Source organism: Nerophis lumbriciformis, linkage group LG25 (genome assembly GCF_033978685.3).
Source record: "Nerophis lumbriciformis linkage group LG25, RoL_Nlum_v2.1, whole genome shotgun sequence".
Taxonomy (NCBI): Eukaryota; Metazoa; Chordata; class Actinopteri; order Syngnathiformes; family Syngnathidae; genus Nerophis; species Nerophis lumbriciformis.
The window spans coordinates 36502604-36564302 of record NC_084572.2 but is presented as its reverse complement, the minus strand read 5'-3'; the positions used below and the strand labels follow the sequence as shown (position 1 = coordinate 36564302).

The following is a 61699-nucleotide window of genomic DNA, read 5'->3' as shown; positions in this document are numbered from 1 at the left end:
GTTATCCGAAAAATAGTGCTCGATACCGTAGTATCATCTTGTGATGTTGGGAGAGAAAGAACAGAAAACGAAACGACATCATCTGGTACAACCCCCCATACAGCAAAAACGTCTCAACGAACATTGGACACAAATTCCTCAATCTGATTGACAAACACTTTCCCAAAGACAACACCCTAAGAAAAGTATTCAACAAGAACAACATTAAATTGAGCTACAGCTGCATGAACAATATACGACAAATCATCTCAAACCACAACAAAACAATTGCAAATGAGCCGTCGACCCCCAGACAGAGCGACTCCAAAACCAACAAAGGATGTAACTGTCGAAAGAAACCTGATTGCCCCCTCAACGGGGGGTGCTTACAAACATCAGTTGTCTACCAATCTAAGGTAATACGCAAGGACATTAACACATCCGACACATATGTAGGATTAACCGAGGGAGAATTCAAAACCAGATGGAACAATCACAAGGCTTCTTTCAGGAACAAAAACCTGCGAAATACCACAGAACTCAGCAAACACATTTGGGACCTCAAAGACAATAATGTTGAATATTCAATAACATGGCAAATTCTTGCATCCAGCACACCTTACAATAGTGGTAATAAAAGATGCAACCTATGCTTGAAAGAGAAACTGTTTATTATTTACCGTCCAGACCTGTCATCCCTCAACAAGCGCAGCGAAATTGTAACAACATGCCGCCATAGACGGAAACACCTCCTAGGTAACATATGAGCCAATCACCACGCCCCTAGGCCAGCCTGTACCCACCCACTCTGTGCCCTATATAAACCATGGTATGCGAATGCTCCCATTAAAATCTCCTGATGATTGAGGGTACCCCCCCTCATGAAACAGGCCTGTAGAGATGAAATAGTCTTGTGATTTTTTTCCCACACATACATATATATATATATATATATATATATATATATATATATATATATATATATATATATATATATATATATATATATATATATATATATATATATATATATACACACAATATTCTCTTTTCGGACAAGCACCATGTTTTTTCTTTTAAAAAAAATAAATAAATAAAAAAAAAAAAAAATAAAATATATATATATATATATATATATATATATATATATATATATATATATATAAACCCCGTTTCCATATGAGTTGGGAAATTTTTGTTAGATGTAAATATAAACGGAATACAATGATTTGCAAATCCTTTTCAACCCATATTCAGTTGAATATGCTACAAAGACAACATATTTGATGTTCAAACTCATAAACTTTATTTATTTTTTTGGCAAATAATCATTAACTTAGAATTTCATGGCTGCAACACGTGCCAAAGTAGTTGGGAAAGGGCATGTTCACCACTGTGTTACATCACCTTTTCTTTTAACAACACTCAATAAACGATTGGGAACTGAGGAAAACAAAGCTTTGAAAGTGGAATTCTTTCCCATTCTTGTTTTATGTAGAGCTTCAGTCGGTCTCCGCTGTCGTATTTTACGCTTCATAATGCGCCACACATTTTCGATGGGAGACAGGTCTGGACTGCAGGCGGGCCAGGAAAGTACCCGCACTCTTTTTTTTTTTTTTTTTTACAAAGCCACGCTGTTGTAACAGGTGCTGAATGTGGCTTGGCATTGTCTTGCTCATCCGATTCGAACCGTTCCACTATCCACACACTCCACTCACCTTGCACAATCAAACTACCATTTTCCAAGTTCCAAAAAATTCCAGGATTTTTTCAATTTTTTACCATTTTCACCTCTTCCTGGACAGTTTTCCCTAACCCCATTTTCCCACCATTTTTTACCAGTCCACCTCAAAACATTCCTCTTGGGGAACAACAAATGCCCCTTTTTTTTTGGTTTTTCGTACAAATTCCCGTTTTTCCCGAAATTCCAGGAATTCTGAAATACCCCTTCTCAGTTCAAACTGTTACTAGGACAACATTTTTCAACCGATTCCAAAAATTCCAACACCAACCAAATCAAATATTTTAGGAAAATTGTGCTAGTATCAATATTTTCTAAAATTTCAGGAAAATTGCAGGAAATTCCCAATTAAATGAAAGGACATATTAATAGTTCTACAATGCCCTACATTCTCAACATTGTTTGCATTTTTAAACTAAATTCCGACCTTTAAACCATCCACACACACTACTCTTCCACCATATATCGAGCGCAAAACATGTTTTCCCTTTTCCAAAATTTTAGTTTTTCCTGGAATTTTCTCCCCATTGACAATGAATGGGAAATATACAATCTACTGCATATCCCACATTTCTCATCCGATTCGAACCGTTCCACTATCCACACTCTCCACTCACCTTGCACAATCAAACTACCATTGTCAAAGTTCCTAAAAAATTCCAGGAGTTCCCAGAATTCCCTGTTTTCCCAAGCCCTATTTTCACCTCTTCCTGGACAGTTTTCCCTATCCCCATTTTTCCCACCATTTTTGACCATTCCACCTCAAAACATTCCTCTTAGTGGGGACAACAAATGCCCCCTTTTTTTGTTTTATGTACAAATTCCCATTTTTTCCCGAAATTCCAGGAATTCTGAAATACCCCTTCTCAGTTCAAACTGTTACTAGGTCAACATTTTTCAACCGATTCTAAAAATTCCAACACCAACCAATTCATATATTTTAGGAAAATTGTGCTAGTATCAATGTTTTCAAAAATTCCAGGAAAATTGCAGGAAATTCCCATTTAAATGAAAGGACATATTAATAGTTCTACAATGCCCTAAATTCTCAACATTGTTTGCATTTTTAAACTAAATTCCGACCTTTCACTCATCCACACACACAACTCTTCCACCATATATCGAATGCAAAACATGTTTTCCCTTTCCCAAAATTTTCGTTTTTCCTGGAATTTTCTCCCCATTGACAATGAATGGGAAATATACAATCTACTGCATATCCCACATTTCTCATCCGATTCAAAGCGTTCTACTATCCACACACTCCACTCACCTTGCACAATCAAACTACCATTGTCAAAGTTCTTAAAAAATTCCAGGAGTTCCCAGAATTCCCTGTTTTCCCAAGCCCTATTTTCACCTCTTCCTGGACAGTTTTCCCTATCCCCATTTTTCCCACCATTTTTGACCATTCCACCTCAAAACATTCCTCTTAGTTGGGACATCAAATGCCCTTTTTTTTGGTTTTTCGTACAAATTCCCGTTTTTCCAGGAATTTTGAAATACACCTTCTCAGTTCAAACTGTTACTAGGTCAACATTTTTCAACCGATTCCAAAAATTCCAACACCAATCCATTAATATATTTTAGGACAATTGTGCTAGTATCAATATTTTCAAAAATTCCAGGTTTTCCCGAAATTTCCAGGAAATTCCTATTTAAATGAATTGATATACGCCCCAAATTCTATTTTTTTTTTTGTATTTTTAAACCCAACTCCGACCTTTCAACCATCCACACACACTACTCTTCCCCATATATCGAACGCAAAACATGTTTTTCCCTTTCCAAAATTCCCGGTTTTCCCAGAATTTTCTCCCCATTGCCAATAAATGGGAAATATACAATCTAGTGCATATCCCACATTTCTCATCCGATTCGAACCGTTCCACCATCCACACACTCCACTCTCCTTGCACAATCAAACTACCATTTTCCAAGTTCCAAGAAATTCCCAGAATTCCCTGTTTTCCCAAGGCCTATTTTCACCTCTTCCTGGACAATTTTCCCTATCCCCATTTTTCCCACCATTTTTGACAATTCAACCTCAAAACATTCCTCTAAGTGGGGACAACAAATGCCCATTTTTTGTGTTTTTCGTACAAATCCCTGTTTTTCCCGAAATTCCAGGAATTCTGAAATACCCCTTCTCAGTTCAAACTGTTACTAGGTCAACATTTTTCAACCGATTCCAAAAATTCCAACACCAACTCATTCATATCTTTTAGGACAATTGTGCTAGTATCAATATTTTCAAAAATTCCAGGTTTTCCCGAAATTTCCAGGAAATTCTTATTTAAATGAATGGACATATTAATAGTTGTACAATGCCCTAAATTCTCAAAAATGTTTGCATTTTTAAACCCAACTCCGACCTTTCAACCATCCACACACACACGACTCTTCCCCATATATCGAACGCAAAACATGTTTTTCCCTTTCCAAAATACCTGGTTTTCCCGGAATTTCCTCCCCATTGCCAATGAATGGGCGATATACAAACCTCTCCATTTCCCACATTTCTCAACCGATTTGAAGCGTTCCAACCCCCACACACTCCACTCATTCAAGCATTTCAGTTCCACTCACACATAGCGGCGTTTGGGCGGTGTGCGCACATAAGGAATTGTAAACTCTAGTTAATTATTGACATGTTTCTTGCCATTTTATGATGTATATTTTATATGAGGTTTCCAGTTCTTTTTATCGTCTCCTGTTATTCCCCAAATGTGGTTTCTTTGACACTTCCAATGTCCGTCTGTTTGCATTTGTGTTTGACTTTCTCTTCTGCTGTCGCTGAACATCGTTATTTTTGTCATGTCTGTGTAATCATGTTTTGTTTTAGTCATGTCATGTTTTGTTTTGTTTAGTTATTGGACTCTTTAGTTTCTGGCTTTTCACTCCCTTGTCTTGTTTCCATAGTTACCCATTAGTTTCACCTGTTCCCCGTTTGGACTCATTGTGCACTCTTGTTTGTCACCATAGCAACCCATTAGTTTTCACCTGCCCTCACGACTCACGCACCTGTCTTTAATCATGTCACTATTATTTAAGCTTCCAGTTGCCAGGCTGTCTGTCTGGCGACATCATACCCCTGTCACACTCTGTTTACCTCTGCGTACTTCATGCCCTGTCCAAGTAAGTTTTTTCGAATCATGCCACAGTTAGCGACTTTTGTTCATGTCCTTAGTTTTTTGCCCACGTGCAAGTGTTGGTTTCATTTGTCAAGTTTGTACTTCCGCCTTGTGCGCACCTTTAGTTTGTTCTTTTTGTTATAGTAAAATTAAATATGTCTTCACCTTCACGCCATGTCTGGTCCAAATGTTCATTTGCACCACGGGAGAACAAACCACGCCATAGTCCAAGTCCTGACAATTTTAGTTTGGCTGAGATTAGAGCAAGTCTTTTTTTTTTTGTCAATTCGTCTGTCGCAAGAAGGAAAAGTACCTCCGCATTCTCCAGCAAGGTGTGTTGTGCACTTTAACAACTTCTTCCTTTTTTTAAATTTATTTGCCTTTATTTTTGTGCCCATTTGACAAGCTCAAAGTGAGTTTATTGGCGACACTTCCTGCCTGCATGGGCCGCTTCATTAGGCACCCAAACTAGTCGCATTGTGGAAAGAAGCCGGTGGCCTGCAAGCAGTCGTAGGAGGACGTCCTCAGCACGTACCTGGTGGGACAAAAAGGAGCACTTCATGTCAAGTTTCCAAATGTTGAACGTTAACATTCCAGATATTTTGGAGTGAAGCCATGACGACTGCTTGGAATGAAGTCGGTTTTGTTTGTTCCTGCAAAAAAGTGTCAAATGACACACGGAGCATGTGTTGATTTGTTGCACAACGCATACCAGAGCAGTGTTTATCGTGCAATAATGTCTTCATGTTTTCAACAGAACATGTCAATAGTCCTCGGGTTTGATGCTCGTCGCCTTCTGGAACACTCCCGCTAGTAACCACGCACTCCAGCCCGGAAGTGGAGGCCCCTTTAAAGGAAGTGGAAACCACAAAGGTTCTACATTTAGAAGGTAATTAGGTGACTTACAGGAAACGACACTCCCAAGAGGAGAAAGCGAACAAACTCATTCCTCTCTCTTTTTTTTTATCTTCCTCTTCTCACCTTTTGAGGAACTTGTGGGTTTATGTCCACAACCTTCTACTATCCAGGTGAGAGGCACAATTTATCATCCAGAATGAACTTTCACCAACTCCGAGGCGATGCAGCAGCTCAATACAGCAGCATAAGCCAGTTAGCACCCTGTGATCACGGCGCCACTAAAAGTAGTTCCTCTGCGTTAGCGCTTATAATAACAATATCGCTAATGGTTGATATTCCGGAAAATGTTTCACAAACACAAAAAAAATGTTACACAAACTCAAAATTGTTTCAGAAACTCTAAAATATTTTACAAAATCAAATAATGTTTCAATAACTCAAAATGTTTCACAAACACAAATGTTACACAAACTCAAAATGTTTCACAAAATAAAAAAATGTTTCACAAACTCAAAAATGTTTCACTTACTCAAAATGTTTCACAAACACAAAAAAATGTTACACAAACTCAAAATTGTTTCAGAAACTCTAAAATATTTTACAAAATCAAATAATATTTCACTAACTCAAAATGTTTCACAAAATAAAAAATGTTTCACAAACTCAAAAATGTTTCACAAACTCAAAAATATTATACAAAATAAAAATTGTTTCACAAAATAAAAATGGTTTCACAAACTCAAAAATGTTTTACAAAATCAAAAAAATTTTCAATAACTCAAAATATTTCACAAACACAAAAAAAGTTTCATTAACTCAAAATGTTTCACAAACACAAAAAAATGTTACACAAACTCAAAATTGTTTCAGAAACTCTAAAATGTTTTACAAAATCAAAAAATGTTTCACTAACTCAAAATGTTTCACAAACACAAATGTTACACACACTCAAAATGTTTCACAAAATAAAAAATGTTTCACAAACTCAAAAATGTTTCACAAACTCAAAAATGTTTCACAAACTCTAAAATATTTTACAAAATCCAAAAATGTTTCAAGAACTCAAAATGTTTCACAAACACAAAAAAAGTCAGACAAACTCAAAATGTTTCACAAAATAAAAAATGTTTCACAAACTAAAATTTTTTTCACAAACTCTAAAATATTTTACAAAATAATTTTTTTTTCACAAAATAATTTTTTTTTCACAAACTCAATGTTTCACAAACCCAAAAATGTTTCACAAACTCAAAAATGTTTCACAAACTCAGAAATGTTTTACAAACGCTAAAAAATGTTTCACTAACACAAAAAATAATTCACAAACTCAAAAATGTTTCACAAACTCAAAAAAATAATTGACAAACTTACAAATATATTTCACAAACTAAAAAATGTTACACAAACTCAAAATGTTTCACAAAATCAAATTTTTTTCACAAACTCAAAAATATTTTACAAAATCTAAAAATGTTTCACTAACTAAAAATGTTTTACAAACACACTTTTTTTTTTACACAAACTCAAAATGTTTCACAAAATAAAAAATGTTTCACAAACTCTAAAATAATTTACTAAATCAAAAAATGTTTCATCAACCCAAAATGTTTCACAAACACAAAACAATGTTACACAAACTCAAAATTGTTTCAGAAACTCTAAAATATTTTACAAAATCAAATAATGTTTCAATAACTCAAAATGTTTCACAAACACAAATGTTACACAAACTCAAAATGTTTCACAAAATAAAAAAATGTTTCACAAACTCAAAAATGTTTCACTTACTCAAAATGTTTCACAAACACAAAAAAATGTTACACAAACTCAAAATTGTTTCAGAAACTCTAAAATATTTTACAAAATCAAATAATATTTCACTAACTCAAAATGTTTCACAAAATAAAAAATGTTTCACAAACTCAAAAATGTTTCACAAACTCAAAAATATTATACAAAATAAAAATTGTTTCACAAAATAAAAATGGTTTCACAAACTCAAAAATGTTTTACAAAATCAAAAAATTTTTCAATAACTCAAAATATTTCACAAACACAAAAAAAGTTTCATTAACTCAAAATGTTTCACAAACACAAAAAAATGTTACACAAACTCAAAATTGTTTCAGAAACTCTAAAATGTTTTACAAAATCAAAAAATGTTTCACTAACTCAAAATGTTTCACAAACACAAATGTTACACACACTCAAAATGTTTCACAAAATAAAAAATGTTTCACAAACTCAAAAATGTTTCACAAACTCAAAAATGTTTCACAAACTCTAAAATATTTTACAAAATCCAAAAATGTTTCAAGAACTCAAAATGTTTCACAAACACAAAAAAAGTCAGACAAACTCAAAATGTTTCACAAAATAAAAAATGTTTCACAAACTAAAATTTTTTTCACAAACTCTAAAATATTTTACAAAATAATTTTTTTTTCACAAAATAATTTTTTTTTCACAAACTCAATGTTTCACAAACCCAAAAATGTTTCACAAACTCAAAAATGTTTCACAAACTCAGAAATGTTTTACAAACGCTAAAAAATGTTTCACTAACACAAAAAATAATTCACAAACTCAAAAATGTTTCACAAACTCAAAAAAATAATTGACAAACTTACAAATATATTTCACAAACTAAAAAATGTTACACAAACTCAAAATGTTTCACAAAATCAAATTTTTTTCACAAACTCAAAAATATTTTACAAAATCTAAAAATGTTTCACTAACTAAAAATGTTTTACAAACACACTTTTTTTTTTACACAAACTCAAAATGTTTCACAAAATAAAAAATGTTTCACAAACTCTAAAATAATTTACTAAATCAAAAAATGTTTCATCAACCCAAAATGTTTCACAAACACAAAACAATGTTACACAAACTCAAAATTGTTTCAGAAACTCTAAAATATTTTACAAAATCAAATAATGTTTCAATAACTCAAAATGTTTCACAAACACAAATGTTACACAAACTCAAAATGTTTCACAAAATAAAAAAATGTTTCACAAACTCAAAAATGTTTCACTTACTCAAAATGTTTCACAAACACAAAAAAATGTTACACAAACTCAAAATTGTTTCAGAAACTCTAAAATATTTTACAAAATCAAATAATATTTCACTAACTCAAAATGTTTCACAAAATAAAAAATGTTTCACAAACTCAAAAATGTTTCACAAACTCAAAAATATTATACAAAATAAAAATTGTTTCACAAAATAAAAATGGTTTCACAAACTCAAAAATGTTTTACAAAATCAAAAAATTTTTCAATAACTCAAAATATTTCACAAACACAAAAAAAGTTTCATTAACTCAAAATGTTTCACAAACACAAAAAAATGTTACACAAACTCAAAATTGTTTCAGAAACTCTAAAATGTTTTACAAAATCAAAAAATGTTTCACTAACTCAAAATGTTTCACAAACACAAATGTTACACACACTCAAAATGTTTCACAAAATAAAAAATGTTTCACAAACTCAAAAATGTTTCACAAACTCAAAAATGTTTCACAAACTCTAAAATATTTTACAAAATCCAAAAATGTTTCAAGAACTCAAAATGTTTCACAAACACAAAAAAAGTCAGACAAACTCAAAATGTTTCACAAAATAAAAAATGTTTCACAAACTAAAATTTTTTTCACAAACTCTAAAATATTTTACAAAATAATTTTTTTTTCACAAAATAATTTTTTTTTCACAAACTCAATGTTTCACAAACCCAAAAATGTTTCACAAACTCAAAAATGTTTCACAAACTCAGAAATGTTTTACAAACGCTAAAAAATGTTTCACTAACACAAAAAATAATTCACAAACTCAAAAATGTTTCACAAACTCAAAAAAATAATTGACAAACTTACAAATATATTTCACAAACTAAAAAATGTTACACAAACTCAATGTTTCACAAAATCAATTTTTTTTCACAAACTCAAAAATATTTTACAAAATCTAAAAATGTTTCACTAACTAAAAATGTTTTACAAACACACTTTTTTTTTTACACAAACTCAAAATGTTTCACAAAATAAAAAATGTTTCACAAACTCTAAAATAATTTACTAAATCAAAAAATGTTTCATCAACCCAAAATGTTTCACAAACACAAAACAATGTTACACAAACTCAAAATTGTTTCAGAAACTCTAAAATATTTTACAAAATCAAATAATGTTTCAATAACTCAAAATGTTTCACAAACACAAATGTTACACAAACTCAAAATGTTTCACAAAATAAAAAAATGTTTCACAAACTCAAAAATGTTTCACTTACTCAAAATGTTTCACAAACACAAAAAAATGTTACACAAACTCAAAATTGTTTCAGAAACTCTAAAATATTTTACAAAATCAAATAATATTTCACTAACTCAAAATGTTTCACAAAATAAAAAATGTTTCACAAACTCAAAAATGTTTCACAAACTCAAAAATATTATACAAAATAAAAATTGTTTCACAAAATAAAAATGGTTTCACAAACTCAAAAATGTTTTACAAAATCAAAAAATTTTTCAATAACTCAAAATATTTCACAAACACAAAAAAAGTTTCATTAACTCAAAATGTTTCACAAACACAAAAAAATGTTACACAAACTCAAAATTGTTTCAGAAACTCTAAAATGTTTTACAAAATCAAAAAATGTTTCACTAACTCAAAATGTTTCACAAACACAAATGTTACACACACTCAAAATGTTTCACAAAATAAAAAATGTTTCACAAACTCAAAAATGTTTCACAAACTCAAAAATGTTTCACAAACTCTAAAATATTTTACAAAATCCAAAAATGTTTCAAGAACTCAAAATGTTTCACAAACACAAAAAAAGTCAGACAAACTCAAAATGTTTCACAAAATAAAAAATGTTTCACAAACTAAAATTTTTTTCACAAACTCTAAAATATTTTACAAAATAATTTTTTTTTCACAAAATAATTTTTTTTTCACAAACTCAATGTTTCACAAACCCAAAAATGTTTCACAAACTCAAAAATGTTTCACAAACTCAGAAATGTTTTACAAACGCTAAAAAATGTTTCACTAACACAAAAAATAATTCACAAACTCAAAAATGTTTCACAAACTCAAAAAAATAATTGACAAACTTACAAATATATTTCACAAACTAAAAAATGTTACACAAACTCAAAATGTTTCACAAAATCAATTTTTTTTCACAAACTCAAAAATATTTTACAAAATCTAAAAATGTTTCACTAACTAAAAATGTTTTACAAACACACTTTTTTTTTTACACAAACTCAAAATGTTTCACAAAATAAAAAATGTTTCACAAACTCTAAAATAATTTACTAAATCAAAAAATGTTTCATCAACCCAAAATGTTTCACAAACACAAAACAATGTTACACAAACTCAAAATTGTTTCAGAAACTCTAAAATATTTTACAAAATCAAATAATGTTTCAATAACTCAAAATGTTTCACAAACACAAATGTTACACAAACTCAAAATGTTTCACAAAATAAAAAAATGTTTCACAAACTCAAAAATGTTTCACTTACTCAAAATGTTTCACAAACACAAAAAAATGTTACACAAACTCAAAATTGTTTCAGAAACTCTAAAATATTTTACAAAATCAAATAATATTTCACTAACTCAAAATGTTTCACAAAATAAAAAATGTTTCACAAACTCAAAAATGTTTCACAAACTCAAAAATATTATACAAAATAAAAATTGTTTCACAAAATAAAAATGGTTTCACAAACTCAAAAATGTTTTACAAAATCAAAAAATTTTTCAATAACTCAAAATATTTCACAAACACAAAAAAAGTTTCATTAACTCAAAATGTTTCACAAACACAAAAAAATGTTACACAAACTCAAAATTGTTTCAGAAACTCTAAAATGTTTTACAAAATCAAAAAATGTTTCACTAACTCAAAATGTTTCACAAACACAAATGTTACACACACTCAAAATGTTTCACAAAATAAAAAATGTTTCACAAACTCAAAAATGTTTCACAAACTCAAAAATGTTTCACAAACTCTAAAATATTTTACAAAATCCAAAAATGTTTCAAGAACTCAAAATGTTTCACAAACACAAAAAAAGTCAGACAAACTCAAAATGTTTCACAAAATAAAAAATGTTTCACAAACTAAAATTTTTTTCACAAACTCTAAAATATTTTACAAAATAATTTTTTTTTCACAAAATAATTTTTTTTTCACAAACTCAATGTTTCACAAACCCAAAAATGTTTCACAAACTCAAAAATGTTTCACAAACTCAGAAATGTTTTACAAACGCTAAAAAATGTTTCACTAACACAAAAAATAATTCACAAACTCAAAAATGTTTCACAAACTCAAAAAAATAATTGACAAACTTACAAATATATTTCACAAACTAAAAAATGTTACACAAACTCAAAATGTTTCACAAAATCAATTTTTTTTCACAAACTCAAAAATATTTTACAAAATCTAAAAATGTTTCACTAACTAAAAATGTTTTACAAACACACTTTTTTTTTTACACAAACTCAAAATGTTTCACAAAATAAAAAATGTTTCACAAACTCTAAAATAATTTACTAAATCAAAAAATGTTTCATCAACCCAAAATGTTTCACAAACACAAAACAATGTTACACAAACTCACTGGTGTCGCTGTTGATTTGTTGCACAACGCATACCAGAGCAGTGTTTATCATACAATAATGTCTTCATGTTTTCAACAGAACATGTCGATTGTCCTCGGGTTTGATGCTCGTCGCCTTCTGGAACACTCCCGCTAGTAACCACGCACTCCAGCCCGGAAGTGGAGGCCCCTTTAAAGGAAGTGGAAACCACAAAGGTTCTACATTTAGAAGGTAATTAGGTGACTTACAGGAAACGACACTCCCAAAAGGAGAAAGCGAACAAACTCATTCCTCTCTCTTTTTTTTATCGTCCTCTTCTCACCTTTTGAGGAACTTGTGGGTTTATGTCCACAACCTTCTACTATCCAGGTGAGAGGCACAATTTATCATCCAGAATGAACTTTCACCAACTCGGAGGCGATGCAGCAGCTCAATACAGCAGCATAAGCTCGTTAGCGCTCTGTGATCACGGCGCCACTAAAAGTAGTTCCTCTGCGTTAGCGCTTATAATAACAATATCGCTAATGGTTGATATTCCAGAAAATGTTTCACAAACACAAAAAAATGTTACACAAACTCAAAATTGTTTCAGAAACTCTAAAATGCTTTACAAAATCAAATAATGTTTCACTAACTCAAAATGTTTCACAAACACAAATGTTACACAAACTCAAAATGTTTCACAAAATAAAAAAATGTTTCACAAACTCAAAAATGTTTCACTTACTCAAAATGTTTCACAAACACAAAAAAATGTTACACAAACTCAAAATTGTTTCAGAAACTCTAAAATATTTTACAAAATCAAATAATGTTTCACTAACTCAAAATGTTTCACAAAATAAAAAATGTTTCACAAACTCAAAAATGTTTCACAAACTCAAAAATGTTTCACAAACTCAAAAATATTATACAAAATAAAAATTGTTTCACAAAATAAAAATGGTTTCACAAACTCAAAAATGTTTTACAAAATCAAAAAACATTTCATTAACTCAAAATGTTTCACAAACAGAAAAAAAGTTTAATTAACTCAAAATGTTTCACAAACACAAAAAAAATGTTACACAAACTCAAAATTGTTTCAGAAACTCTAATAATATTTTACAAAATCAAATAGTTTCATTAACTCAAAATGTTTCATAAACACAAAAAATGTTACACAAACTCAAAATGTTACACAAACTCAAAATGTTTGACAAAATAAAAAATGTTTCACAAACTCAAAAATATTTTACGAAATCAAAAAATGTTTCACAAACTCAAAATGTTTCACTAACTCAAAATGTTACACAAACTCAAAATTGTTTCAGAAACTCTAAAATATTTTACAAAATCAAATAATGTTTCATTAACTCAAATAATGTTTCATTAACTCAAAATGTTTCACAAACACAAATAAATGTTACACACACTCAAAATGTTCCACAAACTCAAAAATGTTTCACAAACTCAAAAATGTTTCACAAACTCAAAATTGTTTCAGGAACTCTAAAATGTTTTACAAAATCAAACAATGTTTCACTAACGCAAAATGTTTCACAAACACAAAAAAATGTCACACAACTCAAAATGTTTCACAAAATAATTTTTGTTTCGCAAACTCAAAAATGTTTCACAAACTCTAAAATATTTTACAAAATAAAAATTGTTTCACAAAATAAAAATTATTTCACAAACTCAAAAATGTTTCACAAACTCTAAAATATTTTACAAAATCAAAAAACATTTCATTAACTCAAAATGTTTCACAAACAGAAAAAAAGTTTCATTAACTCAAAATGTTTCCCAAACACAAAAAATGTTACACAAACTCAAAATGTTTGACAAACTCAAAAATGTTTCACAAACTCAAAAATGTTTCACAAACTCTAAAATATTTTACAAAATAAAAATTGTTTCACAAAATAAAAATGGTTTCACAAACTCAAAAATGTTTTACAAAATCAAAAAATGTTTCAATAAGTCAAAATATTTCACAAACACAAAAAAAGTTTCATTAACTCAAAATGTTTCACAAACACAAAAAAATGTTACACAAACTCAAAATTGTTTCAGAAACTCTAAAATGTTTTACAAAATCAAAAAATGTTTCACTAACTCAAAATGTTTCACAAACACAAATGTTACACACACTCAAAATGTTACACACACTCAAAATGTTTCACAAAATAAAAAATGTTTCACAAACTCAAAAATGTTTCACAAACTCAAAAATGTTTCACAAACTCTAAAATATTTTACAAAATCCAAAAATGTTTCAAGAACTCAAAATGTTTCACAAACACAAAAAAAGTCAGACAAACTCAAAATGTTTCACAAAATAAAAAATGTTTCACAAACTAAATTTTTTTTCACAAACTCTAAAATATTTTACAAAATAAAAATTGTTTCACAAAATAAAACATGTTTCACAAACTCAATGTTTCACAAACCCAAAAATGTTTCACAAACTCAAAAATGTTTCACAAACTCTAAAAATGTTTCACTAACTCAAAATATTTCACAAACACAAAAAAATGTTACACAAACTCAAAATTGTTTCAGAAACTCTAAAATATTTTACAAAATCAAATAATGTTTCACTAACTCAAAATGTTTCACAAACACAAAAAATGTTACACAAACTCAAAATGTTTCACAAAATAAAAATTGTTTCACAAACTCAAAAATGTTTTACGAAATCAAAAAATGTTTCACTTACTCAAAATGTTTCACAAACACAAAAAATGTTTCACAAACTCTAAAAATGTTTCACTAACTCAAAATGTTACACAAACTCAAAATTGTTTCAGAAACTATAAAATATTTTACAAAATCAAATGTTTCACTAACTCAAAATGTTTCACAAACACAAATAAATGTTACACAAACTCAAAATGTTTCACGAAAAAAAAAATGTTTCACAAACTCTAAAAATGTTTCACTAACTCAAAATATTTCACAAACACAAAAAAATGTTACACAAACTCAAAATTGTTTCAGAAACTCTAAAATATTTTACAAAATCCAAAAATGTTTCAATAACTCAAAATGTTTCACAAACACAAAAAAATGTTACACAAACTCAATGTTTCACAAGCTCAAAAATTGTTTCACAAATTTAAAAATGTTTCACAAACTCTAAAATATTTTGCAAAATCAAAAATGTTTTCACAAACTCAAAATGTTTCACAAACACAAAAAAATGTTACACAAACTCAAAATGGTTTCACACACTCAGAAATGTTTCACAAACTTTAAAAAATGTTTGACAAACTCAAAAAAAAGTTTTACCAACTCAGAAATGTTTTACAAACGCAAAAAAATGTTTCACTAACACAAAAAATAATTCACAAACTCAAAAATGTTTCACAAACTCAAAAAAATAATTAACAAACTTAAAAATATATTTCACAAACTAAAATTTTTTTTTCACAAACTCAAAAATATTTTACAAAATCTAAAAATGTTTCACTAACTCAAAAAGTTTTACAAACACACATTTTTTTTTACACAAACTCAAAATGTTTCACAAAATAAAAAATGTTTCACAAACTCTAAAATAGTTTACTAAATCAAAAAATGTTTCATCAACCCAAAATGTTTCACACACTCAGAAATGTTTCAGAAACTCTAAAAAATGTTTTGCTAACACAAAAAATAATTCAAAAACTTAAAAAAATGTTCCACAAACTCAAACATGTTTCACAAACTCAAAAAAAATGTTTCACAAACTCTAAAATGTTTCACAAATAGAATTAACTTTCACCAACTCTGAGGCGATGCAGCAGCTCAATATAGCAGCATAAGCAAGTTAGCTCTCTGTGATCACGGCGCCGCTAAAAGTAGTTCCTCTGCCTTAGCGCTTATAATACCAATATCGCTAATGGTTAATATTCCGGTCACAACATGTAAATTGAATATTGTTGCCGCTTTTTGGATGTTAATTATTCATTAATATTTACTCTTCAGATCTATCCGTCGATTCATTTTTATTAAAAGTTTTTTTTACATCCCACATTGCAGCTTTGTGTTATTAGATAGATAGATACCGTAGTACTTTATTGATTCCTTCATTAGATAGTACTTTATTGATTCCTTCATTAGATAGTACTTTATTGATTCCTTCAGGAGAGTACCCTCAGGGAAATTTAAAAATAGTGTCAACATTGCATCATTTTCTCGTTACAGTACACCTTTTTTTGTGGAATAGCCAAGGGGCCACAAATGTCCCCTAGGCCGTAATTTGGACAGGTGTGGTATTCAGTATAGTTCTTAGAAAACATGCAGTTACACAACGTCGCGTCTTGGCAACTTCCAGCCGCTACATTGTGAGACGGCGCCCTCTGCTGGATTCAAAGTTGCAGTATTCTTTCCCCTCTAAACATCTGTGATTTGCTTACATGACGTCATGTCTCACCCGATTCTCAGTGGGCCCTTGGCGGCATTTTGCCTTTCTCCAAGACAAATGACTGCCAAAACTCAAAACAAACACAAAAAAAATGTTTCACAAACACAAAAAAAATGTTTCACAAACACAAAAAAAAATGTTTCACAAACTGATAAATGTTTCACAAAATAAAAAATGTCTCACAAAGTCAAAAATGTTTCACAAACACAAAACATGTTTCACAAACTTTAAATGTTTCACAAACACAAAAACATGTTTTACAAACTCAAACATTTTTTACAAACTCAAATAAATATTTCACAAAATAAAAAATGTTTCACAAGCTCAAAAAAATGTTTCACAAACAAAATAAATGTTTCACAAACTCAAAAAATGCTTCACAAACTCAAAAATGATTTACAAACTCCAATAAATGTTTTACAAACACAAAAAATGTTGCACAAATTTTTTTTTTCACAAAACAATCTTTTTTTTTCACAAACTCAAAATGTTTTCACAAACTCAAATTCTTTTCACAAACTCAAAAATGTTCAACAAACTCAAAATAATGTTTCACAAACACAAAAAATGTTTCACAAATACAAAAAAACGTTTCACTAACTCAAAAAAATGTTTTACGAATAAGAAATGTTTCACGAACACAAATAAGTGATTCACAAACTCAAAAAAATGTTTCACGAACTCAAAAAAATGTTTCACAAACACAAACAAATGTTACACAAACTCTAAATGTTTCACAAACACAAAAACATGTTTTACAAACTCAAACATTTTTTACAAACTCAAATAAATATTTCACAAAATAAAAAAATGTTTAACAAGCTCAAAAAAATGCTTCACAAACTCAAAAATGATTTACAAACTCCAATAAATGTTTTACAAACACAAAAAATGTTACACAAATTTATTTTTTTTCACAACATAATTTTTTTTTTCACAAACTCAAAAATGTTCAACAAACTCAAAATAATGTTTCACAAATACAAAAAAACGTTTCACTAACTCAAAATGTTTTACAAACAATTTTTTTTACACAAACTCAAAATGTTTCACAAAATAAAAAAAGTTTCACAAAATAAAAAAAGTTTCACAAACTAAAAAATGTTTCACAAACTAAAAAATGTTTCACAAACTAAAAAATGTTCAACAAAATAAATGTTTCACAAACTCAAAAAATGCTTCACAAACTCAAAAATGATTTACAAACTCCAATAAATGTTTTACAAACACAAAAAATGTTACACAATTTTTTTTTTCACAACACAATTTTTTTTCACAAACTCAAAAATGTTCAACAAACTCAAAATAATGTTTCAGAAATACAAAAAAACGTTTCACTAACTCAAAATGTTTTACAATTTTTTTTTTTACACAAACTCAAAATGTTTCACAAAATAAAAAATGTTTCACAAACTAAAAAATGTTCAACAAACTCAATACAATGTTTCACAAACACAAAAAATGTTTCACAAATTAAAAAAAAAGTTTCACTAACTCAAAAAATTGTTTTACAAACAACAAATGTTTCACAAACTCAAAAGAATGTTTCACAAACAACAAATGTTTCACAAACTCAAAAGAATGTTTAACAGACACAAAAAATGTTTCACAAACAAATTTTTTTTTCACAAACAAAAAAATGTTTCACCATCTCAAAAATTTTCACAAGCAAAAAAAATATCTCACAAACTCAAAAAATGCTTCACAAACTCAAAAATGATTTACAAACACAAAAAAATGTTACACAAAATATTATTTTTCACAAACACAATTTTTTTTCTTCACAAACTAAAACATGTTTCACAAAATAAAAAATGTCTCACAAAGTCAAAAATGTTTCACAAACACAAAACATGTTTCACAAACTCTAAATGTTTCACAAACACAAAAACATGTTTTACAAACTCAAACATTTTTCACAAACTCAAATAAATATTTCACAAAAATAAAAAATGTTTCACAAACTCAAAAATGCTTCACAAACTCAAAAATGATTAACAAACTCCAATAAATATTTTACAAACACAAAAAATGTTACACAAATGTATTTTTCACAAATACAAAAAACGTTTCACTAACTCAAAAAAATGTTTTACAAATAAGAAATGTTGCACGAACACAAGTGATTCACAAACTCAAAAAAATGTTTCACGAACTCAAAAAAATGTTTCACAAACATAAAATTTTTTTCACAAACACAAAAAAATGTTACACAAACTCTAAATTGTTTCACAAACTCAAATATTTTACAAAATCAAAAAATGTTTCACTAACTCAAAATGTTTTACAAATATTTTTTTTACACAAACTCAAAATGTTTCACAAAATAAAAAATGTTTCACAAACTAAAAAATGTTCAACAAACTCAATACAATGTTTCACAAACACAAAAAATGTTTCACAAATTAAAAAAAAAAGTTTCACTAACTCAAAAAATTGTTTCACAAACTCAAAAGAATGTTTAACAGACACAAAAAATGTTTCACAAAGTCAAAAAAATGTTTCACAAACTCAAAAAATGCTTCACAAACTCAAAAATGATTTACAAACACAAAAAAATGTTACACAAATTATTTTTCACAAACACAATTTTTTTTCTTCACAAACTAAAACATGTTTCATAAACTAAAAAATGTTCAACAAACTCAAAAGAATGTTTCACAAACACAAACATTTTTTCACAAACTCAAAAAAATGTTTCACAAACTCAAAAAAATGTTTCACAAATTCAAAAGTTTCACTATCTCAACATTTTTTTTCACAAACACAAAAATGTTCAACAAACTCAAAAGAATGTTTCACAGACACAAAAAATGTTTCACAAACTCATAATGTTTCACAAACTCAAAAAAAATTTCACAAACAAAAAAATATCTCAAACTCAAAAAATGCTTCACAAACTCAAAAATGATTTACAAACACAAAAAATGTTACACAAATTATTTTTTTTCACAAACACCATTTTTTTCTTCACAAACTAAAAAATGTTTCACAAACTAAAAAATGTTCAACAAACTCAAAATGTTTCACAAACACAAAATTTTTTTCACAAACTCAAAAAAATGTTTCACAAATTAAAAAAAAAGTTTCACTAACTCAAAAAAATGTTTTACAAACACAAAAATGTTCAACAAACTCAAAATAATGTTTCACAGACAAAAAATGTTTCACAAAGTCAAAAAAATGTTTCACAAAGTCAAAAAAATGTTTCACAAACAAAATTTTTTTTTCACAAACTCAAAAAAATGTTTCACAAATTCAAAACTTTCACTAACTCAAAAAAATGTTTCACAAACACAAAAATGTTCAACAAACTCAAAATAATGTTTCACAGACACAAAAAATGTTTCATGAAGTCAAAAAAATGTTTCACAAACAAAAAAAATGTTTCACAACTCAAAAAAATGTTTCACAAACTCAAAAAATGTTTTCACAAACAAAAAAATATCTCACAAACTCAAAAAATGCTTCACAAACTCAAAAATGATTTACAAACACAAAAAATGTTACACAAATTATTTGTTTTCACAAACACCATTTTTTTCTTCACAAACTAAAAAATGTTTCACAAACTAAAAAATGTTCAACAAACTCAAAAGAATGTTTCACATACACAAACATTTTTTCACAAACTCAAAAAAAATGTTTCACAAACTCAAAAAAATGTTTCACAAATTCAAAAAAAAGTTTCACTAACTCAAAAAAATGTTTCACAAACATGTTCAACAAACTCAAAATAATGTTTCACAGACACAAAAAATGTTTCACAGACACAAAAAATGTTTCACGAAGTAAAAAAAATGTTTCACAAACAAAAAAATGTTTCACAAACTCAAAATAATGTTTCACAAACTCAAAAAAAAAATTCACAAACAAAAAAAATATCTCAAACTCAAAAAATGCCTCACAAACTCAAAAATGATTTACAAACACAAAAAATGTTACACAATTTTTTTTTTCACAAACACCTTTTTTTTTCTTCACAAACTAAAAAATGTTTCACAAACTAAAAAATGTTCAACAAACTCAAAATGTTTCACAAACAAACATTTTTTCACAAACTCAAAAAAATGTTTCACAAATTAAAAAAAAAGTTTCACTAACTCAAAAAAATGTTTCACAAACACAAAAATGTTCAACAAACTCAAAATAATGTTTCACAGACACAAAAAATGTTTCACGAAGTCAAAAAAATGTTTCACAAACAAAAAAAATGTTTCACAACTCAAAAAAATGTTTCACAAACTCAAAAAATGTTTTCACAAACAAAAAAATATCTCACAAACTCAAAAAATGCTTCACAAACTCAAAAATGATTTACAAACACAAAAAATGTTACACAAATTATTTGTTTTCACAAACACCATTTTTTTCTTCACAAACTAAAAAATGTTTCACAAACTAAAAAATGTTCAACAAACTCAAAAGAATGTTTCACATACACAAACATTTTTTCACAAACTCAAAAAAAATGTTTCACAAACTCAAAAAAATGTTTCACAAATTCAAAAAAAAGTTTCACTAACTCAAAAAAATGTTTCACAAACATGTTCAACAAACTCAAAATAATGTTTCACAGACACAAAAAATGTTTCACAGACACAAAAAATGTTTCACGAAGTAAAAAAAATGTTTCACAAACAAAAAAATGTTTCACAAACTCAAAATAATGTTTCACAAACTCAAAAAAAAATTTCACAAACAAAAAAAATATCTCAAACTCAAAAAATGCCTCACAAACTCAAAAATGATTTACAAACACAAAAAATGTTACACAATTTTTTTTTTCACAAACACCTTTTTTTTTCTTCACAAACTAAAAAATGTTTCACAAACTAAAAAATGTTCAACAAACTCAAAATGTTTCACAAACAAACATTTTTTCACAAACTCAAAAAAATGTTTCACAAATTAAAAAAAAAGTTTCACTAACTCAAAAAAATGTTTCACAAACACAAAAATGTTCAACAAACTCAAAATAATGTTTCACAGACACAAAAAATGTTTCACGAAGTCAAAAAAATGTTTCACAAACAAAAAAATGTTTGACAAACAAAAAAAATGTTTCACAAACTCAAAAAAAAATTTCACAAGCAAAAAAAATCTCACAAACTCAAAAACTGCTTCACAAACTCAAAAATTATTTACAAACACAAAAAATGTTACACAAATTATTTTTTTTCACAAACAATTTTTTTTCTTCACAAACTAAAAAATATTTCACAAACTAAAAAATGTTCAACAAACTCAAAAGAATGTCTCACAAACACAAACATTTTTTCACAAACTCAAAAAAATGTTTCACAAACTCAAAAAAATGTTTCACAAATTCAAAAGTTTCACTAACTCAAAAAAATGTTTCACAAACACAAAAATGTTCAACAAACTCAAAAGAATGTTTCACAGACACAAAAAATGTTTCACGAAGTAAAAAAAATGTTTCACAAACAAAAAAATATTTCACAAACAAAATTTTTTTTCACAAACTCAAAATAATGTTTCACAAACTCAAAAAAAAAATTCACAAACAAAAAAAATATTTCAAACTCAAAAAATGCTTCACAAACTCAAAAATGATTTACAAACACAAAAAATGTTACACAAATTATTTTTTTTCACAAACCATTTTTTTTCTTCACAAACTAAAAAATGTTTCACAAACTAAAGAATGTTCAACAAACTCAAAATGTTTCACAAACACAAACATGTTTTCACAAACTCAAAAAAATGTTTCACAAACTCAAAAAAGTTTCACAAATTAAAAAAAAAGTTTCACTGACTCAAAAAAATGTTTCACAAACACAAAAATGTTCAACAAACTCAAAATAATGTTTCACAGACACAAAAAATGTTTCACAAAGTCAAAAAAATGTTTCACAAACAAAAAAATGTTTCACAAACAAAAAAATGTTTCACAAACTCAAAATAATGTTTCACAAACTCAAAAAAAAATTTCACAAACAAAAAAAATATCTCACAAACTCAAAAAATGCTACACAAACTCAAAAATTATGTACAAACACAAAAAATGTTACACAAATTTTTTTTTTTCACAAACACCATTTTTTTTCTTCACAAACTAAAAAATGTTTCACAAACTAAAGAATGTTCAACAAACTCAAAATGTTTCACAAACACAAACATTTTTTCACAAACTCAAAAAAATGTTTCACAAACTCAAAAAAAGTTTCACAAATTAAAAAAAAAGTTTCACTAACTCAAAAAAATGTTTCACAAACACAAAAATGTTCAACAAACTCAAAATAATGTTTCACAGACACAAAAAATGTTTCACAAAGTCAAAAAAATGTTTCACAAACAAAAAAATGTTTCACAAACTCAAAATAATGTTTCACAAACTCAAAAAAAAATTTCACAAACAAAAAAATATCTCACAAACTCAAAAAATGCTACACAAACTCAAAAATTATGTACAAACACAAAAAATGTCACACAAATTTTTTTTTTCACAAACACCATTTTTTTTCTTCACAAACTAAAAAATGTTTCACAAACTAAAAAATGTTCAACAAACTCAAAAGAATGTTTCACAAACAAACATTTTTTCACAAACTCAAAAAAAAGTTTCACAAACTCAAAAAAAAGTTTCACAAACTCAAAAAAAAGTTTCACAAATTTAAAAAAAAAGTTTCACAAACTCAAAAAAATGTTTTACAAACACAATAAATGTTTCAAAAACTCAAAAAAAAGTTTCACAAATTAAAAAAAATGTTTTACAAACACAATAAATGTTTAAAAAACTCAAAAAAAAGTTTCACAAACCCAACATTTTTTTTCGAGTTAGTGGAGTTTTGTCAGTAATTTCCCTCCATAGAAAAAATGCGCTATGCTTATGTCGTTTTCGGCGGTACGAATCGTTGAAATCACGAAAATAATAAAAGCTTCTTCAAAATTCCTGGAGAGGTCATGAAAAAAGCGGGAAGACTGCAAGATTTGACGAAACGACGAAGAGAAAAGCAGCTCACACGCTACTCCATCTTGGCTTGGCTGACCACCACTGCGTGTCACTTCCGACAATAAGTCACGTGACTGAACACAAGCGCTATGTGACGACTTACTGAATCTCTAACTGTTGATGTTGTAATGCTTGTCTGCCACCAGCAGGCGGGGCTGTTGCGTCATAAGTGGAAAACGTGTATCTGGCCCCAGGTGAAGCCCCGCCCATAATTGAATGTTGTCAGGTGACCTTTTCTTGCATGTGATTTCTGCTAAATATTAACGCATCCACGAGGACAAAAGTACACAGCTAAAGTACTACGTACACTAAATACTTATACTACTGAACATTGCATACTGCACTATGTATACTAAATACTTAAACTACTGAACATTTTATACTGCACTATGCATACTAAATACTTATACTACTGAACATTGTATACTGCACTATGTATACTAAATACTTATACTACTGAACATTTTATACTGCACTATGTATACTAAATACTTATACTACTGAACATTGTATACTGCACTATGTATACTAAATACTTATACTACTGAACATTTTATACTGCACTATGCATACTAAATACTTATACTACTGAACATTGCATACTGCACTATGCATACTAAATACTTATACGACTGAACATTTTATACTGCACTATGCATACTAAATAATTATACTACTGAACATTTTATACTGCACTATGCATACTAAATACTTATACTACTGAACATTTTATACTGCACTATGCATACTAAATACTTATACTACTGAACATTTTATACTGCACTATGCATACTAACTACTTATACTACTGAACATTTTATACTGCACTATGTATACTAAATACTTATACTACTGAACATTGTATACTGCACTATGTATACTAAATACTTATACTACTGAACATTGTATACTGCACTATGTATACTAAATACTTATACTACTGAACATTGCATACTACACTATGCATACTAAATACTTATACTACTGAACATTGCATACTGCACTATGTATACTAAATACTTATACTACTGAACATTTTATACTACACTATGCATACTAAATACTTATACTACTGAACATTTTATACTGCACTATGTATACTAAATACTTATACTACTGAACATTGTATACTGCACTATGTATACTAAATAATTATACTACTGAACATTTTATACTGCACTATGCATACTAAATACTTATACTACTGAACATTTTATACTGCACTATGTATACTAAATACTTATACTACTAAACATTTTATACTGCACTATGTATACTAAATACTTATACTACTGAACATTTTATACTGCACTATGTATACTAAACAATTATATTTAACATTTTATACTGTATACTAAATACTTATACTACTGAACATTTTATACTGCACTATGTTTACTAAATGTTTATACTACTTAACATATTATAGTACACTATGTATACTAAACACTTATACTACTCAACATTTTATAGTACACTATGCATACTAAATACTTATTTAACATTGTATACAGCACTATGTATACCAAACACTTATACTTAACATGTTATACTGTACTATGTATACTAAACACTAAAACTACTTAACATTTTATAGTACACTATGTACACTAAACACTTGTACTACTTAACACTTTATACTATGTATACTTCCTCATATATTTCCTGGTCGGCCTGTAGAATAATTGAAGCAATGCTGCCACCTAGATGGATGTTTGAGTGTGGTTGAAGCATGAATAAAAAGTACTGCTGAATTTCAAAATAAAAGTATTGATGTTGAAATAGTTTTTGATGTGTGTATGGTTGAAGTATGAATAAAAAGTACTGCTGAATTTCAGAATAAAAGTATTAATGTTGAAATAGTTTTGGATGTTTGTGTTTGGTTGAAGCAAGAATGAAAAGTACTGCTGAATTTCAAAATAAAAGTATCAATGTTGAAATAGTTTTGGATGTTTGCGAATGATTGAAGCATGAATAAAAAGTAATGCTGAATTTCAAAATAAAAGTAATAATGTTGAAATAGGTTTGGATGTTTGTGTTTGGTTGAAGCATGAATAAAAAGTACTGCTAAATTTCAAAATAAAACTATTAATTTTGAAATAGGTTTGGATGTTTGTGTTTGGTTGAAGCATGAATAAAAGGTACTGCTGAATTTAAAATTAAAAGTATTAATGTTGAAATAGGTTTGGATGCGTGTGTTTGGTTGAAGCAGGAATAAAAAGTACTGCTGAATTTCAAATTAAAAGTATTGATGTTGAAATAGTTTTTCATGTGTGTATGGTTGAAGTATGAATAAAAAGTACTGCTGAATTTCAGAATAAAAGTATTAATGTTGAAATAGTTTTGGATGTTTGTGTTTGGTTGAAGCAAGAATGAAAAATACTGCTGAATTTCAAAATAAAAGTATCAATGTTGAAATAGTTTTGGATGTTTGCAACTGATTGAAGCATGAATAAAAAGTACTGCTGAATTTCAAAATAAAAGTAATAATGTTGAAATAGGTTTGGATGTTTGTGTTTGGTTGAAGTATGAATAAAAAAGTACTGCTGAATTTAAAAATAAAAGTATTAATGTTGAAATAGGTTTGGATGTTTGTAGCATGAATAAAAAGTACTGCTCAATTTCAAAATAAAAGTATTAATTGAAATAGGTTTGGATGTTTGTGTTTGGTTGAAGCATGAATGAAAAGTACTGCTGAATTTCAAAATAAAAGTAATAATGTTAAAATAGGTTTGGATGTTTGTGTTTGGTTGAAGCATGAATAAAAAGTACTGCTAAATTTCAAAATAAAAAGTATAAAAGTTGAAATAGTTTTGGATGTTTGTGTTTGGTTGAAGCATGAATAAAAAGTACTGCTGAATTTAAAAATAAAAGTATTAATGTTGAAATAGGTTTGGATGTTTGTGTTTGGTTGAAGTATGAATAAAAAGTACTGCTGAATTTAAAAATAAAAGTATTAATGTTGAAATAGTTTTGGATGTTTGTGTTGGGTTGAAGCATGAATAAAAGGTACTGCTGAATTTAAAATTAAAACTATTAATGTTGAAATAGGTTTGGATGTTTGTGTGTGGTTGAAGCATGAATAAAAAGTACTGCTAAATTTCAAAATAAAAGTATAAATGTTGAAATAGTTTTGGATGTTTGTGTTTGGTTGAAGCATGAATAAAAGGTACTGCTGAATTTAAAATTAAAACTATTAATGTTGAAATAGGTTTGGATGTTTGTGTGTGGTTGAAGCATGAATAAAAAGTACTGCTGAATTTCAAAATAAAAGTATTGATGTTGAAATAGTTTTTCATGTGTGTATGGTTGAAGTATGAATAAAAAGTACTGCTGAATTTCAGAATAAAAGTATTAATGTTGAAATAGTTTTGGATGTTTGTGTTTGGTTGAAGCAAGAATGAAAAATACTGCTGAATTTCAAAATAAAAGTATCAATGTTGAAATAGTTTTGGATGTTTGCAACTGATTGAAGCATGAATAAAAAGTACTGCTGAATTTCAAAATAAAAGTAATAATGTTGAAATAGGTTTGGATGTTTGTGTTTGGTTGAAGCATGAATAAAAAGTACTGCTGAATTTCAAAATAAAAGTATAAATGTTGAAATAGTTTTGGATGTTTGTGTTTGGTTGAAGCATGAATAAAAGGTACTGCTGAATTTAAAAATAAAACTATTAATGTTGAAATAGGTTTGGATGTTTGTGTTTGGTTGAAGTATGAATAAAAAGTACTGCTGAATTTAAAGATACAAGTATTAATGTTGAAATAGGTTTGGATGTTTGTGTTTGGTTGAAGTATGAATAAAAAGTACTGCTGAATTTAAAGATACAAGTATTAATGTTGAAATAGGTTTGGATGTTTGTGTGTGGTTGAAGCATGAATAAAAAGTACTGCTGAATTTAAAAATAAAAGTATTAATGTTGAAATAGGTTTGGATGCTTGTGTTTGGTTGAAGCATGAATAAAAAGTACTGCTGAATTTCAGAATAAAAGTATTAATGTTGAAATAGTTTTGGATGTTTGTATTTGGTTGAAGCAAGAATGAAAAGTACTGCTGAATTTCAAAATAAAAGTATTAATGTTGAAATAGGTTTGGATGTTTGCGAATGATTGAAGCATGAATAAAAAGTACTGCTAAATTTCAAAATAAAAGTATAAATGTTGAAATAGTTTTGGATGTTTGTGTTTGGTTGAAGCATGAATAAAAAGTACTGCTAAATTTCAAAATAAAAGTATAAATGTTGAAATAGTTTTGGATGTTTGTGTTTGGTTGAAGCATGAATAAAAGGTACTGCTGAATTTAAAATTAAAACTATTAATGTTGAAATAGGTTTGGATGTTTGTGTTTGGTTGAAGTATGAATAAAAAGTCCTGCTAAATTTCAAAATAAAAGTATAAATGTTGAAATCGTTTTGGATGTTTGTGTTTGGTTGAAGCATGTATAAAAGGTACTGCTGAATTTAAAAATAAAACTATTAATGTTGAAATAGTTTTGGATGTTTGTGTTTGGTTGAAGCAAGAATGAAAAGTACTGCTGAATTTAAAAATAGAAGTATTAATGTTGAAATAGTTTTGGACATTTGTGTTTGGTTGAAGCATGAATAAAAAGTACTGCTGGATTTCAAAATAAAAGTATTATTGTTGAAATAGGTTTGGATGTTTGTGAATGATTGAAGCATGAATAAAAAGTACTGCTCAATTCCAAAATAAAAGTATTAATGTTGAAATAGGTTTGGATGTTTGTGTTTGGTTGAAGCATGACTGAAAAGTACTGCTGAATTTCAAAATAAAAGTATTGATGTTGAAAGTAGAAGGTGTTGTTCACTCACAGCCAGTAAAGACTCTTGACGAAGCACTCCAGGTCGTCGGTGATGTCATCATCAGTGAAGGCTGAGGGGGCGGGGTTAGATTCAGTTAGGGGCGTGGCACTGAAGGTGCAACAGGAAGTGGCGCACTCACCGCCGCAGGTGGTGTTGCAGACGTTCTGACTCCAGCGGGCGTCGGACTGGCAGAAGAAGCTGTCTGACAGCTGGAAGAGGCCGTGATAGCCCAGCGACCACGGGACGCCGTTGTCGCCGCCGTCTTCGCTCAGCTTGTCGTCGGCGCTCTCCAGCTCTTCTTCGTCGAACTTGCTCTCTTCCTCGTTCAGAGTCTCCATCAGCAGCCACAAGTTGACTTCCGCGTGGCTCTCGGACGCCAGCGTGTCCTCGTCCTCCTCGCCAGAAATTCCCTCAGCGACGTTTGTGTCGTCGCCCCACTGAACGTTTGTGTCGTCGCCCCATTCAACGTTTGTGTCGTCGCCCCACTCAACGTTTGTGTCGTCGCCCCATTCAACGTTTGTGTCGTCACTCCACTCGATGTTTGTGTCGCTGGTGTCGGACGCACTTGAAGTCACTTTGGTGAAGGCGGGAACCGTGGGGTCGGAGGTCACCGGGAGAGCTTGCTCGTCCCGTGGCGTGCTGATGCGCTCGCCAAATATGGTCACGGCGCTGGTGTTCATCTGGGACGTCTTCTCCAAGTGACACACAACTAACACAACAAAAACATCAAAGCACACTATGCTACACAATACTACACACTCCATGCACAACACTACATGATGCTACACAACACTACATGATACTACACAACACTACATGATACTACACAACACTACATGGTACTACACTGAAATACACTATGCTACACAACACTATGTGGTACAACACTGAAATACACTATGCTACACAACACTACGTGGCATTACACTACAATACACTGTGCCACACAACACTACGTGGTACTACACTGAAATACACTATGCTACACAACACTACGTGGTACTACACTATGCTACACAACACTACGTGGTACTACACTGAAATAAACTATGCTACACAACACTGCGTGGTACTACACTATGCTACACAACACTACGTGGTACTACACGGAAATACACTACGCTACACAACACTACATGGTACTACACTATGCTACACAACACTACGTGGTACTACATGGAAATACACTATGCTACACAATACTACGTGGTACTACACTAAAATACACTATGCTACACAACACTACGTGGTACTACACTATGCTACACAACACTACATGGTACTACACTGAAATACACTATGCTACACAACACTACATGGTACTACACTATGCTACACAACACTACGTAGTACTACACGGAAATACACTATGCTACACAATACTACGTGGTACTACACTAAAATAAACTATGCTACACAACGCTACGTGATACTACACTATGCTACACAACACTACATGGTACTACACGGAAATACACTACGCTACACAACACTACGTGGTACTACACTGAAATACACTATGCTACACAACACTACATGGTACTACACTATGCTACACAACACTACGTAGTACTACACGGAAATACACTATGCTACACAATACTACGTGGTGCTACACTAAAATAAACTATGCTACACAACACTATGTGGTACTACACTATGCTACACAACACTACATGGTACTACACTGAAATACACTATGCTACACAACACTACGTGGTACTACACTATGCTACACAACACTACGTGGTACTACACTACAATACACTATGCTACACAATACTACGTGGTACTACACTAAAATACAAATCAAACTACACCACACTTAACACACACTACACAATCGTACATTACACTACACTATACCACACAATACTACGTGGTACTACACTACAATACGCTATGTTACACAACACTATGTGGTACAACACTAAAATACACTATGCTACACAACACTACATGGTACTACACTGAAATACACTATGCTACACAACACTATGTAGTACTACTCTGAAATACACTATGCTACACAACACTACGTGGTACTAAACTAAAATACACTATGCTACACAACACTACGTGGTACTACACTACAATACACTATGCTACACAACACTATGTGGTACTACACTAAAATACACTGTGCTACACAACACTATGTGGTACTAAACTAAAATACACTATGCTACACAACGCTATGTGGTACGAAACTAAAATACACTATGCTACACAACACTACATGGTACTACACTACAATACAAATCAAACTACACCACGCTTAACACACACACTACACAACACGACGTGACACAAAGTGTGTTGTTGGTCATGTGACTCACGTAAGGTCAAGACTTTTTGGGTGAGGTTTGTGGTCTGGTCTGAGAGGACGATCTTCTCCCTCAGTTTGTCCCTCAGCTCACATCTGGAGACCAGTCGGCCGCTGCTCTGCTGGACGGCCACAGACAGCAGAAGTGGTAGTACTAGTGGTAGTACTAGTGGTAGTACTCCAAGTAGCGGAGTTGTCAGTTTCATGTCAGCTGCTTCTGTGAGGAGATGTAACAAGTCACTAAGTATTGATCCATTTCAAGCACCATTGACTCTCCATATATACAGGTAAAAGCCAGTAAATTAGAATATTTAGAAAAACTTGATTTATTTCAGTAATTGCATTCAAAAGGTGTAACTTGTACATTATATTTATTCATTGCACACAGACTGATGCATTCAAATGTTTATTTCATTTAATTTTGATGATTTGAAGTGGCAACAAATGAAAATCCAAAATTCCGTGTGTCACAAAATTAGAATATTACTTAAGGCTAATACAAAAAAGGGATTTTTAGAAATGTTGGCCAACTGAAAAGTATGAAAATGAAAAATATGAGCATGTACAATACTCAATACTTGGTTGGAGCTCCTTTTGCCTCAATTACTGCGTTAATGCGGCGTGGCATGGAGTCGATGAGTTTCTGGCACTGCTCAGGTGTTATGAGAGCCCAGGTTGCTCTGATAGTGGCCTTCAACTCTTCTGCGTTTTTGGGTCTGGCATTCTGCATCTTCCTTTTCACAATACCCCACAGATTTTCTATGGGGCTAAGGTCAGGGGAGTTGGCGGGCCAATTTAGAACAGAAATACCATGGTCCGTAAACCAGGCACGGGTAGATTTTGCGCTGTGTGCAGGCGCCAAGTCCTGTTGGAACTTGAAATCTCCATCTCCATAGAGCAGGTCAGCAGCAGGAAGCATGAAGTGCTCTAAAACTTGCTGGTAGACGGCTGCGTTGACCCTGGATCTCAGGAAACAGAGTGGACCGACACCAGCAGATGACATGGCACCCCAAACCATCACCCAACCATACAAATTTTGCATTTCCTTTGGAAATCGAGGTCCCAGAGTCTGGAGGAAGACAGGAGAGGCACAGGATCCACGTTGCCTGAAGTCTAGTGTAAAGTTTCCACCATCAGTGATGGTTTGTGGTGCCATGTCATCTGCTGGTGTCGGTCCACTCTGTTTCCTGAGATCCAGGGTCAACGCAGCCGTCTACCAGCAAGTTTTAGAGCACTTCATGCTTCCTGCTGCTGACCTGCTCTATGGAGATGGAGATTTCAAGTTCCAACAGGACTTGGCGCCTGCACACAGCGCAAAATCTACCCGTGCCTGGTTTACGGACCATGGTATTTCTGTTCTAAATTGGCCCGCCAACTCCCCTGACCTTAGCCCCATAGAAAATCTGTGGGGTATTGTGAAAAGGAAGATGCAGAATGCCAGACCCAAAAACGCAGAAGAGTTGAAGGCCACTATCAGAGCAACCTGGGCTCTCATAACACCTGAGCAGTGCCAGAAACTCATCGACTCCATGCCACGCCGCATTAACGCAGTAATTGAGGCAAAAGGAGCTCCAACCAAGTATTGAGTATTGGACATGCTCATATTTTTCATTTTCATACTTTTCAGTTGGCCAACATTTCTAAAAATCCCTTTTTTGTATTAGCCTTAAGTAATATTCTAATTTTGTGACACACGGAATTTTGGATTTTCATTTGTTGCCACTTCAAATCATCAAAATTAAATGAAATAAACATTTGAATGCATCAGTCTGTGTGCAATGAATAAATATAATGTACAAGTTACACCTTTTGAATGCAATTACTGAATTAAATCAAGTTTTTCAAAATATTCTAATTTACTGGCTTTTACCTGTATATATATATATATGTATGTATGTATGTATGTATGTATGTGTGTGTGTGTGTATGTATGTATGTATATATGTATGTATAAGCATATAATAAGAATGAGAGGGCAAGGAGAAGCTCACCAGTCAGACGATGTAGTCAGTAAGCCAGTAAGTGATTTAATGTGAGAGATGATTTTATTCCCAGTCTTGTTTCCATCTAACCAGTTCCTGCTTCTTATCAGGCAACATTCTTTGCTTCTTACTCTTTCGCTTCAGGAACAAGTTGACTAAAAAAACATTCTCACGTCTCACAATGGCCGTCCATCACGTTCATCACGTCTGTCATGTCTGTGATGCAGTGACGTGCGGTGAGGTTCATGACTAGTGAGGCACTGACTTCATCACAGTCAGATTTACAAACATATGAACCCTAAAGAGTATCTTATTCACCATTTGATTGGCAGCAGTTAAAGGGTTATGTTTAAAAGCTCATACCAGCATTCTTCCCTGCTTGGCACTCAGCATCAAGGCTTGGAATTGGGGGTTAAATCACCAAAAATTATTCCCGGGCGCGGCGCCGCTGCTGCCCACTGCTCCCCTCACCTCCCAGGGGGTGATCAAGGGGATGGGTCAAATGCAGAGAACAAATTTCACCACACCTAGTGTGTGTGTGACAATCATTGGTACTTTAACTTAACTTTAACTTTACACATACAAACTGTAGCACACAAAAAAGCACATTTAATAAAAAAAAACGTTATTATGGTCTTACCTTTACTTATAAGTGCGGGAACAGTGGTGTTCGTGTTGGAGGAGTTGTGAATGAATGAAATATGAAATCCGTGCTGCAGTCTGCAGGTGTACCTAATGTTGTGTCCCTGCAGTCGTTCACGGCTCCTCCGGCGCGAGCATTGTTGTTTTTGCACTTTTTGGCTTCTTGCTAAGTGACTTTTTTTTGGGTGGATTCGGTCTTGCACGTGGAGGGTTTGGGTGTGGGCTTTGGTTGGTGTGGCGCTCCCGTCGGGGGCTGCATTCTGCGCGGGGGTGCATTAACCGGCACCAGGAGGCGGGATTACTGCGAGCCTCACACAGTGCGTCTTCGCAGCAGTTTTATGATCGCTCAGCACAAGAAATACGTTACACACATACAGTTGTTGACAAAATACACTGTACATTATATACCTCAGCTAACTAAACTATGGAAATGTATAATATAGTTCATATAGCAATACGGTCTCACTGCACAGCAGGCCAGCAGTTAGCCGAGTCCGTCCATGTTGAGGCACTGAGTGACGTGCCTCAACTGGCTGCTGATCACCGCGGCGTCTCTTCTCAGTATTAAACGGCAAATGTGAAAATTCAGCGATTTTGAATAAAAATAATCTAAAACTGGTTAAGTTAAATGGAAAATAACTTTATAGTATAATCACTGGATACATATAACAATTTAATTAATTTTTTTTCTTTTTGCATTTTTTTTCTTTCCATGATGGCAGGTGACTGCACGTCACTGCTGTGATGTCTATCATGTCCGTCATGTCTGTGATGTCCATCATGTCCATCATGTCCATCATGTCCATCATGTCTGTCATGTCTGTGACGTCCATCACGTCCATCATGTCCATCATGTCCATCATGTCCATCATGTCCATCATGTCCGTCATGTCTATCATGTCTGTGATGTCCATCACGTCCATCATGTCCATCATGTCCATCACGTCCATCATGTCCATCATGTCCATCATGTCTGTCATGTCTGTGATGTCTATCACGTCCATCACGTCCATCATGTCCATCATGTCCATCATGTCCATCATGTCCGTCTTGTCTGTGATGTCCATCACGTCCATCATGTCCATCACGTCCATCATGTCCATCATGTCTGTCATGTCCATCATGTCCATCATGTCAGGGTCAGAGGTCAACTTAAGTTGACTATCATGTCTGTCATGTCCATCATGTCCATCATGTCTGTGATGTCCAACACGTCCATCATGTCCATCATGTCTGTGATGTCCAACACGTCCATCATGTCCATTATGTCCATCATGTCTATCATGTATGTGATGTCCATCATGTCCATCACGTCCATCACGTCCATCATGTCCATCATGTCCATCATGTATGTGATGTCCTTCATGTATGTGATGTCCATCATGTCCATCATGTCCGTCACATCCATCATGTCCATCACGTCCATCATGTCCATCATGTCCATCATGTCCATCATGTCTATCATGTCCATCATGTCCATCATGTCCGTCACATTCATCATGTCCATCACGTCCATCATGTCCATCATGTCCATCATGTCCATCATGTCCATCATGTACATCATGTCCATCATGTCCATCATGTCCATCATGTCCATCATGTCCATCATGTCTGTGATGTCCATCACGTCCATCATGTCCATCATGTCCATCATGTCTGTCATGTCTGTGATGTCTATCACGTCCATCACGTCCATCATGTCCATCATGTCCATCATGTCCGTCTTGTCTGTGATGTCCATCACGTCCATCATGTCCATCACGTCCATCATGTCCATCATGTCTGTCATGTCTATTATGTCCATCATGTATGTGATGTCCATCATGTCCATCATGTCTATCATGTCCATCATGTATGTGATGTCCATCATGTCCATCATGTCTATCATGTCCATCATGTCTGTGATGTCCATCACGTCCATCATGTCCATCATGTCCATCATGTCTGTCATGTCTGTGATGTCTATCACGTCCATCACGTCCATCATGTCCATCATGTCCATCATGTCCGTCTTGTCTGTGATGTCCATCACGTCCATCATGTCCATCACGTCCATCATGTCCATCATGTCCATCATGTCTATTATGTCCATCATGTATGTGATGTCCATCATGTCCATCATGTCTATCATGTCCATCATGTATGTGATGTCCATCATGTCTATCATGTCCATCATGTCTATCATGTCCATCATGTATGTGATGTCCATCATTTCCATCATGTCCATCATGTCCATCATGTCCATCATGTCTATCATGTCCATCATGTCTATCATGTCCATCATGTATGTGATGTCCATCATGTCTATCATGTCCATCATGTATGTGATGTCCATCATGTCTATCATGTCCATCATGTTTGTGATGTCCATCATGTCCACCACGTCCATCATGTCCATCATGTCTATCATGTCCATCATGTCTATCATGTCCATCATGTATGTGATGTCCATCATTTCCATCATGTCCATCATGTCTATCATGTCCATCATGTATGTGATGTCCATCATTTCCATCATGTCCATCATGCCCATCATGTCTATTATGTCCATCATGTATGTGATGTCCATCATGTATGTGATGTCCATCATGTCTATCATGTCCATCATGTCTATCATGTCCATCATGTATGTGATGTCCATCATTTCCATCATGTCCATCATGTCTGTCATGTCCATCATGTCCATCATGTCCATCATGTCTATCATGTCCATCATGTATGTGATGTCCATCATTTCCATCATGTCCATCATGCCCATCATGTCTATCATGTCCATCATGTCTATCATGTCCATCATGTATGTGATGTCCAGCATGTCTATCATGTCCATCATGTATGTGATGTCCATCATTTCCATCATGTCCATCATGTCTGTCATGTCCATCATGTCTGTCATGTCCATCATGTCCATCATGTCCATCATGTCCATCATGTATGTGATGTCCATCATTTCCATCATGTCCATCATGTCTGTCATGTCCATCATGTCTGTCATGTCCATCATGTCCATCATGTCTGTGTTGTCCATCATGTCCATCATGTCCATCATGTCTATCATGTCCATCATGTATGTGATGTCCATCATTTCCATCATGTCCATCATGTCTGTCATGTCCATCATGTCTGTCATGTCCATCATGTCCATCATGTCCATCATGTCCATCATGTATGTGATGTCCATCATGTCTATCATGTCCATCATGTCTGTCATGTCCATCATGTCTATCATGTCCATCATGTCTATCATGTCCATGATGTATGTGATGTCCATCATTTCCATCATGTCCATCATGTCTGTCATGTCCATCATGTCCATCATGTCCGTGTTGTCCATCATGTCCATCATGAATGGTTTTTGCAATCCACATTTTTCTACCTTTTTTGACCATTCCATTTTCAAAACATCCCTCCTCGTTGGAGCAACAAATGCACCTATTTTCTTTCCGTACAAATTCCCGGTTTTCCCAAAATTCCAGGTATACCGAAATACTCTTTCTAAATTCAAACTGTTTCTATGGCAACATTTTTCAACCGATTGAAAGAAATCCAACACCAACCCATTCATGTCATCTCGGATCAACATTTCCAAAAATTCCCTGTTTTCTCGAATCCACACAAATATCCAGGAAATTCCCATTCAAATTAAAGGACGTATTCATAGTTCTACCATGCCCAAAATGTTGCCCTATTTTTTTTTTTACACGATTCCGATACATCAAACGCAAAACATGTTTTTCCTTTCCAAAAACTCCCAGTTTTCCCGGAATTTCCAGGAATTCCTCTCCATTGACAATGAATGGGCTATACACACATTTCTGCATATCCCACATTTCTCATCCGATTTGAACCGTTCCAACATCCACACACTCCACTCACCCTGGACAATGAAGCCAGCATGTTTCCCGGTTCCCAAAATTCCCTGATTACCCAGAATTACCACATGGCAATTCCGGCTGCCATCAGAGGGCCGCTTGTAACAGCAAATAATGCATGAATTTGCCTCTGGATTTCATTATTAATTATATTGATTGTTTTAAGTAGACTATCGATTTTACAGTAAAATTTTTACATTTACAAAATTTTACTGTAAAATATATATTTTTTAATTTTTTTTAATTTATTTTTTTTAACAACATTTTACGTTAAATGGAAAAACAGTACCACTGTTTTTTGGGGTTGTTTTTTTTTTACGGAAAAAGCTGACAGCTTAGTTGCCAGAATATTTGTGTTAAATTGACATTTTGACAGTTTTTACAACATTATATTGTTCATGGAAAAACTGTACAAGTTATTTTCTTATTCTGGCAATTTAGCTGCCAGTTTTTCTACCGTAAAAATAAATGTACCGTCTTTCCATTCACAGTAATACACCATCAAAAACAGCAACTGTAGATTTTACAGTCAAAAACTGGCAGCTCAGTTGACAGAATTTTAACGCAAAAAAACGTTGGTTTTTTTCAATCAATTTACAGTAATATGCTGTAAAAAAACAACATAAAATGTATTGCCATTTCTATGAATTTGCTCTGTAGTTTGCTTTAAAGTTAAGTATTTTTATTTGTTTTTATTTAGACAAAAAACCTGTTTGGAAAATGTGATAATATACTGTAATATTTGTTGCAATATCGGATACTATTAAAGTTTAAAAGGTATGCAATTTCAAGCAGTACATTTAGTGAGAAAATATGAAGTACTTTATTAACACATATCATTTCCAGGTGTTTGCGGGCCAGGTAAAATGATGTCGCGGGCCAGATCTGGCCCCCGGGCCTTGAGTTTGACCCCTGTGAGCTAGAGGGACCCTCTTCGGAGGCATGCTGAAATTTAGAGTCAATATTAAAACGTGAGAAAAAACATGTTTTTTCCCCATGATTTTGCTAAGAACAGGTACAATACTAATTGGTCTACTATTGGCACCACAGAAGGCTGTTACTATTTTCGGGTGTAGATATCACTTTGACTATTTTCCCAGCTTCAGGGTATTGTCAGGTTCAAACACTGATGACATTTATTAAACAGACAAGAAGCAAGGAATCATGCAGAGACAGAGTTCAATTTGGCTCAATGAGGAGAGACGTATCGGGCTGTACACTTAGTTACGGTTCCAACCTACGCTCTAAGGCACAGCCCACGTGCTCCACTATTTATTTGGAAGGTCCCTGGTTACATCACTGAGGCTGCTTCTGAAGGAAGGGGGGTAATTTCAGCAGCCCCAATTAGACACAATATATCAGTGGTCTCCAACCACATTGGTACCGGGCCACACAATAAAAAAAATAATTAAAAAAAATAAAAATAAATATATATATATTTTTATTTTATTAAATCAACATAAAAAACACAATATATACATTATATATCAATATAGATCAATACAGTCTGCAGGGATACAGTCCGTAAGCACACATGATTGTGTTTCTTTATGAAAAAAATAAATACAAAATAAATACAAAAAAAATAACACCCCCCACCCTGGTCCGTGGGACTAATTTTCAAGCGTTGACCGGTCCGCAGCTACAAAAAAGTTGGGGACCACTGCAATATATGATTATTCATGAAATGGAAATGTGCTGACACTCGTGATATCGCCCTGTCTCTGCTTTGTCTGCGTCAAGGCACTCGATGTTCGCCCTCGGCAGTCAGCCGGACACAAACACTGATACGAGACGACTCGCAATCTTGCATTGCAAGTTGTCCCTTTGCACAGATCGAAAAGTACAACTTCAGCACAATTGATAATAACTATAGCAATGGCCTTTAAGCATAAGAGTTGTGTGATAACTTATACATGATTATTCTAACAGGTATAAACAACATTTTAAACTCAGATTCAAAATGTAACAAACAGGTGATTTGACATATCATTTATTCATTTCCCATGAAGATAATCGAGCCCAAACTGCTTGTCATGTCACCTTGGACAAAAGGTGAAGTTGCAGTTTCATAATATGTTTATGTATCCTTTCTATTGATTATTATTACAAAAATGAGCAGGCCAAATAGGCTTGATGGAACCATTAAACTAAAGCGAGGGTTGATCATGTATGCAGTATCCCCGCCATCCCGTAGGGGGCAACAGCGAAGCATATGTGTCACTATGAAGCAGCAGTGCGGTGAGTAGAAGAAGACTACTCATTCGAACCCCAAAATGGCGCTATCGATCCTGGAAAAAAATCGTAATAAACTGCGAAAATCTGAATTTTTAACAGCGACTGGACAACAAAGTATGAATATTCTGCCCGGAGAAGGTGCTTTCTTAATGTTTCCTGTCGGAGAGACACCAATGGTAGAAATCCACACTTCATCGCAAAACTTGGTCAGATCTTTGTAAGTATATATTTTGTTTATAAATATATTTAGTTGGTTTGGTATTGAAATTGCTGACCTTGTGATGTATTTTGTATTCGTTGTTTTTATTTGTGTGTGATTAACTGGCGAGCAAAGCTTGTTTACTACATGTAGTGCTACATTTGACCAGTAGAGGGCGATAATGATACACGTAAGGTTCATTGTGTGCAACATTTGACGTGAATGTTGTCCAATTTCTATTTGCCTAAACATCTGTAATTTATTGTGTGCATGTATTAACACTAAACCTTTTATTTTATTAGTGTTAAGTATGGCTTTATACTTGTGTTATGTTTATTTTATTTTCATATTTTCAGTATACAAGCCTAAATGAGGGGAAAAGAGTAAAAAGCAGGGGCCCCCCAAACTTTTTGACTTGGGGACCGCATTGGGTTAAAACAATTTGGCCGGGGGCCAGGCTGTATGTATATATATATATATATATATATATATATATATATATATATATATATATATATATATGTATATATATGTATATATATATATATATATATATACAGGTAAAAGCCAGTAAATTAGAATATTTTGAAAAACTTGATTTATTTCAGTAATTGCATTCAAAAGGTGTAACTTGTACATTATATTTATTCATTGCACACAGACTGATGCATTCAAATGTTTATTTCATTTAATTTTGATGATTTGAAGTGGCAACAAATGAAAATCCAAAATTCCGTGTGTCACAAAATTAGAATATTACTTAAGGCTAATACAAAAAAGGGATTTTTAGAAATGTTGGCCAACTGAAAAGTATGAAAATGAAAAATATGAGCATGTACAATACTCAATACTTGGTTGGAGCTCCTTTTGCCTCAATTACTGCGTTAATGCGGCGTGGCATGGAGTCGATGAGTTTCTGGCACTGCTCAGGTGTTATGAGAGCCCAGGTTGCTCTGATAGTGGCCTTCAACTCTTCTGCGTTTTTGGGTCTGGCATTCTGCATCTTCCTTTTCACAATACCCCACAGATTTTCTATGGGGCTAAGGTCAGGGGAGTTGGCGGGCCAATTTAGAACAGAAATACCATGGTCCGTAAACCAGGCACGGGTAGATTCAGCGCTGTGTGCAGGCGCCAAGTCCTGTTGGAACTTGAAATCTCCATCTCCATAGAGCAGGTCAGCAGCAGGAAGCATGAAGTGCTCTAAAACTTGCTGGTAGACGGCTGCGTTGACCCTGGATCTCAGGAAACAGAGTGGACCGACACCAGCAGATGACATGGCACCCCAAACCATCACTGATGGTGGAAACTTTACACTAGACTTCAGGCAACGTGGATCCTGTGCCTCTCCTGTCTTCCTCCAGACTCTGGGACCTCGATTTCCAAAGGAAATGCAAAATTTGCATGGTTGGGTGATGGTTTAGAGCACTTCATGCTTCCTGCTGCTGACCTGCTCTATGGAGATGGAGATTTCAAGTTCCAACAGGACTTGGCGCCTGCACACAGCGCAAAATCTACCCGTGCCTGGTTTACGGACCATGGTATTTCTGTTCTAAATTGGCCCGCCAACTCCCCTGACCTTAGCCCCATAGAAAATCTGTGGGGTATTGTGAAAAGGAAGATGCAGAATGCCAGACCCAAAAACGCAGAAGAGTTGAAGGCCACTATCAGAGCAACCTGGGCTCTCATAACACCTGAGCAGTGCCAGAAACTCATCGACTCCATGCCACGCCGCATTAACGCAGTAATTGAGGCAAAAGGAGCTCCAACCAAGTATTGAGTATTGTACATGCTCATATTTTTCATTTTCATACTTTTCAGTTGGCCAACATTTCTAAAAATCCCTTTTTTGTATTAGCCTTAAGTAATATTCTAATTTTGTGACACACGGAATTTTGGATTTTCATTTGTTGCCACTTCAAATCATCAAAATTAAATGAAATAAACATTTGAATGCATCAGTCTGTGTGCAATGAATAAATATAATGTACAAGTTACACCTTTTGAATGCAATTACTGAAATAAATCAAGTTTTTCTAAATATTCTAATTTACTGGCTTTTACCTGTATATATGTCCATCATATATCGATATTGTTTTTGCACTTCCGATCCGATACCGATACTGACCTATCCGAGCATGTATTAAAGTTTAAAGTTATTTAGCCTACTTAGTTGTCAGAATCATGTTGAAAAGGGTTTTAGTACTCTTGATAACAACTAGCCAGCTGAATTAGGTGAGTTTGAATAATACACAATGGTTGGTAACAAGAAACTGACCTGTTTATTCAAGGATAAAAACAAAATAGACAAAATTATACATGACAAACAGAAATGGCATCATTGAAACAAGGGCTGGGCGATATGGCCTTTTTTTAATATTGCGATATTTTAAGGCCATATTGCGATACACGATATATATCTCGATATTTTGCCTTAGCCTTGAATGAACACTTGATGCATATAATCACAGCAGTATGATGATTCTATGTGTTTTGATTGATTGATTGAGACTTTTATTAGTAGGTTGCACAGTGAAGTACATATTCCGTACAATTGACCACTAAATGGTAACACCCCAATAAGTTTTTCAACTTGTTTAAGTCGGGGTCCACTTAAATTGATTCATGATACAGATATATACTATCAGATATATACTATCATCATAATACAGTCATCACACAAGATAATCACATTGAATTATTTACATTATTTATAATCCGGGGTGTGGAGGGGGGCGCCGGATGTAAGTGTCAAAAAGACAGCCAAAAGAGTTTGATATGAGAATAAATCTAAAGTTAAAATATAGGGTAGAAATGCATCCATTTGCAGGAAATGTAGTCTTGATTTTCAACATTTTCTTTTAAGGCTTGCATGTCTACATTAAAACATTCTTCTTCATACTGCATTAATATATGCTACTTTTAAACTTTCATGCAGAGAAGGAAATCACAACTAAAAAAATCACAAATTTTTTCATACGGTGTTGATCTGGAAATTTTTGCCTCGGCATTTTGATGGTGTGGACGTGTGGCACCGAACGGAGATAAGCGTCTCGACAGACGTCACAATATTTGAACAATGATGACAAACTGTTTTCTCTGTCGTGTCCGTGTGTCGAAAATTGTTATGCGCTTATTTTTTTTATTTGATTTTGTGCGTGGCATATAATTGCTATGCGCAGAGGACGTTTAAACAGTGCGCAATTGCACAAGCGCGCACCTTAGAGAGAACGTTGGTCACAAGGCTGCGCTAGCATCACAGCTAACGTTAGCCATGCTGCTACTTCTCTGCTCGGGGAGGGCTTATACGATGTGACGTATGACGTGACAGTATGTGACGTATGACGTGACAGTATGTGACGTATGACGTGACAGTATGTGACGTATGACGTGACAGTATGTGACGTATGACGTGACAGTATGTGACGTGTGTAAGAAGGTGCGCTTGCTGTCTGTGAGAGGGAGACACAGAAAAGAGTGAGAAGACCCTGTAGTGTAATGCCAGCAGCTAAAAGCAACTGCGTTAGAATCCACAGACCTGTGGATGTGTTGAAGGTGTGCTGGAAAATGCGGAACGGAAATTATAGGGAGCAGCAGAAAAGTGGAATGTACTATTTAAATCGGTGCATTGGAAAACACGGAGCAAAGGTTTTTTTTTTAACTAGATCTGGATCGGCATTTTCCCATGCCTTGCCGATACGCATTTTTTTGCAAATATCGGCGGCCGATCCGATCCAAATATCGGATCGGGACATCCCTAATATATATATATATATATATATATATATATATATATATATATATATATATATATATCTGATCTGAGGCTTCAGATGTTGTTCCTGGGATCTGTTCGAGCCACTCTCCCAGTTTGGGGGTTACTGCTCTGAGCGCCCCCCACTACCACAGGGATCACGCCAGCCTTGACCTTCCACATCCGTTCCAGCTGCTCTTTCAACCCTTGGTACTTCTCAAATTTCTCGTGTTCCTTCTTCCTGATGTTGGCGTCAGCTGGGATTGCCACATCTATCACACCATCCTTTTCTGCTCTTTGTCCACCACCACTATGTCTGGTTGGTTAGCCAGAAGCTGTTTGTCAGTCAGCATTTAGTGCCCAAATATGTATGTATGTATATATATATATATATATATATATATATATATATATATATATATATATATATATATATATATATATATATATATATATATATATATATATCAGTGACGTGCAGTCACCATCATGGAAAGAAAAAAAAAGTAAAAAGAAATTTTTTTTTTTTAAATTGTTATATGTATCCAGTGATTATACTATAAAGTTATTTTCCATTTAACTTCACCAGTTTTAGATTATTTTTATTCAAAATCGCTGAATTTTCACATTTGCCGTTCAAATACCGAGAAGAGACGGGCGGTGATCAGCAGCCAGTTGAGGCACGTCACTCAGTGCCTCATCATGGATTCCGGACTCGGCTAACTGCTGGCCTGCTTTGCAGTGAGTGAGACCGTATTGCTATATGAACTATATTATACATTTCCGTAGTTTAGTTAGCTGAGGTATATAATGTACAGTGTATTTTGTCAACAACTGTATGTGTGTAACGTATTTCTTGTGCTGAGCGATCATAAAACGGCTGCAAAAGACGCACTGGCTGAGGCTCCAGTAGCCCCGCCTCCTGCACCCCCGCCGTGGAATTGTTATATCAACTAAAGCCCACATTTAAACTTTCCACGTGCAAGATTGAATCTATTTAAAAAAATTATTTCATAAGAAGCCAAAAAGTGCAAAAACAATAATGTTGGTGTTGGAGGAGTTGTGAATGACTGCAGGGCCACAACATTAGGTACACCTGCAGAATGCAGGTGTATCTAATTCACAACTCCTCCAACACGAACATTATTGTTTTTGCACTTTTTGGCTTCTTATTAAATAACTTCTTATGATCCGCTGCCCGGATCATATTTTCTGTTTACGTTTTTTCAAGATACTTGTGTTTTTGGTTAGTTTTGGACTCCTTGAGTACCTGTTTTGTACACCTGAGTTTGTTGCCATGGCTGCTTATTATTTTCACCTGCCGCGTTTGTTCCCGACACGCACCTGTTTGTCATCACTGACATTATTATTTAAGCCTGCCCTCCCTGTCATTCGTTCTTGCTTCGTAGTTTGTTTTCATGCAACAGTTGACGACTTTTGTTCTGGATCTGTACCTGTTAGCTTCCACGCTAGGTTCGGTTACTCGCTAGCTCCCACGCTAGTCTTTCTTAGTTTTACCTTTTGTGCTATGAGCACCCTTTTCTTTGTTTATTCTGAGTTATTTCGTAAATAAATCATTTCTTTTACTTTCACGCTGTGTCCGAAGTCCGTTGCATCCTGGGAAGAACGAAACCCCGCATCACCATGCGCCCCGGTTGTTACATAACTTTTGTAACCTATTTTCATGGGCTTTCCTCTTTGTGATGTTAAGTTCCTGTTATGCGCTGTTATACAGTATATGCCTTGAGCTCTTATTTTGAAGGCGCTAAGAGCGGAAGTGATGTCACGTTGTGGAGGTTTTTGAAAGAAGGTAAATAAAGTGGTCCTCGTGTAAACTGGAGCCTCCGTGTTTGTTATTTTGTAGTTTCATACAGTATAGGCGACATTTATAAACCCTCGGTTACACTTTTTTAAATAGATTCAATCTTGCACGTGGAAAGTTTAAGTGAGGGCTTTAGTTGATATAACACTCCCGTCAGGGGGTTCATTAATCCAGCACAACAGCGGCGCATGGACTTCATTTATAAGTAAAGGTAAGACCATAATAACGTTTTTTTTTTTTTTAAATGTGCTTTTTTGTGTGCTACAGTTTGTATGTGTAAAGTTAAAGTTAAGTTAAAGTAGCAATGATTGTCACACACACACTAGGTGTAATGAAATTTGTCGTCTGCATTTGATCCATCCCCTGGTTCACCCCCTGGGAGGTGAGGGGAGCAGTGGGCAGCAGCGGCGCCGCGCCCGGGAATCATTTTTGGTGATTTAACCCCCAATTCCAACCCTTGATGCTGAGTGCCAAGCAGGGAAGAATGCTGGTATGAGCTTTTAAACATAACCCGTTAACTGCTGCCAATCAAATGGTGAATAAGATACTCTTTTGGGTTCATATGTTTGTAAATCTGACTGTGATGAAGTCAGTGCCTCACCAGCCATCAACCTCACCGCACGTCACTGATATATATATATATATATATATATATATATATATATATATATATATATATATATATATATATATATATGTATATATGTATATATATATATATATATTTATATATATATATATATATATACACAGTATATGGAACCGTCGCCACCATCCTCGTCTCAGAATCAGAATCAGAATAATTTTTTATTGCCATTGTTTGAGAACGGGTTCACAAACTAGGAATTTTTCTTGGTGCAATCGTGCAACATAAAACACATAACACAGAATAGGTACGGTAATAAAATGAGCTGTGCCTGAGCTATCAGATCTTGTTATTGTTCATGTGCCTGATGGCCGAGGGGGAAAAACTGTTCAGGTGGCGGGAGGTGTGGGTCTGGATGGACCGTAGTCTCCTGCCTGAGGGGAGTGGGGAGAATTAGAGATGCGCGGTTTGCAGACACAACCGCGGAGTCCGCGGATTATCTGCGGATCGGGCGGTTGAAATTAAAAAAAAAAAAAGATTTTATCCGCGGGTCGGGTCGGGCGGTTGAAATAAAAAAAAATAAGATTTTAAATAGATTCAGGCGGGTGGCAGTTAAACCAATTGGGAAATATATATACATAGTTAAATGTTGTTACCCACATACGAAAAACGAGCAGGCACCTGCAGCATATGCCACAACAGAAGAAGAAGAAAAAAAGAGATGGACACTTTTACGGAGCGGAGAAGGCCGGGCGGGGTCCGGGACCGAGGCCCCTTCCCCCGAGAGGGCCCCACCGGGAGCCGTAGCTGAGGTGATCCGCGAGAAGGGCCCGACGCACGTCCAGGGTCACCCCCGGTGGGCGCGGCACCGCACCGACACCCCGCCTCGTCCGCCTTCGCCGCGGCCGGCGTCACGCGCAGCAGGTAAGCAGCTTACCTGCCCGCCACCCCCGTGGCCGGGGGCTCGTAACAGGGGTCACTCCGCGCGCTCCGCCCGCGCAGCTTACCTGCCCGCCACCCCCGTTGCCGGGGGCGCGTAACAGGGGTCACTCCGCGGTGGACGGTGGCCATGGAAGTCGGAACCTGCTAAGGAGTGTGTAACAACCCACCTGCCGAATCAACTAGCCCTGAAAATGGATGGCGGTGGAGCGTCGGGCCAATACGAGTAGGATGGCCGCCGCGGTGCGCGCTGAAGCCTCGGGCGCGAGCCCGGGTGGAGCCGCCGCGGGTGCGAGGGACATCGCACCTCCACGCGCTTGGAGGTGCGCTCAGCGTGGCTCCCAGATGATTGCGCACTGGTGTCTCCTTTCTTTAACAGGCAAAAGCTTTATAACCTCACTAATGCCTTGCATCGTCTATATTAGATATATAACAACGGGCGGGTGCGGGCGGGTGCAGTCCAGGGTCACCCCCGCGCCCACCGCACCGACACCCCGCCTCGTCCGCCTTCGCCGCGGCCGGCGTCACGCGCAGCAGGTAAGCAGCTTACCTGCCCGCCACCCCCGTGGCCGGGGGCTCGTAACAGGGGTCACTCCGCGCGCTCCGCCCGCGCAGCTTACCTGCCCGCCACCCCCGTTGCCGGGGGCGCGTAACAGGGGTCACTCCGCGGTGGACGGTGGCCATGGAAGTCGTAACCTGCTAAGGAGTGTGTAACAACCCACCTGCCGAATCAACTACCCCTGAAAATGGATGGCGGTGGAGCGTCGGGCCAATACGAGTAGGATGGCCGCCGCGGTGTGCGCTGAAGCCTCGGGCGCGAGCCCGGGTGGAGCCGCCGCGGGTGCGAGGGACATCGCACCTCCACGCGCTTGGAGGTGCGCTCAGCGTGGCTCCCAGATGATTGCGCACTGGTGTCTCCTTTCTTTAACAGGCAAAAGCTTTATAACCTCACTAATGCCTTGCATCGTCTATATTAGATATATAACAACGGGCGGGTGCGGGCGGGTGCAGTTCTGATTAAATGTTAGTTCGGGTGGATGGCGGATGGTTGACGACTTTTGTGATGCGGTTGCGGATGAAATAATTGCCTATCCGCGCATCTCTAGGGAGAATAGTTTGTGACCAGGGTGAGAAGAGAAGGTGGGACCAGCATCTCAACCGGGTCTCACGACGACGCCCCCACCAGCCTCGCTCCGTCTTGGCAGCCAGCTCGTCTACTGCACACTCCTCCTCAGCCGGGAAGATGGCCACCAGCTGCCATGACCAGGACTTGGGCGTGGACCACTATGGCTGCTGGGGATTTGCTCTCGCCCACGTCTGCCTCCTCGTCGGCCAAGTACGTGGCCAGTTTAGGGACGCCATCAGCAGCGATGACCAGGACATGGCGCCGGATGTTGGCAGACCTGTTGTTGCGATCCTGTTCTGTCTTCCTGTAATGTTTGTCAGATCTTGAATGGGATTGTGCTGAAAATCTTAATTTCCCCTAGGGGATTAATAAAGTATTTAGACTTCCTTTTTTTTCTTTCTTTTTTTTTTAGACTTCCTTTTTATTGTCATTCAAATTTGAACTTTACAGCACAGATAAGAACGACATTTCGTTACATAAGCTCATGGTAGTGCAGGGTAAAAAAAAGCAATAATGTGCATATATGAATAAATAAATAATTTCTGATTCTGACCTTTGCGGCTGCTGGTGCGCCCGCCTCACCAGCTGCAGCGGTGTGGCACTTGTCTCCGCCACTTGTCTCCGCCACTTGACTCTCTTATTTCCACCTGTCGCTGATTGGCAGCCCGGCCACACCCAGGCATGGTTGCTCATCAGCCAATGCCCGCCTCGCCCTCCCGTCAGGGCCCGAGGATTGTTTTGTGCTGACTGGCACATGCTGGCTGTGTTGCCTGGTGCACTTCCCTGCTGCACCTCCTTCCCTTTGGTGCACATTAGAAGACTTGTAGCCAGTTGAAGATACCTCAGGATCCCTAATGGAACTGTTCAAATGAGATAAAGATAAGGCCGTGTTATTAGAAATTGTTAATTAAATTAATAGGACACCGACAGGACACTAATAGGACACTAATAGTACACCAACAGGACACTCATAGGACACTGACAGGACATTAATAGGACACCGACAGGACACTAATCGGACACCGACAGGACACTAATCGGACACCTACAGGACACTAATAGTACACCGATAGGACACCAACAGGACACTAATTGGACACCAACAGGACACTAATTGGACACCAACAGGACACTAATCGGACACCAATAGGACACTGACAGGACACTAATAGGACACCGACAGGACACTAATAGGATACTGACCAGACGCTAATAGGATACCGACATCAATCAATCAATCAATGTTTATTTATATAGCCCTAAATCACAAGTGTCTCAAAGGGCTGCACAAGCCACAACGACATCCTCGGTACAAAGCCCACATAAGGGCAAGGAAAAACTCACCCCAGTGGGACATGACACTAGTAGGATACGGACAGGACACTAATAGGACATCGACAGGACACTAATCGGACCCTGACAGGACACTAATAGGACACCAACAGGACACTAATAGTACACCGACAGGACACTAATAGTACACCGATAGGACACCAATAGGACACTAATAGTACACTGATAGGACACCAACAGGACACCAACAGGACACTAATAGGACACCAATAGGACACTAATAGTACACTGATAGGACACCAACAGGACACCAACAGGACACTAATTGGACACCAACAGGACACTAATCGGACACCAATAGGACACTGACAGGACACCGACAGGACACTAATAGGATACTGACCAGACGCTAATAGGATACCGACATCAATCAATCAATCAATGTTTATTTATATAGCCCTAAATCACAAGTGTCTCAAAGGGCTGCACAAGCCACAACGACATCCTCGGTACAAAGCCCACATAAGGGCAAGGAAAAACTCACCCCAGTGGGACATGACACTAGTAGGATACGGACAGGATACGGACAGGACACTAATAGGACATCGACAGGACACTAATAGGACACTGACAGGACACTAATAGGACACCGACAGGATACTAATAGTACACCGACAGGACACTAATAGTACACCGATAGGACACCAATAGGACACTAATAGTACACTGATAGGACACCAACAGGACACTAATTGGACACCAACAGGACACTAATTGGACACCAACAGGACACTAATCGGACACCAATAGGACACTAATAGGACACCGACAGGACACTAATAGGATACTGACCAGACGCTAATAGGATACCGACATCAATCAATCAATCAATGTTTATTTATATAGCCCTAAATCACAAGTGTCTCAAAGGGCTGCACAAGCCACAACGACATCCTCGGTACAAAGCCCACATAAGGGCAAGGAAAAACTCACCCCAGTGGGACATGACACTAGTAGGATACGGACAGGATACGGACAGGACACTAATAGGACATCGACAGGACACTAATCGGACCCTGACAGGACACTAATAGGACACCAACAGGACACTAATAGTACACCGACAGGACACTAATAGTACACCGATAGGACACCAATAGGACACTAATAGTACACTGATAGGACACCAACAGGACACTAATTGGACACCAACAGGACACTAATTGGACACCAACAGGACACTAATCGGACACTAATAGGACACCGACAGGACACTAATAGGATACTGACCAGACGCTAATAGGATACCGACATCAATCAATCAATCAATGTTTATTTATATAGCCCTAAATCACAAGTGTCTCAAAGGGCTGCACAAGCCACAACGACATCCTCGGTACAAAGCCCACATAAGGGCAAGGAAAAACTCACCCCAGTGGGACATGACACTAGTAGGATACGGACAGGATACGGACAGGACACTAATAGGACATCAACAGGACACTAATCGGACCCTGACAGGACACTAATAGGACACCAACAGGACACTAATAGTACACCGACAGGACAGTAATAGTACACCGATAGGACACCAATAGGACACTAATAGTACACTGATAGGACACCAACAGGACACTAATTGGACACCAACAGGACACTAATTGGACACCAACAGGACACTAATCGGACACTGACAGGACACTAATAGGACACCGACAGGACACTAATAGGATACTGACCAGACGCTAATAGGATACCGACATCAATCAATCAATCAATGTTTATTTATATAGCCCTAAATCACAAGTGTCTCAAAGGGCTGCACAAGCCACAACGACATCCTCGGTACAAAGCCCACATAAGGGCAAGGAAAAACTCACCCCAGTGGGACATGACACTAGTAGGATACGGACAGGATACGGACAGGACACTAATAGGACATCGACAGGACACTAATCGGACCCTGACAGGACACTAATAGGACACCAACAGGACACTAATAGTACACCGACAGGACACTAATAGTACACCGATAGGACACCAATAGGACACTAATAGTACACTGATAGGACACCAACAGGACACTAATTGGACACCAACAGGACACTAATTGGACACCAACAGGACACTAATCGGACACCAATAGGACACTGACAGGACACTAATAGGACACCGACAGGACACTAATAGGATACTGACCAGACGCTAATAGGATACCGACATCAATCAATCAATCAATGTTTATTTATATAGCCCTAAATCACAAGTGTCTCAAAGGGCTGCACAAGCCACAACGACATCCTCGGTACAAAGCCCACATAAGGGCAAGGAAAAACTCACCCCAGTGGGACATGACACTAGTAGGATACGGACAGGATAAGGACAGGACACTAATAGGACATCGACAGGACACTAATCGGACCCTGACAGGACACTAATAGGACACCAACAGGACACTAATAGTACACCGACAGGACACTAATAGTACACCGATAGGACACCAATAGGACACTAATAGTACACTGATAGGACACCAACAGGACACTAATTGGACACCAACAGGACACTAATTGGACACCAACAGGACACTAATCGGACACCAATAGGACACTAATAGGACACCGACAGGACACTAATAGGATACTGACCAGACGCTAATAGGATACCGACATCAATCAATCAATCAATGTTTATTTATATAGCCCTAAATCACAAGTGTCTCAAAGGGCTGCACAAGCCACAACGACATCCTCGGTACAAAGCCCACATAAGGGCAAGGAAAAACTCACCCCAGTGGGACATGACACTAGTAGGATACGGACAGGACACTAATAGGACATCGACAGGACACTAATCGGACCCTGACAGGACACTAATAGGACACCAACAGGACACTAATAGTACACCGACAGGACACTAATAGTACACCGATAGGACACCAATAGGACACTAATAGTACACTGATAGGACACCAACAGGACACTAATTGGACACCAACAGGACACTAATCGGACACCAATAGGACACTAATCGGACACCAATAGGACACTGACAGGACACCAATAGGACACCGACAGGACACTAATAGGATACTGACCAGACGCTAATAGGATACCGACATCAATCAATCAATCAATGTTTATTTATATAGCCCTAAATCACAAGTGTCTCAAAGGGCTGCACAAGCCACAACGACATCCTCGGTACAAAGCCCACATAAGGGCAAGGAAAAACTCACCCCAGTGGGACATGACACTAGTAGGATACGGACAGGATACGGACAGGACACTAATAGGACATCGACAGGACACTAATAGGACACTGACCAGACACTAATAGGACACCGACAGAACACTAATAGTACACCGATAGGACACCAACAGGACACTAATAGTACACTGATAGGACACCAACAGGACACTAATCGGACACCAACAGGACACTAATTGGACACCAACAGGACACTAATTGGACACCAACAGGACACTAATCGGACACCAATAGGACACTGACAGGACACTAATAGGACACCGACAGGACACTAATAGGATACTGACCAGACGCTAATAGGATACCGACATGACACTAGTAGGATACGGACACGACACTAATAGGACATCGACAGGACACTAATAGGACACTGACCAGACACTAATAGGACACCGACTGGACACTAATAGGACACAGACAGGACACTAATAGGACACTGACAGGACACTAATAGGACACTGACAGGACACTAATAGGACATCGACAGGACACTAATAGGACGCTGACCAGACACTAATAGGACACCGACCGGACACTAATAAGACACCGACAGGACACTAATAGGATACGGACAGGACACCAATAGGACACAGACAGGACACTAATAGGACACAGACAGGACATTAATTGGACACAGACAGGACACTAATTGGACACAGACAGGACACTAATATATCTGCAATATATATACAAATCACACCCACATCACAGACATGCTGACAACGCTCCAGACAATGGCTTGCGTTTTGTGTACATCCGGTGCAGTTTTCAGTGATCAAAGACTTTTTTTTACAGTGGTGGAGTTTTAAAATTGTTTTAAAATTGTTGATTAAATTAGACCATTCCTGAACTTTGAAAGGCAAATGTATCTTAAATGAGTAATTCATTAACCTTATTTTGAGGCAATCAAGGACCAGTTCAGAGGCTGTGGTCACGTGTCTGCATAAGTCAGGCAGTGTCTCTGTGGATTCTGGGAGTGCTGGTGCAAGAATGAATGACGAGTACATCATGCCTTAAAAAGGCGATGTCACCACCTTCTTCTTTTTGGGCAGCCATTCTTTTCTCTTCAAACAAACCGCATCGATGTAGTCCTCATTGATAAATATCCTAGTTCTTTTAAGATGGTTCGTCTTGTGCAAGACACTTTTGAAACTCCTCCATGATGCCGTGGTTTTGTTTCCCAGTCGCCCAATTTCTGTTTCTCCTTGTGGATTCAGTTCCTCAGTCTTAATCTTCCTCTCAGACTCAGTCCGCAATTCATCTGGCGACTCCTCGATACGACGCCAAATTTGATTTAGTCTGACCTTCGAGGTATTTTGTCAGTAGCAGTGCGAAGAATGTCAAACTAACCTGCTCAGTGGCCTTGTGGTTAGAGTGCCCGCCCTGAGGTCGGTATGTCGCCGAGTCATACCAAAGACTATAAAAATGGGAGCCTTTACCTCCCTGCTTGGCACTCAGCATCAAGGGTTGGAATTGGGGGTTAAATCGCCAAAATGGTTCCCGAGCGCGGCCACCTCTGCTGCTCACTGCTCCCCTCACCTCCCAGGGGTGGAACAAGGGGATGGGTCAAACGCAGAGAGCAATTTCACCACACCTAGTGTGACAATCATTGGTACTTTTACTTTTTAAAAAAAAAACATTTTCGTTGTGTAAGCCTGTAAGGACTCGTGTGTGTGTGTGTGTGTGTGTGTGTGTGTGTGTGTGTGTGTGTGTGTGTGTGTCCACCAGGTTGAACACCATCATGGACTGTGAGCGTGTGCTGGTGATGCATGCTGGGAAGGTGGTGGACTTTGCCAGAAGGAAGACTCTGCTTTTGGTCAGCTCCTCAGTCAGGTGATGAAGGGACATCGCCAAGATACTGACAGGACACTAATAGGACACCGACAGGACACTAATAGGTCACAGACAGGACACTCATAGGACACCGACAGGACATTAATAGGACACCGACCGGACACTCATAGGACACAGACAAGACACTCATAGGACACAGACAGGACACTCATAGGACACTGACAGGACATTAACAGGACACCGACCGGACACTCATAGGACACTGACAGGACATTAATAGGACACCGACCGGACACTCATAGGACACAGACAAGACACTCATAGGACACAGACAGGACACTCATAGGACACTGACAGGACATTAATAGGACACCGACCGGACACTCATAGGACATAGACAGGACACTAATAGGACACCAACAGGACACTGATAGGACACCGACCGGACACTAATAGGACACCGACAGGACACTAATAGGACACCGACAGGACACCGACAGGACACCAACAGGACACAGACAAGACACTCATAGAACACAGACAGGACACTCATAGAACACAGACAGGACACTCAGGACACTGACAGGACATTAATAGGACACCGACCGGACACTCATAGGACACAGACAGGACACTCATAGGACACTGACAGGACCTTAATAGGACACTGACAGGACATTAATAGGACACCGACCGGACACTCATAGGACACAGACAGGACACTCATAGGACACTGACAGGACCTTAATAGGACACTGACAGGACATTAATAGGACACCGACCGGACACTCATGGTACACTAATAGGACACCGACCGGACACTCATAGGACATAGACAGGACACTCATAGGACACTAATAGGACACCGACAGGACACTGATAGGACACCGACCGGACACTAATAGGACACCGACAGGACACTAATAGGACACCGACAGGACACCAACAGGACACAGACAAGACACTCATAGAACACAGACAGGACACTCATAGGACACTGACAGGACATTAATAGGACACTGACAGGACATTAATAGGACACCGACCGGACACTCATAGGACACAGACAAGACACTCATAGGACACAGACAGGACACTCATAGGACACTGACAGGACATTAATAGGACACCGACCGGACACTCATAGGACATAGACAGGACACTCATAGGACACTAATAGGACACCGACAGGACACTGATAGGACACCGACCGGACACTAATAGGACACCGACAGGACACTAATAGGACACCAACAGGACACAGACAAGACACTCATAGAACACAGACAGGACACTCATAGGACACTGACAGGACATTAATAGGACACTGACAGGACATTAATAGGACACCGACCGGACACTCATAGGACACAGACAGGACACTCATAGGACACTGACAGGACATTAATAGGACACTGACAGGACATTAATAGGACACCGACCGGACACTCATAGGACACCGACAGGACACTGATAGGACACCGACCGGACACTCATAGGACACAGACAGGACACTCATAGGACACTGACAGGACATTAATAGGACACTGACAGGACATTAATAGGACACCGACCGGACACTCATAGGACACTAATAGGACACCGACAGGACACTGATAGGACACCGACCGGACACTCATAGGACACAGACAGGACACTCATAGGACACTGACAGGACATTAATAGGACACTGACAGGACATTAATAGGACACCGACAGGACACTAATAGGACACCGAGAAAACACTGATAGGACACCAACCGGACACTCATAGGACACAGACAGGACACTCATAGGACACCGACAGGACACTAATAGGACACCGACAGGACACTGATAGGACACCGACCGGACACTCATAGGACACAGACAGGACACTCATAGGACACTGACAGGACATTAATAAGACACTGACAGGACATTAATAGGACACCGACAGAACACTAATAGGAAACCGACAAAACACTGATAGGACACCGACCGGACACTCATAGGACACAGACAGGACACTCATAGGACACCGACAGGACACTAATAGGACACCGACAGGACACTAATCGGACACCAACAGGACACTAATAGTATACCAATAGGACACCAACAGGACACTAATCGGACCCTGACAGGACACTAATAGGACACCAACAGGACACTAATAGTACACCGACAGGACACTAATAGTACACAGATAGGACACCGACAGGACACTAATAGGACACCAACAGGACACTAATAGTACACTGATAGGACACCAACAGGACACTAATTGGACACCGACAGGACACCAACAGGACACTAATCGGACACTGATAGGACACTAATAGGACACTGACAGGACACTAATAGGACACCGACAGGACACTAATAGGATACTGACCAGACACTAATAGGATACCGACAGGACACTAATAGGACACCGACAGGACACTAATAGGACACCGACAGGACACTAATAGGACACTGACAGGACACTAATAGGACATCGACAGGACACTAATAGGATACTGACCAGACACTAATAGGATACTGACCAGACACTAATAGGACACCGACAGGACACTAATAGGACACTGACAGGACACTAATAGGACATCGACAGGACACTAATAGGACGCTGACCAGACACTAATAGGACACCGACCGGACACTAATAAGACACCGACAGGACACTGATAGGACACCGACCGGACACTAATAGGACACCGACAGGACACTAATAGGACACCGACAGGACACTAATCGGACACCAACAGGACACTAATAGTATACCAATAGGACACCAACAGGACACTAATCGGACCCTGACAGGACACTAATAGGACACCAACAGGACACTAATAGTACACCGACAGGACACTAATAGTACACAGATAGGACACCGACAGGACACTAATAGGACACCAACAGGACACTAATAGTACACTGATAGGACACCAACAGGACACTAATTGGACACCGACAGGACACCAACAGGACACTAATCGGACACTGATAGGACACTAATAGGACACTGACAGGACACTAATAGGACACCGACAGGACACTAATAGGATACTGACCAGACACTAATAGGATTCCGACAGGACACTAATAGGACACCGACAGGACACTAATAGGACACCGACAGGACACTAATAGGACACTGACAGGACACTAATAGGACATCGACAGGACACTAATAGGATACTGACCAGACACTAATAGGATACTGACCAGACACTAATAGGACACCGACAGGACACTAATAGGACACTGACAGGACACTAATAGGACATCGACAGGACACTAATAGGACGCTGACCAGACACTAATAGGACACCGACCGGACACTAATAAGACACCGACAGGACACTAATAGGACACAGACAGGACACTAATAGGACACTAATAGGACACAGACAGGACACCGACAGGACACTATTATATCTGCAATATATATACAAATCGCACCCACATCACAGACATGCTGACAACGCTCCAGACAATGGCTTGCGTTTTGTGTACATCCGGTGCGGTTTTCAGTGATCAAAGTCTTTTTACAGTGGTGGAGTTTTCGGTACACCACTTGTCATTAATGTACACATTATAGGTTGTACAAAAGCCAAAAGCAGTGAAGTTGTCACGTTGTGTAAATGGTAAATAAAAAGAGAATACAACAAATCCTTTTCAACTTATATTCAATTGAATAGACTGCAAAGACAAGATATTTCATGTTCACACTGAGAATTTTTTTTTTTTTGTGTGCAAATAATCATTCACTTAGAACTTAGAATGGCAGCAACACATTGCAAAAAAGTTGTCACAGGGGCATTTTTACCACTGTGTTACATGGCCTTTCCTTTTAACAAGACTCAGTAAACGTTTGGGAACTGAGGAGACACATTTTATAAGCTTCTCAGGTGGAATTCTTTCCCATTCTTGCTTGATGTACAGCTTAAGTTGTTCAACAGTCCGGGGTCTCCGTTGTGGTATTTTAGGCTTCATAATGCGCCACACGTTTTCAATGGGAGACAGGTCTGGACTACAGGCAGGCCAGTCTAGTACCTGCACTCTTTTACTATGAAGCCACGTTGATGTAACACGTGGCTTGGCATTGTCTTGCTGAAATAAGCAGGGGCGTCCATGATAACGTTGGATGGAAACATATGTTTCTCCAAAACCTGTGTGTAACTTTCAATATTAATGGTGCCTTCACAGATGTGTACTGTAAGTTACCCATGTCTTGGGCACTAATACACCCCCATACCATCACACATGCTGGATTTTGAACTTTGCTCCTAGAACAATCTGGATGGTTCTTTTCCTCTTTGGTCCGGAGTACACGACGTACACAGTTTCCAAAAACAATTTGAAATGTGTATTCGTCAGACCACAGAACACTTTTCCACTTTGTATCAGTCCATCTTAGATGAGCTCAGGCCCAGCAAAGCCGGCAGCATTTCTGGGTGTTGTTGATAAATGGCTTTGGCTTTGCATAGTAGAGTTTTGCACTTACAGATGTAGTGACCAACTGTAGTTACTGACAGTGGTTTTCTGAAGTGTTCCTGAGCCCATGTGGTGATATCCTTTACACACTGATGTTGCTTTTTGATGCAGTATCGCCTGAGGGATCGAAGGTGCTTAATATCATCGCTTACATGCCGTGATTTCTCCAGATTCTCGTGGTTAGAGTGTCCGCCCTGAGATCGGTAGGTCGTGAGTTCAAACCCCGGCCGAGTCATACCAAAGTCATACAAGTCAAGGGTTGGAATTGGGGGTTGAATCACCAAAATGATTCCCAGGCATGGCCACCACTGCTGCTCACTGCTCCCCTCACCTCCCAGGGGGTGAGGGTGATGTGTCAAATGCAGAGGATAATCTCACCACACCTAGTGTGTGTGTGACAATCATTGGTACTTTAACTTTAATAGTACGGAGCGTAGATGGTGAAATCCCTAAATTCCTTGCAATAGCTGGTTGAGAAATGTTGCTCTTAAACTGTTCAACAATTCGCTCACGCATTTGTTGACAAAGTGGTGACCCTCGCCCCGTCCTTTTTTGTGAATGACTGAGCATTTCATTCTTTTATACCCAATCATGGCGCCCACCTGTTCCCAATGAGCCTGTTCACCTGTGGGATGTTCCAATTAAGTCTTCAACTTTCTCACTCTTTTTTGCCACTTGTGCCAGCTTTTTTGAAACATGTTGCAGGCATCAAATTCCAAATGAGAACAAAGTTTCTCAGTTCGAACATTAAATATCTTGTCTTTGCAGTCTATTTAATTGAATATAGGTTGAAAAGGATTTGCAAATCATTGTATTTAGTTTTTATTTACTTTTTTGTGACAGAGTGATTGGAGCACATACTTGTTGCTCACAAAAAACATTCATGAAGTTTGCTTCTTTTACGAATTTATTATGGCTCTACTGAAAATGTGCTGGGTCAAAAGTATACATACAGCAATGTTAATATTTGCTTACATGTCCCTTGGCAAGTTTACCTGCAATAAGGCGCTTTTGGTAGCCATCCACAAGCTTCTGCTTGAATTTTTGACCACTCCTCTTGACAAAATTGGTGCAGTTCAGCTAAATGTGTTGGTTTTCTGACATGGACTTGTTTCTTCAGCATTGTCCACACGTTTAAGTCAGGACTTTGGGAAGGCCATTCTAAAACCTTCATTCTAGCCTGATTCCTTTACCACTTTTGACGTGTGTTTGGGGTCATTGTCCTGTTGGAACACCCAACTGTGCCCAAGACCCAACCTCCGGGCTGATGATTTTAGCTTGTCCTGAAGAACTTGGAGGTAATCCTCCTTTTTCATTGTCCCATTTACTCTCTGTAAAGAACCAGTTCCATTGGCAGCAAAACAGGCCCAGAGCATAATACTACCACCACCATGCTTGACTGTAGTTATGGTGTTCCTGGGATTATTTTTGCTGGGTATTGTGGCCAAACAGCTACATTTTTTGTTTCATCTGACCACAGAACTTTCCTCCGGAAGGTCTTATCTTTGTCCATGTGATGTCAGATGAAACAAAAATTAAAATCTTCGTTCAATTTGATTCCCATTCTTTATTTTATTTTTATTTTTAGCCGCGACGACTCCAGAATCAATCCTCCATCCAAACTGAGTCTCACAACGTATTATTTGGTATAAAAATTATGATAAAACCTCCTCAAAACCGCTCACAGGCTGCAAAAGTTGCATAAGTACGCACGGACATGGCCTCAAAAAAGTCGATTCTTAAAGATTTTTGACTCGATTGGGAATCGTAATGATTAATGTGATGTGATTCGGGTTTTGTTTTGTCCGGTCTCACGCCTACGGACGATTGAGACCGGGCGATTATCGCTAATTCATGTTTCTGGAACACACATTGAGGATCGGAACCTTCAGCGTCTTCTTACTTGTCAAAATAAAAGTATTTTGTCCCACTAAACAGAGCAGGCGTCACTAATGCCGAGGTCTTTTTAAGCACCAGTTCCATTGGCAGCAAAACAGGCCCAGAGCATAATACTACCACCACCATGCTTGACGGTAGGCATGGTGTTCCTGGGATTATTTTTGCTGGGTATTGTGGCCAAACAGCTCAGTTTTTGTTTCATCTGACCACAGAACTTTCCTCCGGAAGGTCTTATCTTTGTCCATGTGATGTCAGATGAAACAAAAATTCAAATCTTCATTCAATTTGATACCCATTCTTTATTTTATTTTTATTTTTAGCCGCGACGACTCCAGAATCAATCCTCCATCCAAACTGAGTCTCACAACGTATTATTTGGTATAAAAATTATGATAAAACCTCCTCAAAACCGCTCACAGGTTGCAAAAGTTGCATAAGTACGCACGGACATGGCCTCAAAAAACGCGATTCTTAAAGATTTTTGACTCGATTGGGAATCGTAATGATTAATGTGATGTGATTCGGGTTTTTGTTTTGTCCGGTCTCACGCCTACGGATGATTGAGACCGGGCGATTATCGCTAATTCATGTTTCTGGAACACACATTGAGGATCGGAACCTTCAACGTCTTCTTACTTGTCAAAATAAAAATATTTTGTCCCACTAAACAGAGCAGGCGTCACTAATGCCGAGATCTTTTTAAGCACCAGTTCCATTGGCAGCAAAACAGGCCCAGACCATAATACTACCACCACCATGCTTGACGGTAGGTATGGTGTTCCTGGGATTATTTTTGCTGGGTATTGTGGCCAAACAGCTCAATTTTTGTTTCATCTGACCACAGAACTTTCCTCCGGAAGGTCTTATCTTTGTCCATGTGATGTCAGATGAAACAAAAATGTAAATCTTCGTTCAATTT

General features: G+C 36.4%; 1 protein-coding gene across 2 annotated transcripts; it reads right to left on the bottom strand.

The window, feature by feature from the left end:
- Positions 1 to 1264: 1264 nt before the first annotated feature.
- On the bottom strand, positions 1265 to 31099 carry LOC133622053 (uncharacterized). 2 transcript variants are annotated; one of them, XM_072916098.1, is made up of 5 exons: positions 30896 to 31099; positions 29044 to 29265; positions 28696 to 28995; positions 28566 to 28626; positions 1265 to 5389 (listed from the first exon to the last, which is right to left on the bottom strand). In XM_072916098.1, exons 1-5 carry the CDS (start codon positions 31086 to 31088, stop codon positions 5323 to 5325), a joined length of 843 nt encoding a protein of 280 aa, XP_072772199.1. In that variant the 5' UTR covers positions 31089 to 31099; the 3' UTR covers positions 1265 to 5322. The 2 variants fall into 2 exon arrangements, with proteins under 2 accessions (XP_072772199.1, XP_061840576.2); XM_061984592.2 differs by having other exon boundaries at positions 1280 to 5389; positions 28696 to 29265.
- Positions 31100 to 61699: the final 30600 nt, after the last annotated feature.

Excerpts from the sequence above, each read along its gene's own strand:
- LOC133622053 (XM_061984592.2), bottom strand. The coding sequence starts at position 31,088 with ATGAAACTGACAACTCCGCTACTTGGAGTACTACCACTAGTACTACCA. Across the intron at positions 28,627-28,695 it reads CTGCAACACCACCTGCGGCG|CCTTCACTGATGATGACATC; the intron begins GTGAGTGCGCCA and ends CCGCCCCCTCAG. Across the intron at positions 5,390-28,565 it reads GTCAAGAGTCTTTACTGGCT|GTACGTGCTGAGGACGTCCT; the intron begins GTGAGTGAACAA and ends TTGTCCCACCAG.